The sequence below is a fragment of the Phaethon aethereus genome (genome assembly GCF_964289735.1).
Source record: "Phaethon aethereus genome assembly, chromosome: 2".
Taxonomy (NCBI): Eukaryota; Metazoa; Chordata; class Aves; order Phaethontiformes; family Phaethontidae; genus Phaethon; species Phaethon aethereus.
This window is the reverse complement of record NC_138582.1, coordinates 154587734-154659822: the sequence shown is the minus strand read 5'-3', so window position 1 is coordinate 154659822 and position 72089 is coordinate 154587734.

Here is a 72089-nt window from a genome sequence, read left to right as displayed (position 1 = left end):
AAATGTTGCTGTTATTGTTTCATTATTTTAGGGGAAGCCACTGGTAGAACACAATGTAAAAATATAACAGTAAAAGTATTATCTTGTGGCCATCACAAAATCACAGGGGAAGAGATCACTTAGGCTGTCCCACTTCCCATTTCAGGACAATAGTAATAACAAAGCCAGGGCAGCCACAACTGAGCATAGATTAGGGCTGTATTTTCTAGCTGAGAGTCTCTCCAGTTAAAATTGTTTGGATCCAGGTTGGTTCACAGTTTTGACCATAATTTCTGGCACGGGCTATCCCTAACCTCTCCCCTCTCCTGAGCCAAATCTCGCTCATACAAATTGAGTGCCGTTTTCCACTAGGTCTAGCTGTCTTGGAAGGGGAGGTGAAGCCCAAGTGCTCAGGGAGCACGCCAGTGCATCCAGCCTTCCCACAGCACCGTGCCCCAATGCTCCTCCAGGACAGGACCCTCCCCGCACCCCGTTGCTGCAGAGCCGTAACGCAGCTCCACTTCTGCCCCCCGAAGGGATGGGGAATGTGCTCCAGGATGTCCCAAGGACACAGCACAGGGCCAGCGATTCAACTCCATGCTCCAACCCTGGTGCTGGCCAAGCTAAGAGTGGCTCTGAGCTTGTGCCATGCAAAATGCGACCAGGACGTGTGCTTGGGTAACTGGGCCTGGGTCCAGGGAGGGTTAGGGATGCTGCATATTTCTTTATTTGTGGGAAGTGAATTAATGTGCGCACAACACCGTTGCGCTCACTTAACTTATTTATGAGAAAAATCACACAGATTCAGCTCTGAAGGTATCCAGAGCACTGCTAGCCTTTATTCATGGTAACATGAAGTTTCATTCCAACCTTTGATGCACTTCCCCACTACTTCATTATTTAAAGTGTGGTTTTACTCGAAAGATGGACTGTATAAAATTGGCATCTGTTTCCTCAGCAGATATATTCCATGTGTGAAATCCGAATCAGGTCTAGTGACTTCAATGGCAAGAATTTTTTTCACATGCTCCTTTTTCATGTTGACAAGGTAGAGGCTGAGTTGCACTCTCGCGTCTCAGGCAGCAGCAGTACTGCTCTTCCCTTTTGACTCTAAGCTTTTAGCCAAATGAAGGAATGGTGGACTATTTCCTTTAAGAGGAAAAGTGGTGATGAGGAAGGTATTTCTTTTGATGCACCTCTGCTAATGCACTAAGAGTATACACTGGTCACAAATAACAGGAAAAATCAGACAAAAGGGGATGATCTCTTTTCTTACACCTCTAACCCAGTCCGACACCCTTTCTTTCTTCCATAGCTTTTTATGTTGCACTATTGGGGTGTTTTTGTTTCAAGGGCTTTTTTTACATCTTCTCTGCTAGCTCACCTTGGCTGCTTGGCCTCTTTCTCAAACATATAAGCCTTTGTAAAAGGAGAGGCAGTAAAAGCTCTCCCCCTTCTATGCCTCGTGTACTTTCATCTAGGGTAGTGACACATACTTGCGTTTGATGTGGAGGTTCCTGTAGGTTTAATTATATGGTTTCTTGTGGAATGTAATCATTTCTTCAGCTATCAAGTGGTCGTCACTGTGGCTGGCCAAAGACAGTATTAGACTTCATTAATACCTGCTCAGTCAGATTCTGAGCTCATTCATCACTCTGCAATCCCACAGAAGACAAAGATGGTCCCCAGTGCAGAGGGCTGGGGTACAACGGCGCGCACCATGCAGGGGTAACGTGGCGTAGCCTGGTCTGCAGGCTGTTTGGGGCTGGGAACGAGTCACAAGGAGGGGAACCTCAGCTTGACTTTCAGATCTATAAGTGAATATTTTTGCTTAACAAATCAGAAAATCATGGTCATTTGAGAAAGAACTTTGCCGAAAAATTCAGAATAATGGTATTAAACAATTCAGAGATTTTCCCATATTTCTCTGGAGAAATCTAGCCAAGGTGCTGTGGAATTTGAGGAAGATGTTTTTGTCTCTGGGAAGGTTTGTTGGGGGTGGGTATGTTTCAGAAAAGGATGATGAGAAGCTTTTGTGGGTGCTGGCTACCTGGCGTGCCGCTGTACAATGCTCGCACAGCACCAGGGCACTGGGGATTGTCCAGAGTTTCAGGCTGGTCACACGAACAGTGAAGTATCTTCTTGGGCCTTATTTAGAGCTAAACAAGCAGAAAACATGTTAAAAATACAAGGAATTTTATCTATGTAAGGACTTGAAGACCTGACAGTTACAAACCTGGGTTCAGCTCCGTGCCTACTTCTCTCTCTGTTGTAGGAGAGCATCCTGTGGGATGCTGGATCCTCCATGTAGGTCACCTCCTCCACGTAAATGTGGCTGTAAAATGGATGCCCTAACCCTGTGCTGCCCTGTGCGCCCCTGAGCCATTAACAGCCTCCTTCCGTGGTGTGGGGCTTAGAGCAGATGGGGCTCTGACTAATGCCGTCTACACTAAGTCCTCCTCTCTTATAGTCCTTTCCGCTTTATGACAGACTTTATTACTGCAGCTGTGCGCTGGCCTCGTGGTTTCAATGATTTTTCCATAATACTCTCAATCCCTTCCCTGCTCATTGCTCTGGGCGATTGGTTCCTTGCCCTCATATTAAATTATGCTACATTTTTCTGCAGCAAACTGCCTTATACTGTATTACAAGCTGGTATTTACCATCTGCTGGCCCAATCTCACTAACAAGCCAAACCCTTTTGAATAAAAGGCATTTTTCCTCAGTTTGTACTGCCTCCAATGCGGTATTCTCTACAGACCCAAAGCACATAATTATTTCATGGGCTATCCTGCAAATAGATCCAAGCAGATGCCAGGGCATCCCACAGAATATACCTGTGGTAATATATTTGCAGGATTTGGCCTTTCCAAGGCAGACAGGTAAGACAAGAAGCTGTTGCAGTCTTTTTGCTGCCCTCTTATAGTAATTAAAATCTCTTCTCACAACTGCGCTTTGCTTCCTTCTCCAAATCTGTTTTTTGATGTGGCTTCCAGTTTGATCAGTTTTATAAACCAATTAGCCACAGGCTTTCCCCCAGAGGGCCATTAATTGCTGACTGCCTCAGAACCACCGGAGCATTACGCTGACTGTATTTATTCAGGTTTCTAAAAGATGTTTAATACCACTCTCCAACAATTTGCTACATCTGAGCCCAATGGATTCCTAAGAACCACAAATGTTCCAAACCCAGGAGCCCCCCGGCTCCCCCCATCCCTGCAACGCCTGGGAGAGCAAATGAGCCTCACAGACAGGTTCCTCCCATGGGGAAAGGCAACCTCTTTCACTGCTTGATTGCTCCACTGAATCTATTTTAGCCTTGTTGCTTTCGTTGATCTCAGTTTGAGATGTAAGTTGGTCTAAAAAGATAAACTTCCAGCTCAGTCTTTGGCAACGGTGGTGGGAGGGAAGGAAGGGTTGTGATGATGCTCAGAAACGACCCTGAGAGTTCAGGAAGCACCTCATTATCCCCAGCTGGAATGAGCTTGCTGTGAATTGGAGCTTTGGGAGTAAATTAAGAAAGGGTAAAGGTGGCCCCAGGCTCGGAGGATACTGAGAAGGTCAAAGTGGAGTGGGTACCTCAGGCTTTGTCATGAATTCACATGCAAAAACCCTACAGCAAGACACCGCAGTTCAAAAGCAGCTAGCTGAAGCTAGCAACCCAGGGAATGTGCTTCTGGAAGTTGGTGCAGATTATTTCTTCATGTTAACGAATGTGCATTTTCTCCCATAGATGGGAATGTGTAGTCTTGCTCCGCAGCTCCCCTTCCAAAAGGGCTACCTCCCAATCCTAACAGCACGCGTAGCTGTGCGCAAACATCCGCGCGAGCCCCAGGCTTGGCCGCCGCCTTCTCACCCTGGTTTCTAAGCTGCTCTGCACCCCTGGACTGTGCTTGCAGTGCAGATTTTTAAATGGCTTGAAGTGTTATTCAGATAGAGCTTGTAAGGAAAGAAACAGCTTCTGCAAACTGAGGAATACAGGGTCGGCAAAAGAAAACTACGTCTATCAGCAGCATAACTGTATGTGTGAAATGATTTCTTATAAATATGTCCGTGCCACGAGACAAAGTACTTCCATGTACATCTGATACATTTCAACTATCTTAGGGCTTCTGGGTTCTAGTCTAGTGTTCCCACTGGTTGGCTAAAAAAGATAAACATACATATTTAAATATTAAAATATACCATTATATGTAATCATAAGAATTACTCGAATATATTATTATATTATTATAATACCACATTATAAGATATTGTTATAGTGTGTAATATAATTATAAATATGTAAATAAAAGCATGGGCGTGCTTTGAATCATTCTGCGTGCTTCTGTTCAAGAACAAGGGTTCAGCCTTCCCCCTTCAGCTGTACAGAACATAGGCAAATAATAAACACATGATTCTTCTGCTCATTTGAGTCCCAATACCTGAGTGTGAGCGACCTGAGGGATAAGGAAATGGGAGGAAAGAGCCTGGGTAGAAACCTGTGGGCATGAAGTTGAGAGTGTTTCTAGAGGCTTGTGCGATGCTTCGGGAAGTTTGCAAAGGAGTTGTGGTTTCACGTTAGTTCTCTTGATCATCTGCAGTTTGGGAAATTACAGGGAAATACTAGAAACTGCAGTGACACCAAGTGTGATAACCTCTACAGAAAATGTGCAATCAGCTTTACTGACAGGAGTAACGTGCTCCAAAGGGCTTAGGAAATAGATTCCTACGCCTGTCTCCTGGTGAGGGTAAGGCATGAAGTTGTCCTGAGTCCAATACCTTTGAACCAGATTCTTTTCAATGTTTCACACAAGGAGGGTTTGATGTTTAATATCAAATTCACTTATTTGTAGGTATTTGACATTGCGTGGGATTCTGATTTAACAGTGATACAGCAACACACTGAAATCGCAACGCAAACACAATATAACAATTGCTATGTACAGTTGGATCGCAATACAAACATGATTCCCATTACTGGCTGAGGGCAGCTCCGGCCCATTGCTCTCTTCATAGTTCATTTTCTTGGTTAATTTTTAGACTCTGTGTTGGGCTGAGCAACAAATACACTTCCCCCATGCTGGTCTGGCTGGGTCAGGGAGATAATACTCCTTATTGATTATTTTAGGGAAGGACATTTACACAACCAGTTGACCCACTCAACAGATACAGCTGTTTATCTAAAACAAAGGCCACCCTCCAGTCCCCTTTGTGCTGAGATAAGTTCAGCTTCCTTTATGACAGCTGTGGTCCCTTCCTACATGCTTTTCTGAGCTTCATGAGCACATCCTCCTTGCTTATCTTCTTTGAGCCTTCTTCCACTGAAGGGGTTCGTTGGTTGGCCACAGAAGGCTCCCAGGCTTCGGAGCCAGCAGTGGTTCCACCCGTGAAGTCCGGAAATGAATTCACACATAAAGTAGTCCTGTTAGCAAAGGACAGTATCCACACTTGTATGTTTTAGAGGCAGGATCCCACCATCTCCACCTAATTTTCAGTTGCTAGTAACCAAATCACGTACATAGGTTAAACTCCTACTTCTGGCGGCAACCACTGGCACTAGGGCACAATCCAGCCTGACCATGCTCCTCCGGCGGTGAGCTGCTCTGCCTGCCAAGCCGTCGTGTTAAATTAGCAGACTCTAAATTAGCAGACTCTTCTGTAAACTGTGCCGTGCGCTGTGTAGCTTGAGTCCCTGCCATCAAAGTTATAGTGTCCAGCATTTTTTAATGGGTGGTCATCTTTCTGGGTTTTGTAAGCCCTTTTCCCCGGCTGGAGACCATACAAGGCTAAGATTTATGTATATTTATTTTCAATGGCTTATTCGCTAACTCTACAAGATTGTGCATGCCACACGGGGCATCCAGAGCTCGTTTATCCCAGAACGGGGGAGGAGCAGAGAAAAAGATTGAAGATTAAACAAGTGAGACCAAAACAACGAATCATTTTTTATAGCATTCTTTTGAATGAATACACTTTTACAACATATTTTTCTCCTAAATGATGTGTTCAGGCAGAGGCCCAATGTTGTAAAAAGGCACATAATTGGCACTCAAACAGGTCTGAGTTATTGCCTGGTTGGTGTAATTTTACACCTGTCACTGCCCATATATTTAGAAAGAGTGAAAAAAACAGACCTGGGGTTGTTTCCCTGCTGGTTGCCTTCAGGCCACGCTGACACGCTCGCTGAGTTTATAGCACGCTTTTGTGAAACGCGGTGCCTGCAGAGGCGGAACCAAGCGCTCGTCTAAGACACGGCTCGGCGAGGGTCAGCGAGTGGCCGCCGGCTGCAGCCGCCGCAGGGGTAGCTCGGCTTTCTCCGCTTTCCCATCCCCTTTTGCAGGAGGCAGAAGCCCGTCCCGCGGGAGCGGTGCCAATCCATCCCGACGCGCCCCTTCCCACGGCGCATGGCCCGGCACCGGCGCGCGGGAGGCGGGCAGCAGGGCTGCGCGCGGGGACAGCTGCCTTCTAAGGGAACTTTCATTAGACAGTTTTGTGTTGTTTGGTTTGGGTTTTGGGTTTTTCCCTGGGATTTGCTGAAAGTACCTAGCCTGTGGCGTCAGCTGCTTTTCTTGAGCTTAAAATATACAAATATAAGAATAGAAATCCAAAACTGCTGCCAGCTGAGGCTGCCCAGACATCAGTAGCATTTATCCAAAAAAGTAACAGCACAGCCCCAATCCTCCTTAGTTTACCTTCTGGTGGCTGGGAACAGAAGTGCAGGACCAGTTAGAAAGCTTGTCCCTCTCCCTGCCATCAGGTTTTGGGTCAAGGCGAGCTGCAGCTTGCCCGAGGTTGGTGGGCTCCTCTGCTCCGAGGCAGAAGCCCCGCTGGGAGCCGGAGAGCCGGCACTCGGCCGCGGCGCTCCGGGAGATTTCTGCAGGTGTCCCAGCCCGGGGGGGCTGGAGACGGGGGAAGCAAATCAGCTGGAAACTCAGCTCATGAGCCCGGCTGTGCTAATCCCCTCTGCGGAAATGCGTGTCCAGGTACCTTGGGGCCCTAGGCCTTGCTTCTTAATCCTCCTCCTTCGTTTGACCCAGATGGATGATTATTTTTTCATTCTTCTTCTTTTTCTATTTATTCAGTGAGTCAGAGACAAGGCAATTGTCTGCAGAGCTCCAGCCATGATTTTCCTCAAAAGCTTTTGCACGATACAGCTGACTGCAACAACTGCTGCCTGCTAACGCAAACCGAGGCAGACCTGCCGAGGGCGGCTGGTCCGGCACGGGCAGAGCAGCCTTCCTCCCGTGCCGGGCTGCCCGGCCGCCCATCGCAGCCCTCCTGGGCTTCGCAGGCAGGCTGTGGTCCCTCTCCCTCTTCCCTGATGGAGCTCTGGTTGGCACGGCCCGAGCAGAGAGGTTTGAGCTCCAACACAGCCAGCACAGCTTTACAGCTGTTTACTTAGAAGATTCATTCAACAGAAGTTGGCCAAGCTGCATTATTAGGGTGGAAGATCAAGGTATCATTAATTTTTAATAGTTTTACAGTGCTGGAGAAAGAACTGGTCTCTCTGGCTGTGGGACTGACACACCTCTGAATATAGGCTGGTCAGTCAGACCCAATTGATTTGTTTTAAAAATTGTGGTATTTTGTACAATAACTTACTTTGGATACTTTTCCCTCTCAATTTCTGAGAGTCATTAATTACATTAATTTCATATTTTCCAGGTTTTATTTTCCTGCAGTGCTGAGAGCAAGAAAATTATGTCTTGTGAACTGACATTTGCATTTCTTGCATGTCCAGATGGTAAGTCTCTAAAGACACCCCAAATGGCAGGACCCTTGTGACAGCAGCCAGGCTGTTAGCAGGTCCCCTGCAGCCAGGGAGTAGCAATACTGAACAAGAAACAATTCTGCACATAACATATTTTGTCCCTCCTCAACTTAAACTTTTAATTTCCTGCGGCCATAAGTCACATAAGATCTCCCCCCCCCAGGCTGGGCACCATTACCTTAGTGTTATATTATATTCACACCTGTGATAACTATTGAAGACACAGATCTGTTTTTTAGTTTCTATCTATAAATTCCTGCCTAGAAAAGTAGGGAGACCTGCAAGTCCAAACCACCCAAAGTCAAGAGGGGGCCTTCGAGAGGGAAAGGTTTTCCAGAACAAGCTTTCTCATTGTGAAAGGCTAGAATTATTGCTCTCCTGTGATTTATAGTGCAAAGGCCTTCAGTCTTATAGAGCACCTGGAATATTCAGCAGTAATTCAGCGAGAGACGTGTGTTGTTGCTGCAGCATATCACTGCAGAATATGTAGTATCAGAGTACCTGCACACACTTTACACACAAAGAGATTATCCTGAATGTGCTACTAACGTGTGTAAACATATTTGCTATTGTTGGCATAATTCACAAGCACAAAATGAATGTGGCTACAACAAAGCCCTCTGGCTGCTCCATCAATTACTCCTCATTTTCTAGCTGTGACTTGTATCTGCTTATATCTTCCCAGAAATGATGAATGATGAGAGATGAGAATAATTTAACTTATGGCTTCACCACAAATTAAGTCTTGGGTTACAAGTATGTAATCTTTAGCACTGTAATGAAGCTACTCATACAGCAAGGTTCTTTACTGAGCAGAAAGAACTGGTGTTGACTTCTGAGTGCCTGCACCACTTCCCCCCAGTGAGGGGCTGGACAGACCCATGGCCCGTTTCCTATACACTGCCTAGAAAAAGAAAGCCTCCTGTGAGAGAGCCCAGACCATCTTTACCCTCACCCAGATGTGTCAGCAGTTTAAGGGTGCTTCTGGGCTTAGCTGCTCCTCTCCTTTCTCCCTGACCCCCAGTTCAGTCCTTGGGGCACTCCTGCCTCTCCAGCCCACAAAACCAGTGCTGGGCAGTGTTTGCTCACTGGTTTGAGAGAAGGCTGCCATCTGCTAGCAGGGCAGACCAGCCCGGAGCCCTGCATCCCTCTGTCCCACGATAGTTTCCTTTCCTGTCCCAAATCTGCACACTTTTCCATCTCAATTGGAGATGGAAAGGTTAACGAGGTGTCCCGCACACAGCACTGGGAGAGGCCAAGGAAGATTAGGGTTTATACGTCTTTCTTTTCCTGACAATCTCATGCAGCTTCTCAGCACCATTAGTAAATACCTCGTGCTACCGCAGGAGGATTTAATATCCCAGAGCCAGCTTCTGGGAATCGCTGCGTGCCCCTGGAGCCAGCCCATGGCTCAGGCTGCCTTCCCCAGCAGCACTCGGGGTGCCACAGGATTGGGCTCCCCAGCTTAGATCAGCAGGGACAGTCCTGTGTAGCACGAAAGCCAAAACATGAAGCTAGAGGAATGTACACAAGGGAGAAAAGGCAAAACAGTGCATTTCAGGGTAACTCCTGACTGAGGCTCACTGAAAACGTAATCACGACCCAGGCAATTTTGCCAGCACTGGTAGCTGGGACAAGCGTTTGGTCTTGTTTTCTTCTACCACCAAAAGAAGGCATGGAGTTCTGTGCAGAGTAATATTTATTGAGTTGATTGGTTGCAGATTAAGAGCCTGAATAAAAGCTTAATGGCGTCAATGGAAAGATTCTCATTGGCTTGAGCCATCCCCAAGACACTGCTCGACTGATGCAATGGGTTTTGATTTTTTTTAAATGCAATTGTTATAATGTAAAAGCTTCTGTTGGACAGAAATATCTCATAGAAACAGAATAAAAAAGAGGCCCGGAACAAAAGGACAGATTTAGCTGCCCAAGACTGCTGTGTCAGCGTGGATGTATGTTTATGTGATGTTCCACAACAACGTACCTCGCTCTACATCGTATGGAGGGAAAGCTCAGGTGTGCCGGGGGACATTTAGCATTTTGAACCTGGGAGTTTCCCTCTGTAAACTAGAACAGATCTCCCTCATACAGTAAATGAAATGCTCTTTATGAAGATTTTTCTCTGCCTCTAAGGACCTGCCTGCCATTTGGGAGATCTTTACCAGCCTGGAGGGATTCTGTTAGCCTCCACGCTTGCAGGAGCATGTCATGCTTGGCACAGAGGTATAGGCGTTGCTTGAAGGAAAGACAAAGTCCCGGTGCCCTCTTGCCCATAACATATAATACCCATGAGAAGCACACATATAAATATGTCCAACTTTATATTACAGGTTATTGTCCTCTTTCTTCAAAGCTAAGGAATTTTCATGAGGTGTGTGTACATCTGGTATCAGATCAATTCAGGATTACGATAAAAAGATTATTTATAGCTCTGCATTGACATTTGTTTATTGTATAGATGACATCACCATGCCAGACTGTTGCTTTAACTCAACATTTACCACTTTTATTGCATTTGTGATCCTGTATATGGCCACAGAACAAATCATTAAAGAGGATTGCATGAAGGATAATGAGTACCATAATACTTTTAAGCCTTGCATACACTCTTTAGCTGGACTCAAATTCTTTTGATCTATTGAGCAAAGTTGCAAGAAACAGAAAATAATGGATGTTGAATGACACATTTGCTTGTAATCTCAGATTTTCCAAATCCCCCTGGTGTACCTGCGTTCCCCTTTTTCTCACTAATGAATTCTGACACTGCAACAGATGTTGCCCTGTAAATTCTCTTGCGTTATTTTATTTTCCAGCAACGCTGCTCCTCCAGATTCATTTAGTAAGAGGCAAATGCTCAAATATGCTGACCGCTTTGTCATGTCTTTCCTCTTCCCTCCCTTTGCTGTTTGCCAGATCATGGTGGACTCCATCCTGCATCACACAAGAATGACAGGGGAATGACCAGTTTTTCATATAAAGCAGTGGTCAAGTTTCTATTATTTTCCACAAACAAAACATTCTGTTGGGTAATTTATTAAAGCAGGCAGGAAAAAGCGAAAATATTTTTCAAAAATTCTGCATTTCTGTGTTATATTTGCGACTTTACTACCAAAGTATACAGCTGGACCTGAGCCTGAGTCCAGTTGCAGCTGCCGAACTGGGAAAGCAGCTTCGCACTGCCAGGCTGTCTGGTCCCCCGCGAGCACTCCAGCAGTGCCTGCCATGCTCCGTCCCCAAAGCCACCAGGGACTACCCAGAATGACACCGACACCACCACACCGGCTGCTGCTGGTCCACCCACCGCTGGGCTTCCCCTCCACCTTGATTTGCCATTGCATAAGCAGCAAGGCAGCGCAATTCCTGCTTCGGTGTTTTATATGACTTTACAGTTTTGCTTGTAAAACACCTTCTTTTGCGTAGCTGTAGAAAGGAGCCTTTCTACCAAGAGACTAGTTCTAGCCGATTTTTCTTTCTGTGTTCAGAATTTTATGGAAGAGAGGTTTATTTGCGCAATAGGAAATGGATTGCACTGACTCTGAAATGTATATATAAGGGTCTTCACTGGCCCCATCTCAGACTTATTGGCCAAGTTAAGTTGCCTCAGACTTCTTCCAAGTGTAGAATTAAATACACTTGTAATTACGGCACAAACATTGTGACACAAAATCATTTCATGCCTCTCTACAGCGGATCTACCAGTGGAGTCAGAGGCTACACAAACTGAATGAGGGTGGCCCTAAGAGTTTCCATTCGGTCTGTTCAGATTTCTGAGAAAAGGCCCATTTGCCAGATCAGAATCTGTTGGTCTCTTTTTCTTGAATAACCCCTGTTCTTCTCCCCACTCATCACCTTTATTTTCATTTTCCTTCTGCTGCTCTCTAAATTTTCAGAACTTCCACATTTTTATGATGTCTTGAAAGCTTAGGGTAACAAAAGGAAAAGTGAAAAAATAGGGAAAAGTGCTACCCTGTGGCCCCACTTAGTTTATTATATTTGGCAGCAAATAAGAAACTCAAAGCTAAACTACCAGAAAGTTGAAATAGTTTGAAAACATTCCACAAATTGTGGAAAACATAAAAGAAGTTCACCTCAGATTTTGCAAAATGAAAATATTTTTTATTCCATTCTGGTTAGTTTTTTTCCTGTTCTGGTTTCTTATTGCATTCACTAAAAGTCATAACTGTTTAGGTCCAAATTGTCTCTACCGGTGTGGGCTGCAAGAGAAAGGTTCACAAGCATCCTTGTGGGTTTTGCTGGCTGGTTTTCTCTTAGGAGGAGAGCCATGTCTGTTTGTCTCTCTCTCCCATGGGAAAGGCCTTGGTGGTCAAATCCAGTGGTTTCCGAGGAAAACACATTAATTCAGAGGGAATTCTTGGAGGTGGCCCACCCTTTACCTCATGGCCAGTTCTGGGTCCATGCCCTTTTCCTCTTCTCTGGTCCACCTTGCCACAGTGAAGCATGACTACCATGACCTGCAACGGTGGTGGCCTTCACTTGATCCATCACTGTGGCATCACGGGGAAGCACTGAGCAAAAATTCCCTGTCACTTCGGGCTGCTGTACACGTGGGATTCATGAAGGGCAGGAGATCAAGGCTCTGCACCCCCTTTGGGAGCCATGCTTGCATTTTAATTTGAATTTGCAGAGATAGGTAGCCCTTGCAAGCAGGTCCCTGCTGCTTGTGGGGACAGCTCTCCTGTGTGAGCTGGGTGTCCCTGTGCCTGAGTGTCTGCCACGAGGACCACTCCCCTCTCCAAAGCATCAGGGCTGGTGATGCAGCGTGTGAGGAGGAGGAGGTGGGCAGAGGGCTCGGCTCAGCGCCGCTGGGCACTGAAGCGAACACCACTTCCAGCTGCTGCTGGAAGAAACACCTGCAGACATACAGCTCTGCCCCTTCTGCTGCCATGAGAGAAGCTCACCTGAAACCGTTTTGCCTCACGCTATGCACTCGGATGTGCAGGCAGCCAGGGGAGTGCCTTCCCTGGCAGGGGCGCTCCCAAGCCCCGGCGTGGCTTTACGCTGGCAGCACGGGGCTACCGGAGGTGGCCATGCTGCCGGCGGTCCTGGTCGCCCTGGGGAATCTCGCCTGCACCCGGGGCAGGGTGCTGTGCATCCTGCAGTGGGGTGAAAAGTGGCTCAGCCAGTATTAGCATCTTCATCGTACGTGGGTAGCACAGAGGGGGTCTTCCCTCAGCAGGGCTTCTGGACTCACGGCCACCCGCCTATAAGCACTGCAAATCCAAGCTCCAAAGCCTTCACTTCCCTAAAACCGATGCGAGTTTTGCCTAAGTAAAGATTTTGCCATAAAAACTGAACAAGTACTTCAGGATCTGCCCTTCTAGCATCTTCTCATTTTGTCTTGGCTGCTGCCTACATGTGCTCAGGGGATACCTCCAGAGCTCAGCTTTTGCTGCGTTTGGCTGCTAGCTGCTAGCTTTCCAGCCTAAGATCATATGTGATTTGGCCTGGGGACAGATCACATGTTGCTTTACGTCAGAAATGGTAGTTTGCCAATTGTAGGGATAATTAACAGACTGGAAAAAACCCCCTAAACAATACCTTCAAGTAGCCTCAAGCCAAGTTGTGGGTAGAATATTAAATAGACTACATTTTTCAGAGTGTATAGAGGGAATTAAATCTGTGGCTGGGGAGTGGCTCCAGGCAACCTGAGGGGAGCTTTGAAAGGCTCATTAGTTTGCAATGCTGAGATCTAAACTTTGGATTCATTAGGCTGTTCGAGCCCCAGGAGTATTTCCTGGGCTTTCACAATTTAGACTCAGCCTGATCGCTCCTGTACTCACTTACCCTGAGAAGGAGAGAAAATGGCAATTCCTGACGTGAGGCTTGTCAATAGTTCATGACAGCCTGTCCTGCTCTCAGGATTAATAGCCTAGTCATGCACATAAGAAACTCTCTGAGATCCGAGAGATTTGGGTTCAGTTACCAGCTTTGCTATTGTTTCTGTGGAGTCTGGCTTCTCTTGCCTCAAAAGTGGGGATAAATAACAATTCTCTTTCTCTGCCTTGTGTCATTGAATGTAATGACTTTAAAGAAAAAAGAAACCCCTCTGGCAAAAGAGGCTGTCAGATCTCGATGCCACTTGGAACTAAGAAAACCTTGTGATACAATTCAACAAGCACTATAGAGAACTCAGTGTCAATCAGACAAGGAAAAACAGCTTGAGATTCAGGGTAGGACAAGAACAGAATGCAAAACCAGGTAATAATAATCATTTATGTGCATACGAAGTCACAGAAACATAGAATGATAGAGGGGAAGGTATACCAACAGTCCCTTAGCCCTTCCCAGTTCTCAAAGAGTTTTGCCATTCCCTACAGATATTTGTCTAGCTTGCTCTCAAAGATCCACTCCCTCCATCAACACCACATTTCCATGCCTTACTTGTGAAAGTGGCAAGATGCAGCATTCAGTGCCTGGCTAAAATCAAGCCACTTGCCCTTGCCCATCAGGCCTACTACCCCACCACAGGGTGAAATTCACTTTATTTCATAAATTTGTTCCTGAAGAATCCATGCTGAGTGCTATTTATTTCCTTGCTATTGATTAAAAAATTTCCAGAGGATTAAAATTAACTACTAAAGGCCAAAGTCTTGCCTCTTTTTCACTAATATGGATAACGCTGGTTACCTGGTTGCAGCAAAGACTGATATAAAAAATACACAATAAATTTAAGTCTTTTGCCAACAGTTTCAACGTTGTTGGTCTGTGAAGCAGGGCGTTCCTTGGCCTTTTTCTTACTATAAGTGTATCTATCAGATGGTTTCCTTTTCTTCTAGATGTCTCTTGGTAGCTACTACTTGATGTGTGCTGTGATGTTCTTTGTTGTCTCCTCAGGAAGGACCTGCATATCCAACAGCTCATGCATTTTGTCAGCCATATCAGCTTGTCTAATGAAGACGCTTTTTCTCCATATGAACTCAGCGTCCTGAACACCGTGGGCCACCACCACTTGCAAAGCCATCACAGTCATGCCACCTTTTTTTGCTCTTGCCTCTCTCATGCCTCAGCCTTGCCTCTCTTTTTCAGACTTTATGCTTAATTCACACAATATAGTTTTTACTTTTTTTTTTGCTTCCCTGTAGTGCCCAAAGCCATTGTTTTAGCCAAGCTAGTCACTACGCTAATTGGGATGTTTGTCCTTGTGCCCTTACTATCACTTCTGTGAGGAAATGCCAGCTCTCCTTGGCTTCTTCTCTTTCTTCCCTCCCCTGGAATCTGTCAAGCAGTCATTTTCTCTGTTTATTTATCCTCAGATATGCAGTCCTTATTGATGTACTGTCAGAGAAGTTCTGTGCATGTCCTGGGGGCATACTTTTTCATTACTATTCCCATAAATTGAAAAGAAAATCCAGACACATGATTAAAAAATGTAAATCTTTTGCCTGTCTTCATTAGAGATTCCATATAAACTGGGGAAGTTTTCAGCCTGAGTCTTAGGTATGAACAAATAAAAGAAAAATTAAATATACATCCAATAAATAATATAATGTAACTTTTCAAAGCTTCTGGCAAAGTTTAATAAATCTGAGTTACTTAGACACATGTTTATCATATAATTATTTGTAGGAACGTGATATATATCAAAAAAAGTAAAATTTGCTTGCATTCCTATGGAGACATATTGTAAGGTGTGAGAAGAATGTCCTAGTCAACAACTGTCCTTTGCTTTCAAAAGCTGAAATGTGTTCTCATATAAATAAAAAACAAGCCAGTAAGTAAAGATTTTTTCAGTGGAGGAAAGTAACAGCTAATCCAGGAGTTAGATTGTTCATTGCAAAAGGTGTTTTACAATTTTGAAGTTTCTTTCATTCCAGAATGAGTATTGCAAATGAATCTTAATTGTGAAAAAATACAAGATGGTTAAAACACCTTGTGCTAACAAAAATGAAGACTGTGACTGAAATAAGCTTTTGGGAAGAGGTTATAGTTTATAGTACAAAGAAAAAGAATGCTGATATCCAAACAGAAGAACATTCAATGTTATTAAAATTGTATTTCCGATTTTTTTCTTAAGTTGATTTTTTTCTGTATTGAAGGCCAAAAGTATCCTCAAGACAGTTAACTGTAGTCAGCATCTTGCAAGAAAAGTCTTTCCATTGGAAGACTTCCAGCCAGGTCTCCATTTCAGTACTATAGAACACATAATTGATTTTTCCATCTAGTTCTAGTCTATCAGATGCATTTAAATCTGTATTATGCTGCCTGTTTAATGTGGATGACATATTTTATTAATTTTAAAGGACAATTTCTTCTTCCCAGTTTTCTCAGTGGAATTTTGCAGCTACTATACACAACCTGAGGTCCAGATTTTGATGCTCTTATTCTTGCTCTGGCACTGTGTCATGACCTACCTGATGCTTATAACTGTAAGTCTGTTGGGGTGACAGCATGCACAGGGACAGCTAATCTGGACTATGAGAACATGGTTCTCATAGAGTTCATGCCTCAAGATGCTACGTGGTGGCCAGTGTGCATGCTCCAGCTTCCAGTCCCTCTTGGTGACTGCCCACAAAAGGCAGCAAGATCTGGCTGTGAATCCTGGGGTGGAATTCAGCCCCCAGAGCCAGACACCTAAAAGCAGAGGTCTCTACAGGTGAAGGTGTCTGAGGTCCTCCTACTGTCAGTTGTGATATGGTCAATATAGCAAAGGTGTTAGAGAGCCTTTGGTGATCACGTGTAGGCATCTAGCTGAAATGCCTCTCTACTCCACTGGTGTATTGGCTAGATTGCTTAGGGACCCAGGTCAGCTGTGGGCACAAGTGTCCTGATCCATGAGCTGAATCCCACCCCTAGTTACTTAATAAAGATTGGTTGGATCTAGCAATCATGGATCTGTTGTTCTACTGCAAACTTCCCCCTCGCAAAAAACAAAAAGGCCCAAACCCCTCTGAGACCCAAAAAAGCAGTAAAACCCCCTTCTTCTTCTGTTCCTTTATTGGATGTTTAACCCGGGACAACTGCAGAGGCACTCTGGTGTGCTGGTTTGTTGTGATAGTTCCTGTTGTGATAGTTCCCACAAAGATACAAATGGGAACTGAGGACTGAAGGGCTAAAGCTGGTTCAAGGTAAGTTTCAGGGAAGTCCTAAACTTTCAATGGCATATTAAAGTTGATATTTCCAGTCTTTGAAGGCATGAGGATCATTACTGTCTCCTGATATCATTTCACTATTTCAGATAGAAAGTAACAGTACAGCATATGAGGGAACTTACTTAGGTTTCTGTATGCTTAAAAGTATCATCAACCTTTAAACAGAGGACACAGCAGCATCTGTAGAGCAGAAGCTGCAAGAGGACTGAATAGTGTATTTCTTACTTCTTGTTCTTGCTGGTTCCACTTTCTTTCCCCTTACCCTGCAGTGCAATTACTTGCCGTGTAGGTAGCAGCAGCGGCAGCATCAAAATACCAAACTTCACATATGTACAAATTACTCATCAAGGACTTTCCACTGGCTCCTCAGAGTTATTAAATGGCTTTGGCTTAGGACAGTTTTGATGTTTCTTAAATCTGAGATGGACATAGGAAAATTGCTGAATGATATGCAATGTTTTTTTAGAAATTTTACAAGGCTACAGAGCATCAAACAAGACAAGGGAAATATTTTCTTCCACTGCAGTTGTTGAATTCACGTGTGGACAGTCTGTCCCAGCAGCTTGAGAGTTTTTTGAGAAAAATCAGTGCCAGTTGTGTGACCCTTGGCTACAAAGAATCTTACTACACATCTGTGTGGACCAGCTCCAGGTCTGATCTGGCAAGCTGAGTGATCATCCTGTCAGCACCTTTCACATCACAGATGCCTATCCTACTTCTGACAGCTGCAGAATAAACATAGTGTTTCATGGAGGAGAACATGTGAGTATTCCCTTGGACAATAGTTTGATGCCAGTTAGAGGTTAATGTTCCCGTATTTTTTTTTAACTAACAAATACCTCCATGAAGGAAATCTTGGAAGAAAATGGTCCTTTACTTCTTTGGCTACTGATCAGTTGTGGGAAAAAGGGATCCCAAGACACCCACTGCAAGCTGTCTGCATGGCAGTTAACTAAATGTTTGGTTGAGCAAGCCTTTTTTATGACTAACTAAATGTCATTTAACATGAAATTTGCAACTGTCTCAGCTGCTCATTCATCAACTGCATTACCACTATTCTCATGTCATTCCATTGTAACGATGAATTTGTTTTATCATTGGCTAAAAAAAAGATGTTTGTAGCGCACCTAAAATCTGATGACGGTGTGTAGATACGACTGCCTACTGGCTGAAAGAGAAACACAGAACTAAGACAGCAGAAGACTTTCTTGTACACACAACTTGCTGGAGAATTCCCAAACTTTTTCTTTTCCCCTCTGCATGGTGCAGGGCTTATTTAGTGCAAGAAGGTGCTGGCTGGTAATTCTTGTTAGAAAAACACCTTTCTTGTCTTTTACTCAGATGGCAAAGCTGTCTCACAAAAGTGCACAGAAAGTGCAAACATGACCCTGATTTGAAGAGGGATCTTTTATCCAGACCACATGATGTACTGAGTGACCTGATCTAGTTGATGTCCCTACTTACAGCAGGGGGGTTGGACTAGATGACCTTTAAAGGTCCTTTCCAACCCCAAGATTCTATGATTCTATGATTTTCCTTTCTAAACCTTTCCTCATATAAACCAGGAAAATTTAGCATTCTTCTTTCCAAGAAAGTGAATCCCAGGAATATGCCCAAACACATCCTCCAAAACTCCTCTGTGATCCCAGCCAAAACATGGCACACGGAGACATTTGTTGCAAAAGCCCCATCCTGACCTGCACTAAGTTGCTAACGGAGACACAGCCAGTGTGCGCCTGAGCTCAGGGGTCTCCTGCCGTCTGTTTAGCTGGCACCACAGAGGCATTTGGGGAGCTGAGGGAGACGGTCACTCCCTGCTTTTATAACTCGTCTGGCAACGCTTCCACAACTTCTGACCGTCACAATACCAACGGCATAAATTTCCAGCTTTAACGGCCATGGCCTCCAGGTCCATGAAGTCTGGATCTTTTTATCCCTTGAACCCTACAAGACAACCGCGACACCAGAGAATACAAATTAAAGTTATTCCATGTCCCTCATCCACATAAGGACATTTGTCAGGAGGTCTCCCCTCACAGAGAGCAAGGGGATATCGGCACGCACCCTGAGCGTGCCCCACCAGCACCTTGAGGCCCACTAGTCCCCTCCATGCAGTCAAGCCATGCCAGTTGAGACCAGACAGAGTAAGCACTTAGGCAGTGACTGATTAAATAGGGGTTATGGAGTATCCGAGGAGGCTGCCAAAATGCCTCATGATTAATCAAAATCTTAAAAAAATTCAGGGAATTCAAGTGCTGCAAAATCTCACTCTGTTTTTCATCTCCCGGGAACGTAAACAAATGAGCCTGCTCCACACCAGAAGTTAATGGTATTGGGAGACCCTGGAGCCGACAAACCTTGTAGCCATTCCCAAAGCAGACCCCTGTCTCTTTCCCAGTGGCCAGTTTTTAGCTAGTACACCCTCTCCCCAAGACCTCCTGGAGCATCTCCCTCAGCCTGGACCCCCCCTACTCCTGGCCATCACCTACTACCTCCATGCAGCGGTGGCCCTGGGTGCCCCTCTGAGAACAAGCCTGGGAGGTGCAGGGAAAAGCCCGTTGCACAGGTGTGATAGATGCACAAACAGGCAATGGCAGAAGGACAGGGCTGCTGGAAACACACAGCATAGCTCAGGCAGGGGAGAGGCCCCGTCCTGCTACAGAAGTGAGAGCAGTTGGGTTAGGTCACGTCCATAATTCATGAAGGTTTGCAGTAGGCGAAATCAGCTCTTTTTGCTCAGAAGTTCCTCCATGCTCTTTCCCTTCTTTCAAGTGAAGAAGCTTGAAATATTCTTCCATGTGTTGCCTGAAATGCTCCCCTATGCCTCCAAGTGTCCCGGGAACAGGGCAACTGACTGCTCTGCCATTTACTCCAAGAGACTAAGACCAGATATCCAGCAGCCATCGTGCCTCAAACACAGGGGAAGGGCAGGCAGGAACTGCCCTTAAATTAGGAACCCAGAAGTTGTAATTTTGGACAGGAAAACAGAACTGATAATACCAGTTTTATTTGTGGTGGGTCTGAACATCAGAGAGAACACGCTGTCGGGGTCCTTTGCCTGAGGTCTTCTTGCACCCCTGACCATTCCTCATGTTGCTTCAGGAAGCCTGCACTGTGCTGAGCAGTTTGCCAATGACTATCGACCGCTTCATTTTATATACACCTGACTTGCAGTTTGCTGAATGTGCGAGTTTGCTTTCTCCCTGCCCAGTGCTGTCAGTCATGGGATGCTGGAAGCAGCTGGGGAAGCAGCACAGACACCAGCTGTCATGCAGGGCCGAGGGCCTTGTGGGGTCTGTTTCTGCCCACAGCTCGCTGAAATACCCCGTGCTGGCGCGCAGGGAGACACTGAAAAAGCTCCAGCACATGCGGGCTATGCTTTCTGCTTACACAGATCGGATAAGTAAGCACCAAGATAGAGTAGGCATTTTTCTTTTCACAACTTAAGTTTATGTGTCAATGATTTGAAATTTAAACCGAACATCGCGGGGAGTTAATTTTCTGCATGGCAATGCGGACGTTGGAAAAACCCTGGGCTTGTGAATAAATGGCATATGCTTATCTGTGAGACCACAAACATCAACACGCGCCTGCAAGCCGCGGCTCTGCCTGAGCCCAGAGCTGCAAGGGGCAGAGCCGTGTTGTCCTGGCATCACGGGCATTTCTGGTTTGGTTTTTGTTTGGTCTCCTGTGTGCTCAGTTTGCTGTCGCACCTTCTCAGTCAAAGCTCTGTGACTGCTCTGCTTGGGGGGCATCTTTTCCCCACAGAAACAGAAAAATTACATGAAATGAAAACATATTCTTTGTCGAAGTTTTGTTAGTCTGCAGAGGGAGCCAGACAGGAAATATGTACAGTGGTCCTCACTGACATTGCAAATAATATAAACTTATTTCCTCCACAGCTGGCTGGAAGCTCGGCCCCTTCGACACAATGAGGGGAAATGGAATTTTCTGGTTTTTGTATTGTTGGAGGTTCTCGTTTTTACAGCTGCTGTTTGACTCCCTCTACTTTTTATAAAAGGCTCTCGTTTCTCTTACATGCAGGTTACCTCCCCAAAAATAAACCTTCGGAGGATCTGCTGCATGGTCCCCAGCTCTCGCATCCGTGCGGGCACTGCATCGGGAAAGAGCAGAGGAGCCGTCAGCCCAGGGTGCACCTCGCGGCCCAGCCCTCGCCCCCCGCGTCCCAGCGCAGCCCCCCCCAGGGACTCCTCCGAAAGATGAGTGAAAACAATAACACTGGTAATAGCTGATCTGGATGTGCCACAAATATTTTCCCCACGGTACAAATGCTTGCGGTTATCCCACGGACCATCCTCCAGACGAATGTTTTGAATTATCTGTTTCCAGGAACGAGCGCCGGGGAATGTCCCGGAGCAGCTTTCCCAAACGCCTTGGCTACCTCGAGCCAGGCCGGTCGCTCTGCGCTGCCGCAGAGGTAGAACCGCGCCCTCCCGCTCCGACCCAGCCGCCCGTACGCCCGCCTTTCCGCGGGCAGGACGCGGGCAGGGGCCCGGCGCGCGGGGGCGGTGCCCCGGGCGGGCGGCCGGGCACCGGGCCCAGGCAGGGCCCGGCGGGCTGCGGCCCCAGGCGCCGCGCCGGGCCGCCAGAGCCAGGCAGCCGTACGGCCTCCGATGGCAGCCCGAGGGACGGCCGCGCTCGGAGCCCTTCCCCGGTGCTCTTTGGGATGCGGCAGCGCCTCGTTATCAAACCTCCCCCTGTGGGAAACTTCCCACACGGTGGAGTTTGATCCGGCTCTCATAATTATCACACCTAGGCTCGCGTCTGCAGACTGTTAACAGCCCAAATTCACAGAGTTTTAGTGCCTTATGATAATAACCTTGGTTAATAAAACTGGGGGAAGTATATAATCACAATAAGGCTGCTATGTATACACAAAGGCAAGATTAATAAACCATTGTTGAGCCCAGGCTAAGTCAATAAAGTGGAACTGACTGGAAACCAGGACAGCAGACAGGTAATCATTAATCTGTATGTGTGATGTTGAGTTTAAAGACCAGATGTTACTTGAAACCGGTGCAGATGCAGGGGTGTCCGGGAGGGCACCGAAGCCGCTGTTACCTTACACCCCTGCATGCGGAGCAGGAAGCGCTGCATTTTTTGTGATTAATCCAGCTTGAACTTTGAAATCCAGGTCCCAGATATTTTCAAGAAAATTGCAACTCAGACAAAGGATTGGCATTTGAAAAGGCGTTTGGTTCTGCAGTGTGTGACAAGCTTGCTACAGGGCTTGGGCCAAGTCCCTTCACCTCCTGGGACCTCACTTTCCCATGTTCAGAACATGATTCTTCTCCAAACGTATTTCCTTTGCATGTCTTATTTCCAGGGGGGATTAGTACTGAAGTTTTAGAAGGGAAAAACAAGAAGGCAAAACCAAGAAATACCAAACCCTAAAACTAAAAGTCTGAGCACGTTTTTACTTATTGCAAAGAAGAGCACAGCTGATCGCAAAAGTAATAAGCATTTCCAAGTTCAAAAGAAGTCTTTTCCTAAATACCTGGGTAGCGCCTTGTTACCCATCTCATACTCACAAATGCCAGTATTTCCCCACATCCTTTTTACTTGTCCTTAATTAGCTGATCAGTCACTTGAAATAGTCTAGGAGAAGGCACCACGTTTCCAGCAATCACAGCTTGGCAGCTGTAAATTTCCTCTGTTGAGAAAGGAAGTCTTACATTCTCAGGGCTTTAACAGAGCCATTTTCCCCAGCAACAGCCAGTCATTGAAATGATCCCCTTCCCTCTTCTCATCCCAGAGCATCATCAGGGTCTCCGAAGGACAGAGGGCGTAAGGGGGGCCCTGGGTGATGTGACCACCCGAGGGTGCAGCGTGCCCACCCCACGGGCAGGCATGGGGAAGGTCCTGGTGCGTGGACTCCCACAGAATGACCCCACCAGCACCCCTCGCTTACACAAGTCTCATCCGGAGCAGATGACTGATTTTACTCTTGTGAAAGTGCTTTAACTTAAGAATAAAATATTGTTTTACCCTCTGCCCTGCTGCTCAGCGTAACTCCAGTGTTAGCTTCCATAACTGTAACAAACCTCCTAAGCAAACAAGTTTTAAGCTCTGCTTCCAAACCAGGCTGGATAAGGAGCAAGCCAGCTTAATTAGGCGCAATGGCCAACTCATTGCCCGCTCCTCTGCCTCCGCTCCCCGCTGGTCCCTGGAACATGCAGACAGGCAGCCCCTGAGGGTGTCCTCGGTGGACGTGCTGCTCGCAGGAAGCTCACCCGGGCATGCTGTGGGTGGGTGGTATGGGGGGGCATCTCCTGGATGGACAGCTTAGCTGCTTTTTGAGGAAGGCTGAGAGACAGGGTTTCGTCCTTCTACTTTACAGCTGACCCTGAACTGAGTACATGGGATATTTTGTCTCCTTGTTTGCATGGAGAGGGAGAATATTTTAACGGCTTGGAGCCAGCACAAATTCTCTGCAATGTTTAAAGCTGTGGAGTTCGAGTGGATCACTTCCCTGGAGGAAGGTGAATATAGCCCTGCTGCCACCCAGCTCGGGTGTTCCCAGCTGTGTCACCCGTGTGACAAACAGGGCTGAAGAAGTTCATTTTGCGAGGTGGCAATGGCTGCTCAGACTTTTTCCAAGGTGGGGGCAAGTCTCCCCATCATCTCTCCAGAGAGCACAGCCCCAGCAGCAAGCAGAGCTGGCGGGAGGGCAGGGAGGGGAGGGAGGTGATGGAAACTTCCCAGGGGAGGGTTATTAAAGAGACTGAACAGGCTCTGGTACATCCAAGCACAAGTAAACGTAGCAATGTCAGGCCCGAGTGCCCTGTTTTGTCTCATGACAGCACCTTCACAAACATCTCAAACATTTGTTTTCCTTTGTGCAGCCTCACATGCCACCACCCAGCACCAACAAATACCAGCTCCTTACTTTTTAAGCACAGCCTTATGAGGAAATATTGTTACAATGAGCTGTAGCTCAAGCCTGACGTGAAGATAAACATGAACACAGGAATAGCAGGCAAGCGAGAACGCGTGCGGAATAGAAGTTGCAAGGAGAAGCGAGGCCAGGAACAATTGCAATGGCTCCCAGGAGACCCATGGGGAAAATGGGCCTTCAGATACTGAGAAATTCAGGAGACCTCTTAGGAAAAACTTGCTGTGGAGTTAGTAAGAGCTGTTTTATGACTCTCTGGACAGAGATGGCCATCAAAAATGAGCAGCTGAATTTTTTGGTGAGGTGCAGTGAACTGTATTGCTGCCTCAGGTCTCAGCCTTCTCAGCAGACCTAAGTGCCAAGGACAGCAAGGCTGGCGGAGAAGAGCAGCTGATGGGGACAACATGTAGTCCAAAAGCCATGGATTTCATTGAGTTTCAGGGCAGAAAATCACCAAACAGCCTGCAGATTAGGCACTTAGCCACTAAGGTTTTTCTTAGTTACCTGTCTCTCGAGCCCATAGGTGCAAATTAGACAAAAGCACGCAAATCCTTGGGGAACTGAGCTACTAATTGTCACCAGCAAAGAGCAAGATTCACCCCACTAACAGTGACATCCAATTCCCCAGCCAAAATCTCCTGCAGTGGAGCCAGGCAATGTCATCCTGATGTGGGGAAAAGGAACTTCAATGCAGCCCCAAATTAGACCCCAGGTATGTAGACCCCAGGGAAGACATCAAAGCAGGGGAATTCGCTGCTCATTTCACATCCTGTCTCCTCAAGACTTAGGAGGTTTTTCCTACCACTGTGTCGTGCTGTGGCTCCCTCCCAACATCCCTCTTGAGGTGCAGACAAGGAAATTGCATTGCACCGATCCTACCAGGGCTGTGTTGGAGAGAGAGAACTCCTTCCCTATTTCTCTTTGATGGGCCTCCAGGAGACCCTGGTAGGTCCAAAATTTCCTTAAGCCCCTATTTTGCTCCAGCCTGATGTTGAGCTCCTGCTAAGGCCCTTGGAGCTGCTGCTGGAGTGATGACCTCAGCTCTTGCCTGAGCCACCGCTTGCCAAGACCATGCACCCCACCCTGGGGTCGTCATCAGTATTTATCTCCATTTCTATTTTCAAAGAGCGAGTGGTTTGAAGGAAGGGGAAGTTGAACCGCCCACACCATCAGCGGGACCGTCCACCAGCCGTGGGGGTCACAGTCTCATACCTGCACAGGAGCAGGGGGGTCGTCCTGTGCCTGGCCACCAACGGGCACTCTCCCGGAGACCTCCCCGTGCCCCAGGCCTCTCGCGGTTGCAGACTTGGCAGCTGGCACTAGCTGGCCCCACCACACACATCTTTCCCTAAATATTATGTTTTTCAGGGTGTTGGTTTTAGCTGTTGTATTTGGCAGGTTTCCTTCATTGCCTTTAGCAGCAACGACTTACTGATAGGAAGGAAAATTTGAGGACATTAGCAGCTTATTCCAGCTCTCCTACTTTGTCTCCGACACACACACATGCCACCCCCTTACTACCATGCCCAGAAATGGGGGCCAGGATGTAAGGACTGGTACTCAGGGCAGGATATATCTGTATCTTCCTCCCTGCAGAACATTTCTAGGATCAGACTTTCTCTCTGTGTTTTGGTTTTTTTTTATAATAATCACCAGCTTATTGGTAGGATGAGATGTGGAGTAGATCGTATTTCCCTGTTGGGAGACACATACAGAGTTTTTGTCCCTCTTAACACTGCAGGCTGGCATTTCAAGACTCCCTCTTAAATGCCGAAAAAGTAGCTACCATCTCATCAGAGTTCAGATCCTGTGTGCTGCTGGTCTGTGAGGACTTCAGTGGATATAATAGTTGCTCCCTGCTGATTTATGAAAAATTTAATTTTATTTCTACACCTACTTTTGAATGCTTCGGCCACACAAATACATGGTCAGAAGAAAGAAGAGATGAGAGCTGGAGGGAGGTGGGAAATGAGGGAGGGAGAAGATTCATCTCTTCTTTCTAACATAGTTCTTTGATCTATGAATGTGGGTTGTTACCCCAGCATTAGGATTTAGGCTGAAGGTTTATAGCTAAGACGTGTAAAACTCTTCCCCTATTCTGAGGAAAACATGCATAAGCGGAAATAAATACATAAATATTCAACTGAGACATCAGATGCTTACCAAGGCCACACAGTGAGTTGGCTTTTATTCTAGACCATCTTTCTGTTCCGTATTTGTGCATGTCTTTCACCATGGGGTGCTTGGCTCCAAGGGGACCACGACGCCGAAAGTGGAGCAAGGCCTCCTGTGCTTCACGTGCTGAGCTTTGCTGCACTCACCGCACCAAGCCACCTCCAGAAACAGCCAGGAAGCTCCTCAGGGTGGAGTATGTAGGGGAGGAAAGGTCCTTGGCACGGCTGATTTCTGACACAGTGGATGGACTTCATCTTACTCAACACTAGCTGCTGGAAGGTAACTGCTGAGCAACTAGTCCTTCCTATTTCCATTCCCACTAGAGCATGTGAAGAAACATGGAAGAATAAGAATAATTTACCCTCGATCTTCATGACCTGGGGCTGCCCGGGAGGTGAGATGAATCCCACCCTGAGGAGCTTTGTGGGTTTTAGTCCAGTCCATGGAGAGCAGGAGGGCAGAGCCAGCCCTTGTCTCCCAGTTTGTTCTACAGACCTTGGCTTGCCTTTTGGGAGCTCCCAATGTAGCCAAAACCAATGTCATCGCTCGGATTTTGCTCTGAAAATGGGGGGCTGTACACAGGGGTTAGTTATTCCTAATTCCTGATGGTTCAAAACCAGCTGGTGTTGCTTTACAGGAGCAGAGGGCTGAGTGCCCACCCAGGACCACTGCCTGTTGTGCACTGTGCAAGCTCTGGAGTTCAGCCACAGAGACATCCAGCTCCCCTGTTTTTGCTGCAGCTGCCTCCCAAACACCATTTGAGGACCCAGGCGAGACAATAACACGTCTTGTACTGCATGCAATACATACAAGTTACAGGATAATTTCTGTCTCCAGGAACTCACAGTTTAAATTAAGACAAGATTTCAGTGGGACATGTCACGAGAACTGGCAAGAGGGAGAAAGGAGGATGGGAAATAGGAACCTTGCTACAGTCTCAGCCTTCTTTTAGCACACGGCCTTTTCGTTTAAAGCAAACTTTCCTGTTTTCTGCAATGATCTCCCAGCACAGCCTACTTCTCTCTTGTTTATCTCTGTCAATATCTGGTGCTTATATTGCCTCTCTAGATACATAATGCATCAACTTCACATATGGTATTAATAAGCAGTGGGTATCCGCACAGAGTGGTCGCAAAGAGGATCTGACTAATTGCATTGCAGAAGGACACCTGGAGCTGGGGTTGTTTTCCCAGATGAACATAGGCAGGACATATCCAAGACCATTTTTTTCTCCATTCCTTCTCATCACATGAGAATTTTCAGGACTCAAAGTCTGGACAAGCAGTACATCGCGATGTCAACCAAGGGAAGATGTAAATCTCCCTAAGTAATTTTTAATAAAAAAAAATACTGAGTTACTCTGAGTGCCATGGTTTCTGGGTGGTTGGCTTTAACTTTAGCACTCCATACTTAAAGGGAAATTTTACAGTCTTAATATATTCCAGATGCTCTCCTAGTCCCAGATGAAAGCTCTGTCGTCGTTTACTGTTAATATTTTTGTCAGCAGTAGAATTTTATTGTAATACCCCATCTTATTTGTAGCCACTATTAGTCATGAGAGAAACTTCCTCTACAAGTAATCCCTGGGTCACTCCTTGAGTGTCCTGTCTCACTTGATTTAATTAAAAACCATTAACTGCTTGTTGTGTCCAAGACTTGTCTATATAATGCATGTATACAATGACTTTTTACCTGATGAAAACCATTTGCTTCTAACGGTTAGACTAAAAAAAATAAAGTTATACTTTACAGTAACAATAGTTGGCTTTATAACAGCTCTCTGGTGGAAAGAAAACAAGAGGTTTGCTTTGAAAATAAACCTCCATGAACTTGGATCGACAACAAGGGACATGAAGGTTTACTGCGAAAAAAAGAAACGTATTTCACGCTGTTAAACTTTGATCAGATGTTAGTTTCTCACAAGGAGAATAGTACTTTAACGTGGCAATTTTGATCCTTTGTAGTGACCGGTATGATTACAGAGGGAAAGGGATTTGGGGGAACACAATAGAGCAGATGATTATCAAAGCACAAGTCCTCTGCATGGACCTCTGAGGACCTTCCTTATTTGATGAAGAGCAGCTAGATTTAAAAAAAAAAGTCACTACATGATGGGCTCCATATGATATTCAGTTAGTATGCAAGTTAGAAGCTATGTTATTTTTTTTCTCACCACTGTCTCTGAAGATTAACCTGGATTTTAAAAAATCAAGTCTCGTTGCTCCTGCTCTTGCCTCACTACCTTCCTCATAGGGCTCTGGACCTGCTGACAGCAGCTGAGAAGAGCCACGGGGACACACACACTCCCAATGCTGTGGCCAGCTCTTGGGCCAGCTCCTCAGCAACAGCAGCAGGGTTCTTTGGAAAAAAAGAATCTTCTCTGGCTAAAGCAGTGATAGGCGTTAGGTTTGCTGCGTCCTGAGGAGCTGCGTGAGGACTTGACGAGGATGAAACATGTCTTTTAGTCCTAGGCTGTATTATCAACATGAGTATACTGGACTATGAGCCACACCAATAGTGACCTCTCTGACACGTGGGGCATTCCCATGTTGGGTCCCATGAGGGAAATGTTTTACAACATGATGGGAGCCTGTGCAACTAGAGTGAAGCAACAGAAGGTGGTTGCTGGTTTTGAGCAAAGTCTCTGCTGGGCAGCACAACTCCAGGCTGTGGCATTGCCACCACAGCCCTTTCTGTTTCATGACTCAGCCTTGCAGATGCAGCTGGCCAGTGGTGGAACACGTGAACCAGCTGTATTGGATAGGTGGGATCTGGGCACGGGTGGTGCGCAGTGGGACCCAGCTGTGGTAGTGGTAGTGTGGTAGTCTTGCACACATACTCTACATGTGATTTGGCTGGGAAAACTGTCACTGAGTTGCCCAAGACAGTGGAGGCCCTATTCTGTGTTAATTCTGACAAAACCTAATGACGATGAACCTCCCTGAGACAAAGCAAGGGCCTTCTAAAAGGACTTATCTGTGCACTCTGCTGCGGCCTTCAGCAGCTGAGGGTCTCCTAAGAAGGAGATGGCTACTGGAGTCCTGCACCCCAATTTACTAACCAGTGTTTATTCCGTAATTAGTGCCTTTAAATCTTGACTAGAATCCATTTTTGCTCAGTGGTGGACAGATTTTATTGCAGAAGCGTTCCTACTCCAAAAACCTGCAACCAGAAGAATATCTAGAGAGTCTATTAAATATTGGGGAGCACCACTCTGTGTTGAACTCCATACCCAGAAATCCCACTGTGAACAGGAGCTGCAACTTGCTAATTTAAAGCTGCCTCTGGAATGTACTTGTGTGAACTGCATCTGGGACCTACACACCTGTAAGAAAATTGGGATGTGGACCTCTTATTTAAAGCCATGAATGAATTTATCCATGAAAGCTAAAAGACAGGGGCAGGGGGAAGGAAATGCTGGCTACATAAGCATGACTTGATCAAAGGGGTCTAATCGGACTGGCACTCCCATATTTGCTCTGCTCTCTTTGTCTCATCTTTTAGTTTTGTTGCTGGGACACCCATGCTACTACAAAGCCCCAGGGATATGGCTAGAAACATAAAAATATTTATTTTTTAATAAGTCCTTGTTTATACCATCTGGATGAATTTGACCAAGTGCAGATTCCTAAAGGGATGTGAAGGCATGTAATAAATGCCCAAGGCCTCTGGTCTTTGGGTGCCTCATCTTCTTGCGCAGCCTGTTGACACCTCAAGGTGTAATTTAACCTTTTCAAAAGTTTCCTTTTAAGTTTACAAACATGCTTAGAGCAAGACTTAAAGTGCAAGTTAAAAAGATGTTAGTGGTATAATTATTATCCAGAGGCAGCATTCAGATTACAGCAATAATGAGATAAAGGTTTGTCAGGTTTCTTCTGTCCTGTAGCTGCAACTGTGGCTGTATCTTCATGAAGTGGCCAGCAGAAAAGTGCTCTCTGTTCAGCTAAGCTCTTCACTTTGTGAAGCTATTCACAAGAACATAATGGAGTTGCGATCAAAGAAAAGAAGAGGGGGATATTCTGCACCTATAGTGCATGTAATGAACCTTCATATCATAGAGGCTTAAAGATGTCACAGCTCATCTGGATGTCTTTGAGACACTAATGTACTGTTTCTGAATTTTCTTTTGTACAGCAGTACAGTGTGCTGCTAGTAATATCAGTGAACCACAGCTAATTATGGATAGTACAACTATGTCTGATGATGGCAGGCTAGTGAGTGAATTTCAGAAAGACTTTAATTGGAAGAGAACAGACCCCAGTAAGTATACTATTCCTTCTGTATATACTCTCCTTTCACTTTGGCACCTTTACCATCATCCAAGTGTTATCACCTGTGAGTACAAAATCTCCTGCAGTGCCTGCACTGAGAGATGAATGACAACTGACAACACAAAACAGGTACAGCAGCAACTTCTGAAGCAGCCTCTGCTCTTTCCTGATGTCTGGGGTTAAGATGGGCATTGGAAAACCTCATCCCTGGCTACATGGGAATTAAACCTCAGTGTTTACTACTGACTTAAAATCCAGCAGAGTACTAGGTCATCCTTTGACAGGGATTGGAGCAGCCCTGCTGAGAAGGACTTGTAGGTACTGGTGGATGAAAGGCTGGACATGAGCTGGCAATGTGCACTCACAGTGCAGAAGGCTAACTGTGTCCTGAGCTGCATGCAAAGCAGCATGGCGAGCAGGTCAAGGGAGGTGATTCTGCCCCTCTACTCCACTCTGGGGACACCCCACCTGGAGTCCTGCGTCCAGCTCTGGAGCCCTCAGCACAGGAAAGACATGGACCTGTTGGATCAGGTCCAGAGGAGGTCCACAAAAATGATCAGAGGGATGGAACACCTCTCCTGTTAGGACAGACCGAAGAGAGCTGGGCTTGTTCAGCTTGGAGAAGAGAAGGCTCCCGGGAGACCTTATTGCAGCCTTCCAGTACTTAAAAGGGGCTGATAAGAAAGATGGGGACAGACTTTTTAGCAGGGCTTGTAGTGATAGGACAAGGGGTAACAGTTTTAAACTAAAGGAGTGTGAATTTAGATTAGATCTAAGGAATAAATTTTTGACAATGAGGGTGGTGAAACCCTGGCACAGGTTGCCCAGAGAGGTGGCAGGTCAGGTTGGACGGGGCTCTGAGCAACCTGATCTAGTTGAAGACGTCCCTGCTCATTGCAGGGGGGTTGGACTAGATGGCCTTTAAAGGTCTTTTCCAACCCAAACTATTCTATGATTCTGTGACACTGGACAGATGACATCACCACTGGATATGATATATTGCACTGTCTTTGAACCCTTTATGGCTTGAGTCATTCTGATATTTTTGATGAAAGAAACCTTCCAGCTAGTTGAAACCTGTTACGATAATCTTCCTTTTCTTTGTTACTTTCCAGAAGCCCCGCATCTGCAAGCCATAAGCTGATAATCACTGGTACTTACTTGGCACTGCAGCTGGCATACATTGAGATTTGCAATGTATTAGGGGTGAGCCAGGAGAAATATCAGACTTTAATCAATGTAGGCCAACTAATTAGCTGAACTACACATGGCCTGCTGGTTAGCATCATCTCATGGTACATTCATGGACCGTTACTCAGCAATCCCATATACCAGCTTTCTCATGCTCTTTCACTTTCTTTTCATTCTGTTTTTTTTTTTTTTCCTCTTAGTTGCTTATGGGATCTTTTTTCCTGAACTGTGGTCTTAATTTCCTCTTATCCTCTTATGGTTCCCTTTTCATGAATTTTGTTCTTTCTACCATGCCTCCCACCCCAGCCCCACAGCCCACCACCCTCTGGACTGCCCTTGGGCCCCTCAATTCCTACCTGTGTTCCCCAGATACAGGCTGGGGTGACTGTGGCTGTCAGCAAGCAAATACCTGTTTGTAGCTGCTGTGGAGTTGGCAACACAGTACCACAGTCTGTATTGGTTGGAAATAAGACACAAATGTGGAACAAGTCTTTGTTCAACAGGGCAATCAGAGGCACTGTATTTCCATTAGAGATGATGCATTTTCCTCTTAAGTAGGCGTTGCTACTCTCCTTCAATACGTAATTCAGGTCATCTTATTTCAGATGGTACTCATAGACAGTTTTAGTCCATGTGTTTTTTTCTAATCAATTCATAAAACTCTGTATGTAAAGATCTGCCCCAGCCTATTTAGACAAGGAAAATATTCTTTCTGTTCCTGCATATGAAGAGGGAAAGGGCATAATAAACTCAATGCATTTTAACTTATTGAAGAATATGACTCTGAAAATAGAGCTTAGACCACTTCCTAGTACAATTTTCCTTAAACATGCACAACCTGCTTGGTAATTCACTTTCAACCTTTTGTCAACATTTTTTCCATGACAGGGGTTGAATTGATTAATGGAATTTTGTTTGCTGAAATAAAAATGTAAATTCAGGTATTTGAAAGCTAATATATACATGGAATTATATTGCTTTTAATCTTTTCTGTCTTGCCATTATACTTTTAAAATAAGAATTAAGTACAAGATGAAAGAATTTGCTGACAATTTTTTGCCTCTGTTCCTTTTACGTGTTGTGTGAAACATGACAGTTCAGTAATAGGTCTTCAAAAGCCTCTCCTGTAATACCAACAATAAGCCAAATGGCAATTGTTACTACTCTTAATTTTCCATACAAAATGGTTTCTTCACTCATTTTCAGCAGTGCAAAGTTCTTTTTTCTATTTTTGAGAGTATGTCTCTTGACAGGTCAAAGATGTTACCACAGCAGTCACTATCATGACAACAATTTACACGAGAGGTAACCTGAGTAACCCAAAGTGCTTAGACCCAGTCTTGGGTCATGCCAGCTCTGTTCCCTCTGCACTGCCTGCATGACTCGCATCATAGCTCCAAGTACCTGGTCTTTACTGACAGCTTTTAGCTTTTGACTTTGGTGTCTTGGGACACCAAAATGTCCCCATGTTTCACATGGTGACATGACACTCTCTGAACAGAGAATTCATTGAACGTTGGCAAGAAAAACTGTCATCAAGTGCATGAGGTAAGTATTTGCTATTTACATAACCTAGCCAGAAATTTTCTCCCATGCATGCCATTTTCCTACCTGGCTTCTTTCTCTAAAAGCAAAGGTCTGCAATATTACCATGTTTTAACTGGCAAAGCCTTAAGCCCCTGTGATTCTCATTTCAGATGTGAAAAATGTGATGAAAAATGGAGATCCTTGTTCTGTTTTTGCTTTGCTTTGCAGTGAAAATCTATTAAAATGCTGGCATTTTCTACCTGTTGAACTCTAACACAGAAAATCCAATTTAATCAGCAGTTGAGCAGCCTGGTGTCACCCTGTGAAGTCCAGTCAGCTCCTCCTTCCCCTCTCATGACCCATGAATGAAATAGATGTTCTGTGGTGTAAATATCAGGTGTCCACCTGCACGATCTAAATGGAGCAGATCACTGCTGAGCACTCCCTGGGGGTTTTCCCCCAGAGCAGGTACTGACCTGGATCTCTGTCCTCTGTGCAGCCCCCAGGTCTTACGGGACAGGAAGAGCCTCTCTGGGACCCTCATCCTGCTCCAACCTGGCTGAATTGGCACACAAGCTGGAAAGGCGCTGGCCGGAGGAGCGGAAGGGAGTCTGACAGGCAGGGTGCAACCACATGAGCCTCATTTCCCTTGGGAAGAAGGCTCGGCAAAAAGTGTACAGACCTTTTTTTTTTTCCTAGAGGGATTTCCTTCTGCACATGCTAGAAGCCTAAAGAAAAACTTCAGCCCCCTTGGACTCCTCTTACTTTATATTTTGGGCACGCACTTAGGTGCATATTCAAGTCTTATTATACACAGGCGTAAGTGATGGGTTGAACCCCAACCTTAGGACGACATGGTCAAATGCTGCTTTGCCAGGAGAGCAGCTGTGAAGGTGTTGGCCTCTGCTGGAGCAATGTGCTCCCTCTCCGTGGGTGCAGCAGCCCATCAGTACCCCGGGGTGGGGTCTGTGCCCAGAGCTCAGCCTACCATCCTGCTCATGGAGACTGTGAGAAAGTCTGATGCTTCTTCAGAAAACCGAAGGCTGCTGCCACAAATGCCAGGCTAATGCATACTGCTTGCAAAAGCCCCTGCCAGATGAGCGAGGCAGAAGGGACCATGCTGTACTTTTACTTCAAAATTCTTTTTATTTGTACATGTGCAAGAAAGAGACAGGAATTTGCTGTTATTTTTAACCCCGCTCCACTTTTAGTTGTAAGGGGTAGGTTTAACCCCCTCAGCACTAAATCACAGGCCATACCACATGCACATAAACAAGGCTGTGGGACTGAGCTGGAGATGCTGACACGGCTGAAGGGATAAGCAGGGACCCTTGGTGGGCTCAGAGCCAACACTGCCTAAGGCAGCTGCGTGGATTTCACATCCAGGTGGCTTGAGGAGGGCTGGGGTGGGCACCCCATCCACCCAGCTCGGCCAACTAACAAGCTTCAGGAGCGATCGCTCTAGGTGGACATGACAGAGCTCCTCTCCTTTTCTGCTTGCCCCAGAAAACACATTTTGTTTCTGTGCCAACCACAATCAAAAAGTGGAGTTTCAACACAAGCTCTTTGGTGAAATGAAGCCAATCGCCCTGAGTTCACAGCATATAGTACATTCTCCCTCCCAAAGTGGAATGCAGCTTTGGAAGGGCAGCACCTTATCATAAAACAAGCTATTGTTGTCTGTGTTTGAGTGCAAGCAGATTAATGATGAATCATCTTCTTATGAATGCCCCTTTTCATCCCTTCCTTATCCCTCACCTGTGTCTTGCTTTTAAGGCAGATGGTGTAACTTCCTTTGCAACTTCAGTTCCCGTTGCTCACTTCTTGTCTTGCCGCTGGGGAGCACTCCCAGGTAGGGCAGCTCATAAATAAATCTTTCCTTACAATTGCTCAGTGACATATGCAGCCTATAAACAATCCAGCAATGCTGAATAAGGAGCTAATTCAAGCCGGTGACCCTTAAGCATGAACAGAATACACTGACTAAAGACAGCTGGGTTGTAGGTTTTGCTACTTTTGTAAAACATGCTTTAAATTAAAATAAATGTATTAAATGTGAACTTAGATACAATCCAAACCAAACCCCTTGTAGAGTAGAAATATGAATTCCCACATACACAAGACTAGCAGTCGGCTGCTTAAACAAGGTAAGTAAATCAATAAGCAATTGTCATTTCAGGATTAAAATGTGTAATGTAATGAAATTAGATGCATGACAGAAGACCCTGCTTCAGTCTTACTCTGTTCCAAATTCGTTGTTCTGAAACAGTATTTCAAAGTTTCTTTTTCTGAAAGTAAAGATGAGTGTAATTTGCAATACGTTTCCACAGACGGCATATGCAGTTCCTCAGGACTTGCATCATTAGGGTTGTGTCAAAAAAGCCTGTATACTGCAGATTTTTTACAGTATGGAGCCTTATTAAAAGACAAACATTTCTTCCCCCTGGAGGTCATGGGAACTGTTTCCCAGAGAGCTCTGCCCAGGAGTTTCTAGTTAAATGGCAGCCATTTTATTAAAATGTCTGTTTTCTGTCAAGGAAAATTAGCACATCTTTAACTGCCAGAAAAGGCTATACAAACATGTGCTATAGCAGAATCCATATACATTTGCTAATAACATGCTCTGACTTCACCGATAAAGACAAATTTATCAAGTCCTGCAGTTACCACTGTCATCATTAAGGAGCCTTGGACTTGGCCACAGCTGACTATGAAGAAGTACTGCAGGAATAATATTATCTCTGCCCTCACCTTAGGGTTAGGCTGTGGTACATGCCATTGCATTTGTTATTACTCTCTTATTTCGCATAGTGCCTGTTATAGCAGGAAGATATGGGGTATCTTTTCTTAATTGCAAAAACCGGTCAAGCCAAGAGCCCCGAGTCAGACCTTGTGGGCTCTCTTCCCACATCAGTACAAAGTCACTTCTTTATCCTGGCAAGCCGCTCCGCTGCTCTGTCCTTCCTACACTGAAACTTAATACACTCCATCACCACATCTGAGCACGTCTCTGTCCTGAGGTCCCCACTGGGATTAGCTTCTCATGTGCTTGCTTTCTTTTACTCTCTCTCTTCCAGTGTATACAATGATTTGAATTTTCTAACAACACACGCATGTTATTATACTTTTAAGAGAAGGTAACATCAAAGAAGCAGAGTTTATACTGAAGGCAGAAAGGTGATGAGGTCTTTCCTGGAGAAGTTCACGCTACGGTCTTAGTGCTGCTAAATATTGCTGTTCTGAGGAGTTAAATCTTTGGTAACCTTCGGAGTTTATGTAAGTTTATGTTATGTGTGGTGTTCTTTAACCGATGTTTATTATGCAGTATGAGTTATTTGGCTGGGATTTGTACGCAACCCAGTGACAGGAGAGCAGAATACAGACTGTAAATCTATGGTACGCAAAAGTTTCTGAAGTTCCCACTTGAAAAGGCAGTGTTCTGTGGTGCAGCACAGGCACCCTTTGATACATGCTGCCCCAAGGCACTCTGCTGAACCCACCTTCAGCAGCCTTTGCTGTCAGGCCAAAGATCGTTTCCCTTTGTACAACAATTCAATAAAGTCTAAATACCAGTTAAGATGCTAACACAGTATAAATATTTACTGCTGTTACTGGGTTTGAGAGACAGCTACTAAGTTTGCAGCTATGGATAGCTGAACTGGAAAAGGATGTCCTGTGACTGCTGAGAGGTCCAAGAAGTGGCAGAAGAGAAGGCAGGAAAGATGGGAGAGATCGCGGACTTCAGCAGAGATCTGGAGAGAAGGTCCAGCCAGGGAGTCACTCGATTTGTACAGGCTGTCAAGGGAGAGGACCCGACCAGGAGGCACAGGAGAGATGAACTGGCAGAGACAAGGGAGGTCAGGCTCAAAGCATGGACGAAAGCATGGAGAAAAGAGAAAGAGAAGCAGGAATAGAAGAAAAACTGATGCAATACTGAAGCAGAGCGCACTCAAGCATTGTCCGATAGCTGGCCAGGTTCCAGGCACTGCCTTTAATATAGGTTGAAGCCATTTGCGAGGAGGGGCACGCAGGGATATACTGCCTGAGGTAGAGTGAGAGCATTTTAGCACCACAGCAGGGGGGCAGTTTTGTAATCCTGCAGGAAGTTTCGTATAAAAGAGCGATATACTCCCTTTCTTATTATTGCAAACAGTAAGAGAGCTGTCCAATATGTGTATGCTCTTACATGGCACTCTTTGAGGGACGCACAAGGAAATCATGAAATAGAAAAAGCCCTAGAAGGAGCCAGATGGAGCTGCCTGGTTAGAGAGCAAAACAAAGGAGCCTGAAGAATAACATGGGGAAAATGAAAAAGGAAGCAGAAAGCCAGGAGGAGTTGGAGGACACATCCAAACCAGGTTGCAGAGAGCTTGGAAAGCAGGTCAGGCAGGGCACTGAAAGCTGCCCTGTAGCAGTAACGAGTGGGACTCATCCTCAGTATGTCTGGGATACCTCCATGAAGCTTATTTCTTCTATGGGAGACTAAGGAACTGCTGCTCTGGATCACACCCGCAGTCCGGCAGCTCCTGTGGAAGAACAGCCAGAAGCCATGGCCATGGGGGAAAGAATTCTGAAGCTGACATTAGGGAAAAGATGTTGCAAGGAAAGGTTTTCCCATGAGTGAGGTGATAGGTTCTGCCCTATGGCCTCAAAGTTTAAATCCTTCCCACTGCTCTTTCAGTTTTCTTTGGTTTAACGCTAAAATGTAAGTTGTTATTATTGGTTTTCAAACCAAAATTTAATCCTCGTATTTGAAAACCTTTTTAGAATAATACTGCATTCCCACTAATTACTGCACCAAATAAATAAAATTTGTTCCAAAGTACAGAAACTATCAAGTATATGTATTGTTATTTATTCGTCAGGAAGAAATGTGTCAGGAATTCCTACTTTTCCTCTGCCTTCCCATCTCAGTGTTGCATTGTTCTAGCTGAAAAAGAAGTTGTTTCAGGATTAGTTGTAAGAAACATCTGAGATGATCACTGATTGAGATATAATCCAGCCCTGTTTCCACAGAAGTTCCTGCTGACCTTACATGCCGTGCTTTCTTTTTATTATTTAACATATTTTCTTTTTCTAGTAAGAGACATACTCACATTTTATACTGACATTACATTTTCATGAAGATACTTTCCTAATGCTCTGCATGGAGATTTTTGATTCTTGTCATTATCTATGAAGATTTTAATCTGAAGTTATTATTTTTGTTTCATTTGGCATGTAAATTTGGGAAAGAGCCAAGGGAGGAAGTGACAAATCCATCAGCTTAAGACGGGAAAGCCTGTGATTTCAGAGCTGCTCATATCTCATTAGAATTTGTTCTTCCCTTTGGCTATTTCATACGAACATCCTTTCATGGGATAGTTTCTCCATTCACATCACTGAATATACCATCAAAACACTTATTCATCAAAAACTGACTGGAATAAGTTTAATCTTGCCTGTTATATACTCTACTGTGTTTACACAGCACCCATGATAGCAGACCTTAATGGGACAGAGGAGCATGACCATATATTGAACATAACATAGTAATAACAGCTTTACAAAAAGAATGGAAAATTTGTCTAATTGCTATCCTGCTTATAAACTATTTTTTCTAGAAGATACTAAGTAATCATAAGTACCACTTTGTATGTGTATGTTCCTAAAATATTTCTGTAGCATCTTTCCTCCTTTGCCTGAGGCACAGTGAAAACAAGCAGCAATTGCTCACTCTGGCTCCTTCCCCATGAAAAACTCTGGATATTTCAGCATCAGAAAAAAGGGAGATTTTCAGCTTGCTTCTCTCAATAGCAACTCACAAGATCTTGAGATGCTTATTACAGTAGAAAAGAAAATGAAAATAACTGCATTGATTAAGTTGTGCCTAGCACAAGCCCTGGATAGCGATTCAGAACAACAATAAAAACATTGCAAAACAATATAAACACCACAGCGATTAAAAAGCCTCCCTCTAAAGCAAACAGGTCAGAGCACATGGAAGGAGTGTTACATCTAATAGCTGCCCCAAGTGGCACAATATCTATCTCCTATCCAAAGCTCTCACCATCCCTCAGAACAGCCTCCAACAAGCAGAAGGCATTTTAGTCCCCAGTCACTGGCTCCAAGAGGGCTCAGTGCCTCTGCATACGTCCTCTAACTCCTGTTGCATTGCAACACTAACAGGGGAACCACAAGGATGTGGACGATCAACAGCAAAATTTTGAAGAAAGGCTGCCTGAAAGAAAAGGGAGATTAGGATGAGGGCTGTGTTGAACCAGAGCCAACCAGTCAAACCGTGGTACTTACACAGTAAATAACCGTGATGACAATTTTGCTCACCTTTCAGCACTTGCCCCTTTTAAACAATTCTGTAGTATCTTGTGCCCTTACTCCTAACAACGTATCACTGTGGGTGTTGACATTTAACCTGTTTGTCAACAGATCCATTTACATCTCATTTCACTGGCACCCCGTGCAAGAGGCAGTAAGTGAAGAGCATTTTAGCACAAGTGATGAAAGATGTCATTGCTGGTGCCCTTTAGCACTGCCTGCACTGCCATGAAGTATAGCTACCATTAGTAACAGGGGTTTGAGTGTAATGTCTACTTTCACCCAGCAAGGTCAAAAATTTATGGTTCTGACCTTTTCTCTCTCATTTGATGTTGGAGTGGGCTTGGGTCACGTTCACAAGGAGTAACATAAAACCAAATAATAGAGTTGATGCAGGTTGAGCGTGAAGTGATGCAGAGAAAGGATTCCACCTCTCCCTCATAAAAATTACTTCAATAACTTTAATGAGGGCCATAAAGCTCCACAAACTTTACAGAAAAGGTTGTAAGGGTGTTAAATGTTTCAAAGGGGCACAAAAGAGAATGTAATTATTCCAAGAAGACCTACATTTAATCTTATTATTATATAGTTTTTCAGGTATATTTCTCAAGGTCTCAAATATATGTTTCAAGAAGAGCAACTCTTGTTATGGCATAAAGGTCTGTGTTAGTTAAACCAATGTAACTTTTAAGTGCTGTGCTCTCAGCAGGCTGTAAACAGCTTTGACGTAGTTTGGGTTGGTCACTTTGCCCATGCAAGCTAGAGAGACTCACAAGCCCTCGTGCTGCATTACCCTGATTTGAGCAAGTTGGCTCGGTTGGACTGCTGTCTATGCTGACAAGCCTAGGAGTTTTAATCGACTCTTATACATTTTCCTTTTTCCCTGATCCTTATTTTTAAGGCCAACCAGAGTTGAACTATCTGGCTGAGTCACTCTTCAGCACTGGAGTCCTCTGATGCGCCATACGGTCTTCCAGCATTCTCCTCTCGCCCTGTCACCAGCAGCTCGGCACGCAGGAGTGCAGCTCTCCGTGCACACCAGTGATGGAGGGCAACTGCCCAGCAACTGGGAGGAAGGGGTATTTTAGGGACTGTTGGCTCCTCTCTCACTAAGCGTGACAGATGAGAGTCACAAAGTTCAGCCAAGATCAATCCTGCTAGTGTTTAGGACTGGGGATTAGCTCAACCCATTGCAGACACGGAGGCTCAGTAAGAAACCATTTTCCAAATAACAAGTTGCTCTGCGGTCTCGTTATCTGGAATGGTTTTTCTTTTTTCTTTTTTTTCTTTTTTTTTTCTTTCTGCAAAGAAGGTCAATGCCGTGTCCAACTGCTTAATGCATGCATAGTAACTATGCAGAGATTCAAACATACATCGTCTGTGATGCTGTAGTACAGCTGGCATAATGCATTTAATTTTTGTACAGCTTGGTTTACTTTTAATTTATTTTCTTGCTGTTTTCAACAGGAATAAGACATAACTTTGACAAAGAAATATTTAGAGCAATTCTGGACACTCATAAAAACATGCTGATATGAGAGATCTGCAGATATCCTGCAAATTTTTTGTGCTGATTTTTTGCTTTGTATCTGTAGATGCTCCCCCTGGCTGCAGAACCACAAGCCTAAACAAATGTAACCTTCCTTGAAGACAATCTTTCCCAAACTTTCTGCTAGGATGCATAACTTCATCAATTCCCCAAGTTTTGGATCTGAGTTTGGGACTTCTGCCAGAAAATGTAATGCCTGTTTGCATTCAGGCTATCCATTCAATGTGCATACAAGCTGTCCTCTGCTGTCAGGGACTTCAGCAAGAATTGTTGTTTAACAGAGTCTTTGGAAATACCAAGTCATACATAAGCTATGAAATAGATTGTTATTGTTATATGGATATTTTTAACACATTTGAGATTGAGCAATTAATACGAACTCATGTTGATTCCTATTAGCTAAATCCCTTGGTATCCAGTGTGCTTCCTCTCCAGCTTTAGTAGTCTAGCAGGAGATATAATTTGTACCAGCCCACCCAGGGCAAGGGAGCAAGAAATAAGCTCTGTGTCGCATATCCTTTCTTGCTGCTTCTCACTGCTACAGGGACCTTTCTCCCTGCTGTGAAACTTCATGTCCAAATTTCCTCCCCAATACCACAGGATGCTGCAAGTACTAACTAAAAGAAATATAGGGGAAAAAACAAAGAGAAAGAGAGCAGTTAATTGGCAATTAGCAAGGATAACAAGACAAATAGGAATAGCTGTTACAACACGGGTTCTGACCCCAGCAGGACCACTATGAGAGAATACTATATCCAGTAACGTTCCTTGTCAAACTTAATGTATTATAAGTACCTCGGCTGCTCCTTATACAGATATTTTAAATTCACTTTGTAAAACCACGAGACAGTTATACTAAACACCTACCTCTGACCATCTGCTTGTCGTCATTGCAGCTCATGACTCGCCTTGCATACTGCTGTGGTCCACTATGTCCGTGCTCATGTCAAGAACAGGGAGGCACGGAAACTCTCCTAACTATGGGGTATCTTCAGATATGCAGGTCCTTCCCCAGGATCAGCACAGCAGAGGGTTGTTTTTGTTACTACAGGTGGCCAACACTCTTCCAGGCAGTCTGATTCCTCCAGGGAATACTGTATTTTTAATGCCACTCAGTTTTCACAGCGTTGGTTTTACATGGAACAAGTCGACTCCTAGAAACTACAAGAAACCAGAATCTTTTAAGTTTTGCCACTCCTAAAGTGCTCTTAGATTGAGTCCTATGCTTCTGTTCCTCTGGGTCTTCCCCAGCCTGCTGAGACCCTCGGGCTTAGGAGGCAATGATGCCTGGGGCATGGCGCAAGACTCAGCCCGGTGCGGCAGCTACACCCCTGCGGTGGAGCAGGCCTGTGAGCCACAACACCTATGAGTTACTGCAGTAGAATACACCTACTCAGATGCCTGGTTTTCAGGAAAAATGAGGATAATTTTTTCTTACCTTTTTGTGCTGTTGTTTTTTTTAATGTAAAAAAAACCATTTTTACGTTATTTAGTTCTCTATCTGCTTGCTGGATATCAGCATTTCAAACCTCACCACCACAGTAGCTGCAGAGCATTACCACTAGTACAACAGCATGACACCATGCTCAGAAATACAATCTTTAAAGCAAGGGTTACCCCACTGAATATTTTATGCTTTTTGTTTTGCTTTTTGCTTAGCAGTTAGAAAGTACCCTTTGTTTGTGTTTTGACAGAATTATTGTAGTAGGACACTCTACCAAAAAAGGCAAGAAAAGGGCTTTCATGCCAGTCAAGAGTTCTCTTTTTATTTTTCTAGCAATGACAGAGTCAAAAAAGAGGAGTATTTCAGAGGTGGGCAATCTGGAGTTTGGTTAAACAGGAATGAAGCAAAATCTACAAGTGACAACTTGCTTTTGTAACAAAGATTACCTCAAACCCAGGAAACATTGTTTCCTGTTTATTGTTTATTTCTCCTTGTTTGTATTTCAAAACAGTTGCTAAAATACTGCTTCTCAGTACTTGAAAATACGCAGTGCGTATGTTCCTCTCGTGCCCTCCTCAGCAGGGCTCCAGCAACGGATCTGCCCCGCTGACTTTTCAGACCTGAGCTGCCATGCCTGTTTGCCTGTGGTTTCTTCCCTGTCGGTGTTGGTCTGGAAGGGAGAGGTGGAGCAGTTGGGTGAAGCCAGATCTGTCCCACTCCCCAGCCACAGCCAGTCTAGTCCCCGAAGCAGGCTATTTTCTCATTGTCACATGACTAGTATAACCACAGGCACTTGAAGTGCATGGGAATTTTTCCAGCCAGTATTCAGAGGGCAGCAGCAATCTTTCTGCTGAGGAGGGTCTTAGGACATATTTTCTACTTTTTTCATTCCAGTAAAGAGTTCGCTAGCATCATCGGTGCAGCAAGACGGACCCCAAACCTGGCACCATTGGAAAAGGACTCTCCTTGAATCCTTCATATACCTTGAATTTCACGCCAGCACAGGCCACACTGGTGACAGTGACAGTCCGTGCATTTTCTCAGGCATGTTCTCTAGTTAAGCTCTGCTGAAAATGGCTGAACTAATCATTTCATGGTTACTGCACAAGAGCTCACAAGACAGACAGTGAAGCCTTGCTAGGCTGTGCGGTATGTTCCACAGCACACCACCAGCAGCGTGCGGTGGCGGCTCACAGGGCTGGTAAGAGTGATTTTAACTCTTGCACGTGCTGACACTGTCTTCTCAGGTTCTCTGGTTAGCCCGGAGCCTGCAGGCCCCTGAGCAGGGTTAACCGGCTCCCTGCTGGGGCTTTCATTAGGAGCAGCTGAGGCATCGCTCTTTCTTCTGTGCCTCTTCTTACATCTGTTTCTATGTTTCAGAGAAGCCTTGCCAAGAACACCCCAATTTATTTAGCTTTCACATCTGATTTGGTTTGAAGCTTCTCAGCCCCTCACCCTTGGGTCTGGCCAGATCACTGAAGCAGAAGTCACAAGATTTCTTAAAAAGAAAACAACAGTAAAAAAGCTGATTAGACAAAACTGTTCAAAATCTCCAAGAATTAATTTACAGAGTAGATGTGATGATAGCTTCCCAGAATGGCATCTGTCCAACTGCAGTGTCCCTATCACTCCAGTCAATGATGGGACAGATTAGGCACTGGATTCCCGCCGGCTGATACACTAAGAACATTTTTCTTTACGAGAAATGTTGCAATTTGTTAGGCTTTGACCATTCCTTTGAACTTTGGATGTTCACATTGCCTGATTTTGGCAAGTTTGCACCTCAGTGAATAGGTGTCTGCTGTTCAAAATCTACATGACCGCAGCAATGATACCTTTTATTTATAAATGTCACTCACACATACTTTGGCTACACGAGGTCTGGGAAACGGGGAATGCAATGACACTTCAGCATGAGAAGAGACACGGAGCTGGACTAGACCGGAGCGGTTGAAGATGTTTTGCATGTTTCCATTACAATGCTGTCTGACTGAAAGCTTGATAAAAATCCTATCATCTCAACTACAAAAACTGAACAGCCAATTCATTGCTAACATTGTCTCAAATGAGTTGTAAATAAAGGAGATTGTGGCTGTCTTCAAGGCTGACATTTCAGGTGTGAAACTCAGTTTCATGTTGGAGATCCTCCACTCTGCTCTATGATGAACCCTCTGCAGGGCCAGCCTGGCTGCTGGCTCTCTGCCTTGCCGGCCCGGTGGGAATTCAGTTCCGCGAAAGCCTCCAAATGATGCTACTAGCATCAGCCCACGGCTGATGTCTGCAAGCTGGGACCATCACTAGCTAGTCTGTAAGATAAACATGTTAGCGAGCCTTACAGAAACACAGGAAAGTCTTCGCAAAAAAGAGAAGCAAAAGAAACCTCTAGCTGTGAATTCTCTATTGCAGAGACAGCATGTGGCTAAAAACTCAACTATCAGCAGCTAAAAGGCACAGGCCAAGATCAGATCTTTATATTTTTGAAATATGGGGGAATTCATATTTAATCCTTCAGGCCTAATTCCTGAAGACTGACATTTCTAACTATCTCCACAATGTCCAGCCCACAATAAGGAAAACAAAGTCTTCAGTGAGCAAAGAGAAAATTTCTTGGGACTGGCTCTCCAACTTTTGCAGAACAACTTATGAAAATTACAGCCCTTTCCCTTGGTTCAGTTTATAACTGGATCCCTGGAATAAAAATACAGATTTGGGACCAAACTCTGCTTCTTGTGATAGAAGATATTGTTTTGTTTGACTTGTTTCCTATAGAGGTCAAAGAAGGACAGTTATTTTTTTCACAAATCTAAATGGGTATCAAGTGATGGTTAAAATAGGAAAATACCCCAGGAGCTCTGACCTCTCTGCATAGGTGCAAATCTATAATTCAGCTGAATTCATTCCAGAGCTATATTAACCTGAGTGCAGGTCAGCAGATGGCAGGCAGGACACAAGGGCAGAGTGGGGCAGGAGAAGAGACTTGTTAAACCCTGAACTTGCACCTGGATCTCTGCCAGCGGCTGTTCAAAGCCTCCAGAGACCGTAGGCAAGCCGGGGGCAGGCAGGGCTCCGCGCTGGCACGGGCTGCCGCTGAATCGGGGCCTTGTGCATTGATTTATTTTGGGAAGTCCAGGATGCAGTTACTGGGCAACCTAATATAGTTCTATCAAAATGGAAAAACAGTCTGAATTCAACCCTGTACAACCAACAAACCTCCTCACATCTCAGGTGGCGGGACATGCTGTACAATGTGCGGAAGTCAGCTCTTTGCGGGGGCAGAGGAGGAAGGAAAGCGCCGGCGCAGGGATGGCAGACCCTGAGCCGGAGCCGGGTCTCCTCCGCCAACACAGCAGTGGGTAGATGCAAAGGGACTTCAGTCCGCAGAGTAAACTGGCTTCTACCACAGCAAGCAACAGCAATAAATAGCAAAAAAAAAAAAAAAAAAAAAAAAAAAAAATCTGTAGGAAAGCAAGTGGTAATTACATGTTGCTAGAACTCTGGTTCTGCAAAAACTTGCTCTGAAGCAAGATGTGGAGGAAATCTGGTTTTCAGTTGTGCAAGCAGTCTTGGCCAAACGTCTTCTCTTCCCTCCCCCTTCGCTACTTCGCTAGAAATCCCCTTCATTACTCACACACAAACAAGACTGTTGCCATAGAAGCCTTCTTGACTTGGTTAAAAAGTGATTCAAGAGGATCACCCGGTGGCTGAACTGGCTTATGCTGAGAGTAAGACAGCAGAGACCAGGCCCTCTCTGGTGGCGGGGGCTGCGGGGAGACCCCTGACTCTCCCGTTCGAGCTTGCCAACCTTGATCTCTGGTTTTGCTCAGAAAGTGAAGCCGAACAGGAAATTATTGTGCTGCATGACATGGAGCAGTGTATTATATAGTGTTAGAAAGATCATGTGTACAAAATGTTATTTTTCTACTTTAATGGTTAAATCTTTGGATTTGTTTTCTTAACATAATTTTCATTTTCTGCAGTTATTTATGTTTTAATGCTCCTCCAAAGGATAGGAGCCTCTCCTCTTGCACTAATGCATGCACTCTGTGTCTTCACAGCAGCCCCGGGGCCAAGGGAAGGGAAGGTGAGTCCTGACACAGGCCAAGCGTGTGGTGGAAATCATCCCCTTCACATCGACTGACGCCAGAGCTGTGGGCCAGGCTCCTGGGCAGACGTCCGGCTTCAGGGACACAGTGCAAGGAGCAGAGGGGGAGGCAAAAGGAAAGGGCTCAGTGGCCCCCAGTGACTCGAGTTGTGGTCTTACCTCCTTTATCTTTCAGAAATGGTCTGTGGCAAAGTGCTGGCATTGCAAGGGGCCCTGTGACCATAAAATAATTCATCCAGGCCCAAGAGTAAAGCTAAAATAAAATACACACTGCTCAGGTCACTGTAAACATTAACAACCTTCCTTGTAGCCTTTCTGATGAGCCTCCTCCAGCTACTGCCATGTGCTGGAGCAGCAGCTTGGCATCGCCATTGCAGATAGACACCCTCCCAGGAACATTCCCCAAGTTAAGGGACCCTCTTGTCTCAGAGAACTTGCGCTTCTCACATGCTTGTTAGAGACAGAAGCTGCCAGGCTCCAGAGGTGCTGCTGCATGGCATTGCCCCAGACCTGTGCCGCCGCAGCTGCCGTGCTGCCACCGCACGGCCCCTCCTGGGCTCCCAAACGTCCTTCACCAGCAGAGCGGCAAGCGGTGGGACGCAGCCTCCTGCCTTTGATGGGAAGTGAAGGACGGGGAGAGATCGGTGGGATCTGCCCGCAGGGAGGAGGGAAGGATGACACAGAGGAAGGCACCAGGTTTGTTGGGGTGGGTGGAGATGCCTGGAGAAGGCAGGAGGACAAGCCACATCCTCGCCAGCTCCCCTGGGTGATGGCAACTTGCTGCTGAGCTCCAGCTGCAGGGTCTGTGGTCTGACCCTGCCCGAGGCTGAGCAGGCTGCAGTACCCAAGACACAGGGTTACCCCCTGAGGAACAGGGTGAAACCAATCTCTTGATTAACTCTTGGTTAATTAACGGTAAGCTACTGTACCCTGGGTAAGATAGAGGTCCTACAGGAGATGTGGCAACCAGAGGCTCTGCCATTTTGCAGGACGTGACACAAGGAGGCACAGGAGCGTAGTGTGGGCATGGGTACTGGCTTTTGCTAGCCTGGGGGCTTCATTTGGTAGCTTCATTATTTAGTAGACATATTTTTGTGTTATTTTACATTTTAAAACACACCTTGAAGTTGAACATAAACCACTGTCACAAGCCTGAAGTTGAAAAGCAAGACAGGGCTCACGGTGTATGGTGTGTGCATGCCGACCTAATCATTGGAGGTGCATTAACAAAATAATCTCTCTCTGCTGAGGCTTACTAGGACTCCCAAGACATCGTCTGAGAGAAGTATCTGACATTTTTAGAGTGTTAAGGCTAAGGATTTTTCATAATTTTTTAGAGCTGTCCATGTGGGATGCATACAATATATTTTTCCATTCTAATTAGCATTTTAATGGGCTAAACTGTGCCCGCCCTGATACTTCTAAGAGACACACTGATTCCACATGCCACGAGGGCCACTGAGGAAAACAGATCTGCACAAGACAGTGTAATTATGCAGGATTTTAAGCAGCTTCCACTTAACCAGTGAATGGTGTAATACTCGTCTAAAAGCATCAACCAGCCTTTGATGTAAAATTTAACTACTGAAAGAGACAGAGAGAGGAAGAGGGATAAAGAGAAAAGAAAAAGCCCTGAACAGACTTTGCAGACTGGAGCTGTGTAAAAACCACACATCAAACACTGTTTGATCACCTGTGTGCCGTGATTTGAACAGGAGAAGGTTGAAAATCTGCTTGAAATTTGCTTCCTTCCCAGATGCAAATTCGAAAGATCACCTACTCGCTTGGTATTTAATTTGCAATACTGATGTCCTAAGCTGCCCACTCACACAGTAAATCAAGGAGCAAGGAGCAGAAGGTAACTGCTAGCCCATATGGACAGTGACTTGCTTCATTTATTACCCAGGGAAGTGTGTCCATTTTGCAAACAGAAATGGTGTTTGCCTCACTTGGTGGAACTATGTGTCTTATTACAGCAGGACGCAGGACAGTCAGGGCAAGAGACCTACTGACAGCTTGGGTTGAAAGCGCCAAGCACCCCATGACTCTAACGCAGTGCAAGCCAGCCTGATGCAGCCGTGGCCACTCGTATCTCTTTACAGGACACAAATATAATGCAGTGATGCCAGAAGTTCTCAGGAGTTACTTACCGGGGAAACGATGTGTCTGAAAGGGAAAATAGAAGAATTCTGACAGGCTGCCCGTGCCACGTGTGAAGGGCCTTGCTGTCCCCTGGAAGCAGGCGGGGTAAGCCCGAGGAGGTCCTGCCTTCCAGGCCTACGGGGACACAGCCGGGCCCTCAAATCCAGCATCCAGCCTCGGCCTCTGTGAAAACAGGCCAGAAGCACGCGGAGCTCGGGAGACAAAAAGCAAGAGATCCCTGTTCCGTCACCCGCAACAAGCGCTTCTCCACTAGCAGCCTTCAAACAGCTAATCAAAAAAGCAAGCACAGGCTGGTGTAACGCCTAGAAGGTGCCATTGCCTTTGCATGGCGCTGTCCTCGCATGCTCCAAAGGCCGCGGTCTGGTTTTCGGCTGGGCCACGGGACAAGCTGTTGCCCGTGAAGCTGAGCAGACCATCTCACAACAGTGTAGGCCTGTAGTACAGTGCTGCCTCATTCAGGAGCAGGCCAGCAGCTTTGCACTGAATTTGTAAGGCCTCAGAAGTGAGGCTTTTGGGCTGTGCCCGGTCTGAACTCTTCTTGACCTGCTTGCAGCTTTGTTTTGCTTTGTTTTGCTTTGTTTTGCTTTGTTTAGCTGTGGCAGCAAGTTGTCTAATTGACCGCGTGTGCAAAGCTGATTTGTTTTACTTTTGTAGATCTTCGCATGGTGCAAGCATACTTTTATAGAGATAACAGTTATTCTATGCGGAATGAGGTATTTGTGACTAACATAATAAAGTAGTGTAGAGGAGGACAGGTCTGCTACGACAGCCGTCGAGAAGTGGAGACACAGGATGAGGCACAGAGGAGCACAAGCATGGGATGATGAGAGATGTGGCACAGGCTTGGCACTGGTGATCCCACAGCTATAAAAATCTCTCCCATAGTCAGTTCAATAAAAGTGGAGCTGGGCAAAACTGGTTTTAGTGTAAAAAAAAGAGAACAAAGAAATAGAACTCAACAAATGTAAAAGGCACCACATACATACAGTAAATTCCAATGAAACATGGAGCTGCAGACCAGTGGAAAAAGATGTAAAAAAACACATTAGCAAACTTATGAAAATGACTACAAGTGATTCCCAGATCGAGGAAGGAGACACCATCAACCTGAACATCACTCTCCTCCCCACAAAGCACTCCAGATGCCCCTGACTTGCTGCAACACCTCCAGCCCCACCAGACTGAGACCATCCACGTCAGGGCACGGAAGAGCAGGGGATGGGCGAGCCTGACACCAGGAGAAGGGGGAAAAATTAAATATGTGTGATATGATAACTGCACTGTTATTCTTTCTTTTTCTGTAACAATTGGATGTAGACTAACAGTGATTCTTGAACTATTGTTAAGGTTTCAGTTAGTATAAGGTGAACTTCCTCTTCACCTGTAAACCAGATTTTGAACATAAAAATTGCTGGAATTAATGAAATGTGGTGACATTAAAATGATAGAGAGGCCATGGATAGGAAAGAGTCTACTAATCTTCTGTGGGTTTGCTCTGGCTGTCACAATTCCCATGACTGAGCTGTGGTACGGGGTGACTTCTGGAGGTCAGATGAGGCACGGCTGGGAGCTGCACAGCACAGCATGTTCCTGGGGGAGGGGCAGTTATTTTGGCAGAGAGCGGCCACGGTGGCAAGCTTTCACCCACCACGAGGAAATCGCTACCTTTCCCAGGAAAGGGAACATGAATGGATCCCACTGAGCAGACAACAATCCTGGGACAGATGAACCGCAACACACATTATTTATGTTAAAATACTGAAGATCAGGCCAGAAAATGCTATGGCCAAATTGATATCTAAGGGCCAAGCTGTATTCACAAGAAGGAGGCTAAGCAGAGGACGGTATGTGTATCATTTGTAACTTAACCCAGGCTGCAGGGATGTGGAGACACCAGCTGTCATACCCTTCGTGAATGCATAAAAAACATTTAACATGATTTAACGGGACTATTTGGATCAAGTGATGTTCAAGGTTTTTTTTCACAAGACCTTTGCTGATGGTGTTTTCTTTATGGACCTTCCCCTGCCAAACTGTTGCCAAAACTCAGCAGGATGCAATTTCTTCCCCATTTTCCCTGGGAAAAGAAAAGCAGTGCAATTTATTGGGGCTAAGCAAGCAGGTATCAAGTCTTTAACAGTCTTTAATCAAGCCCGTTTTGTTTTTTTTTTTTTTCCTAAATGGGAAAAGGGATATTTGCAGCTGCTAAGTTAAAGCACCTGGGCAACACCAACCACAAAGAATAGAATCTAGGGATGCTTGGGGGGCCAATGTCCAATGCATTATCATGTAAACTGCATCATGTAGGGCACCAACTATCAGTTCTGTAATCACAGCTTTTATGAATTCCAGGAGCTGCAATGTGCTTTGAAAACCTCGTTTTTGGATGGACGTATCTGGATGCCAGATCCAAGTCAGCCTATCCATCTCAGTGGAATGAAATTTACGGGTATCATCAAGCTTTGGATCAAGAGAAGCACAAGACTCCGGCAACTCTTCAGATAGGTCAACATTCTCAAAGGTCATTGCCAATTTGGCAACAGCAGATTTTTAGTCTAATACTCAGACCTATGCCACCTGCTTTACAGATACACAGAAAACCTGGTCTTTGCTCCAAAGACCTTACTTTCTAAACACATGGATCCCATACAGGCAAGGCTGCTGCTCAAATTAATAGTCTACTAATCATGTTAGCTTTTACTTTTCAGCATGTGCTGATGCCATATTTCTGCAGCCAAGTTATCTATAACATGATGAATAGTTTTGCCTGCTTCTGATTTTCAAGTAATAGTGGGAAAATTTTAGATTTAACCAGAAGAACCTGACATTATTCTATGGTTTTGTTCTCGGCATTGCTTTCATGATTCAAAAACATTCCCCCTGCCCCACTTTCAAACTCTTAATAGAGATGGGGGTTGGGTATACCCAAGATTTCCTGTCTCCATCATTATGAGTGGGACTCACTCAAGATGTGAGACATTTTCCAGTTATTTGCTGCAGAGCCTGGACCTCCCGTGTAGCCAGGGCTGCTCGCCCAGTGTCCAACCCAGCAGCCACCCCACGCCTTGCACAGAGGCCACGCGGCAGGAAAGAGGCTGCTGCTGGGGAATATCCCTCCTTAAGGCTTTCTGGAAAGCAGTCTCACGTCAGGACCTGCTGCGCTGCTGTATTGCCTTCCAAAGCAGCCAGCGGTGGGGAGGGCGGACACAACGGCTCTCCTGTACAAGCGGATGGAGGAGTCGGGAGGGAGCAGTACCCTATGGCACTGCCACGGTCCTTGCCTGAGTTGGACCATGTGCTGTCAAAGGAAAGCGCTGGGGAATGTTTTGCTGTGGTACGTTCCCTTTCCCATCCTGGCAAGATAAGTCATAGAGCAGGGCGAGTTCATTATGTTCCATGTTTGTTGATCTAAGCAAGACAGAGTGACCTAGGACTGATTTTATTTGGCTGGAAAGGGCTGAACAGTAGCTAATATTAAACACCTCTCACGTGAAGCAGGGACATTGGTACTGAAAGAATTATAATGATTTAATGTGAACATTAATAAAGTGTTCATGAATAATACATTTTAAATTATTACCTAGATATTGGCTGGCTGGAGCTCCAATCTTAGCCCATATTTCTTTGGCACTATTTAACCTCGTCACTAATTTAGGGAATTAGAGGCACTGGAAATCCTAGCTGTGAGGGAATATGGTTAGACTTAATAATATAATCCTTGTCCCATTCACACACTGTTTCCCCTTTCCTCCTATAAAAGAGGGTAACAGATAAAATGAAGTCTACGAACGAACTCCATAAAATGAAGTCTATGCTGAGTCTGTGGCATAGGAGTGTCCATAGGAGCTCATCAGAAGTATGGGAGCTGTTTTCCTGCAAGGCTGCAAGTACCTCCAGCAGGTCCCTGAGAGTTCCAAGTGCTGTTGGTGTGGCCAATAACTGTGTTGTGTCTGATGGAGAAGACAGCAAATTCAGCCCATCTCATTTTGATTGTGAGAGTCAAGATTAGGATTCATCTGGAAAAAGTCCCACTAGCCAGAATTTTCCAAGCAATGGATGGAGGAGGCAGATAACACTGTAATACATAGGCTTGTTAAGTGACACACTGGACTTCTCTTTCCCTGTTGGCTGCTCAAGCAGCTGTACCTGTTTCCAACACCCAGCACACCCCACATGTACCTCCTGCCCAGCTGCTTCTTGCGCCCATGAAACCTCTAGCAAGTGTATTAATAACACAGGGTACAGCTCCGCACACAGATTACTCTGAATGAAGTGGAGGTGTGGATTTAGTGTTGGTGTAGCTGCTAGTGGCAACTTCTCAGAGGCAGCCTCTTGCCTTGGAGCAAATTTCCCTTTACAGTCAGGCAACTTTTCACTTACCACAGGCTGTGAATGGGACCTTGCTGTGGAAAACGTGATGTGATGTAAATGCACATCCCTACAGTCACTTGTTTGTATAGCTGTACCTTTAGAAATAGGAGTTGCAACTAGAGTAGAGCTTGAAAAGAGCCCTGCTGCTGGCCAAACAACACTTTCAAAGGACTTCCAAACACTGATTCATGTGGGATTTGTAAATTGTTTTGCTGTACAAATCACTGCGAGCCAATTTCAGCCTGGGCTGAAGCATGGTTTATGGTTAAAAACACCATGCAGCTGTAATACAATAACAAAGCAGTTCCTCTGACTAAAACTGGATGCAGTCCTAGGGGCTTTTCTCTTGCTTTCTCAGTCACACCCTTCCCTTAAATCCCCTCCTGGGTCGTGCAGCTGACCCTAAGTCCAGGGCCTTTAATGGTTTTAGTCTAAACCAGCAAAATTGTTTTCCAGACCAGGACATTTAGGGTTTGATATATGGATAAAGAGTGAGCTTTAGTACTGTGTCATTTTTGACTCATGAGCAATGCCTGACATTACTGATGTGCCCCAAGCTGGTTTTCAGAAACTGAGCTATCAGGGGAAATATTCATCTGCAAATTCCCAGGCACCATAAGTGTCATGTGGATGTCACCAGAAGGCCACGCTGAATGCGCACCCACATGCCTCTCCGCTGCCTTACCCCAAACTACCACTCTCGAGTTCGTACATAGGTGACAGCCGTTGGCTTTGCTCCAGCTACCCCTGCCCTGCAGTGTGAGAAGTTGGAGGACGCAGCCAGCAAGGACCTGCACAGGGCACGGCCACCCCTCCCCAGCTGGCAAACCTGTAAAGCCACCTAACGCCATGCAGGACTCATTTGGGATTGGGGCAGGGCGAAGGAGAAGGGACATTTTCTGCAGAATGTATCTGTTTTCATCAGAATTTTTTTTTAAAGATTTAATTAAAGTAGGGGAATACTTACAAATACATCCTTGCAGTAACCCGATTTGGTATTCTGAATTTTTGAATGTTATCCTTTAAAAAAAAACCCTCAAAATCTACAGAGAAATATTCCCCAAATTTTTCCAAATTTTCCCCAAACTGAAACTTCTGACCAAGCCAGGTGATTTCACAGAAACAAGAACAGTAACAAAGCTGGATGATTAACATTGTGTAGAAGCTCAGTTTCAGCTGATTGTGTTGGAAATTTTGATACTTTCAGTATCTTTTTCTTCTTTACCAGTTCTAATAAACCACATAACTTAGGGGAAGGAGATACAAGAGACAAAAACCTTAGCAGTTCTCTTCAGTGCTCAGCAATCTCTCTTTAGCAAGCTAGGTGTCTGGTTTTGTCATCAGTCCAGACATCACCCCACCCTGCAGTCCACCTTGCAGTACCCAAGAGTGCCTATGATGTGCTGCACTAGCTCTATTTAGCCCAGTGTCCAGTTTCAGTGATGAAAGTCCACAGGACCAGGTGTCTCCACGCCAAGCACTCCAGTAAGTGAAATTTATTGTTTTAATATTCCTTTCTCCCATTCTTCAAGGGATCTTCCATCACTAAATCAACATGACTCAGTCTGCTTCAGGAAGACAGAAAACAGGACAAGCACAGGCTGTCTAAAAATAAAATGGAGCCAAAGAGGTCCTCTGCAACACTGAATTTTGCAACAGTACCAAGATGACTCAAGAGAGCTACTCTGTGAGGCCAACAGAAGCAGCAGGTAGCAAAAAAGCTTGCCATTTGTGTCAATATGACAAGAATGGGTGAAAATCATCCTGGTCTCCTGATTAAAGATGGAAATCTGAGGTCCTGCACAGTGAGGTGACCAGCCCCAAAACCTGCTTTGGAGCAGGCCATTGGGTCCCTCCAGCCCAGCACCTTTATCATCACACTGGTCACAGAGGAGGGCAGGAGGTTTTGAGGGTGAGGATTTCCTTTGTGTTTTGCCCCTTTCTCTCTGCCCAAGGCCACAAGGATAAGAGCATCTCCTATCTCAGTGTCCACTGGTAATTTCTCACTGCCAGAGAAGGGAAAATTGGGCTCCTCAACACCTTGTCTTATGGATGGGTCAAACGTACCACCCAAGGGAGAGGACAGAAATAGTATCTCCAGCCTTCCCCCATCGGCTGCAAATGTGGGAACCACTAGATCTGCTCCTCCCCATAAGCGGCCTGTCGAGCTCCTACAGGATGCCTGGAAGTGCTCTATTTCTAATCATGCTGAAGGAGAGTAGTCTCTGATGGTATGTAGTGCACAAAAACAGAGTAAAAATATGATCCAGAGGGCTTACAATCTAATTAGAGAGTTTAATTCTTTATACACACTGTAAAACTGAAAATCCAGGGTAGGTCCATTTGAAAACAAAGCAAACCAGATAAATGTGAGCTGTTTCACACTGGGCTATGGGTGCATTTATGTAGAAGACTGCACAACTAAATTAGTGGTTTCTTCTCTGATAATGTAAATACTCCCAAGAACACTGGAGATCCCAGCAAAGTCATCTGGACGGGTATATAATGCAGTGCAGATGTGAAAGTGCTTGAAGAGAAAGAGGGAGTGTCCAAGCCTTTCCCGAGACTCTCCTAACACCCTTATGACAGTGATCTGCCTCAGTGTTGTTGTTGGCATGGCTCCTTCAGCAGCCGTCACAGCCCAGTTTCATAATTGAAGCTACAGGCCCAATTCATTAAAAGAAGATTTACTGGTGTTAAGAGGGTTTTGTTCTAGATCTTGTTTTCATAAATGGGCCTCTATAGTACATTATGTATGTGATTTACAGAGGAAAGAAAAAACTCTGAGTTATGGGGAGAAGTGCATGTGAACTAGGTTCCTGGAGTGTTTAGTATGAAAAGAAATGTGGATATGAAAAGTTTAGTATGAAAAGAAATATGGACCTGGGGGAAAAGGAATGCAATCTCCTCTTATCTGCTTGGTGTCCCTGGAGATGCCACAGGAAGACATGACCACACTGGGGTTGTTGCGGTGCTCTGTACACCACGGCTCCTGCTACTGTCCCGTGCGCTCCAGCAGCTCCAGGGAAGGTGGCAAGGAGCAGGGGGTTTCGCAGCTCCCACAGCCCACTGCCTCCTAAGTGTAGCCTCTCCTGTCTTGGAGAACTGCTCAGCTAAGTGCTGAGACCCTGTAGATGTCTTCCACACTTGGAGCGGCTTTCCAGCCAGACTTGCAAGTACAGCCCGGCATGGTTAGCAGGGGGAGCTGCAACTATAGTGCAAGAGACTATGGGAGACATGCTAGACAGCTGGGTATGGCATAATAAATAACCTTTAGCAAATAGAGACCTAATTAATACAGGTAGTGGAGTCTTGGGCATGTCACGTCTCATCCTAAAATAGATGTCTAAAAAACCGTGCTCCCCAACTGCCATCCTCCTTCCATTGACTGCAAAGGGAGCCAGGGTCACGGGCCCTGACTGAGATGAAGTCCCTCCACAGGTCCTGATTTAAGCCTAATTGCAACGTTCAAATTCTGGTTGTCCATGCAGCAGAATACAAACCATGTGTCTACCTACAGTGCTATCTGTAAGGCAGGAGAAACACAACGACTGTATCCAGATGTGGAAATACGGAGAACAGACTAAAACCCTTCTAGTCCCCTTCCTCCTCCCCTTAAAACAGCCCCCTATTAGCCTTTATGTCTAGAGTGCAAAACCATTGAGTAAAATATCCTGTTCCCTTATTGAACCCTTTAGATTTCTGTTCTTAAATGAGCAGATAGATTATTTTATCAAAAAACTGTGTAAGCTTCTAATTTTTAGGGGTTTTTCTCTCAAAATCTATAAAAGGCTGTCTTGTAATTAACAAACCTAATGAGTAATGCACAGCTTAGTATCAGCCTCTTTGGAGCTGCTCAAAATCCACAACATGCAGGAGTTAACAGACTTATAGTAGTCAACAAGGGAGATTACTGGGTGTTTTGATTTATGATGCTATGCTATAGTTATTTTGCTCTTGCAATATCTGATATGCTGTAGTGACCTAAAAGTGACACACAGCTCTTCCAGAGGGTGTCCTGTACACAGCCAGGCAATTTCCCTGACCAGATCATGTGCATACAAAACGTTTTCTGGAAACATTCGTTCACATCTTTACAAGTTGTTCACTTACTACAGGAATATCATAAAGGCCAAAAAAGTTTGTAGGCATTTTAATAAAAAGGAAGTGTGAGGTGAAGCATTTACTGCCTTTAATTTTAGTTGTTCATGTTTCTCCAGCAATCAGGAGCCCTCCAGAGGCCTTGCAGGTGTTCGAGTGCACATTGGATTTGACAGGGTCTATTGTTTGTGCCAAGCAGTAGATTTTTAAGCAACATTTGGAAATGTTATAAGAAAAGGGCAATTTTGGACTTGTACAAGGGGAGTGATTTTGCACAGAACCTGAACCTGTTTCACTTGCCCAATGGGAGAACAAGGAGCAAAACCATCCTTATGAGTCATGGATTCAGTCAACTCGGTCAGTGTCCTGATACTAGCTATACTAGCTATAGGCTGCTCCCAAATTGCTTTTGACCAGGGAGTTATTCATGGACTAATGCTGATTAAGCAAAAATGTTCTAAATGGTCATAACCTGCTTGTGGCCAATTCACAGACACACACAAAAAATAAACCATTGAATGCAATCTTTATTCCAAGAAGTTTATTCTGTTCTAATCACATGACAACGCTCGGATGTATCTAGTCACACCCCACTGGCAAGCCACCAGCAATAGGACACCACAAAAATCAACCTTGGTACTTCAAACACATATTTTTCATTTGCAGACCTCTAAAGAACATGTAGTGGAGGGAAAGATCCCACTTTTCAAATACAAGCTGGCAGACAACAAGCAATTAACTCGGGACAATCTTTGCACGAGTTGTTCCAGGGATCCACAGATGATGGCTGAAAACCATCGTTTTAGATCAATCATATCTGACAACCCAATTTCAGATCTGGGCTTTTTCCATGTTGGAACTGTAAAGTTAGAAAGAGATTAAGAAGCCTGCCTAATAATTGGCATTCCAGCCTGTCAGAGTCATATTATCCCACATAAAACCTCTATTAGAACAATACAAACGTTGCCAAGACAAGTATTCAAAAGCTAGGCAATACAAGAAATAAGGCCATTATGCTCTGTTTTAGCACTTTGAATGACACAGCCATGTTATTCTTCTGTGACAGTCATCACTGTAGCATCTGTCCTCCACAGAAAACAATTACAAATTTTCAAGACAGTCTGCAAGATTAACATTTCCATGAGTGAAGATCCCATTTATACTCACCGATATAAATCATGACAGCCAGAGCTTGCCAGAAAACTGATTGCTCTGTTTGAAGTGTGTCTCACCTGATTTTTCAGGAATTTTAAGCATGGCACCTCATCTGCCTGAAACACAGCTCCCACTGATTTTCAGGGGTACTACCTACTTCTTCAAAGACTATTTTATGTGCCCTGTGTCACCTGTGGACAGAGGGACAGGGACAATGCAGCTTTCTGTGGTGGTACTGTCCTTCCTATCCCCATGCTTTCTTGCTGCAACTTGTGTTCCCCTTCCGTTTGTGCCCAGAGAGGATGGACTCTGGGAGGTACTAAAATCACAGTCTGTAAATGTACCTTAAGGACTGCTCTGATGTTTCAAAGGCTGTTCTTTTGATCCATATTCTGCACTACACCCACTTCTTGTGCCACACTGCAAGCCCTTTCTGGAGAGTGGAAGACCTGTCACCTATCTCATACTCACCACCCCACCCCCCCCCCAAAAAAAGAGCACTCAAGTATTCCAGGCCATGAGAAAAAAAGCATTTTTCAACCTTAACTTGGATCTTGGAAGTAGCTCAAGCTGCATATTTGGCATGGAAAATCTCTTGCCCAAACATTTTTAAGTTTGGCAAAATCACAAACAAGGAAGACTGGGATCTTACAGCAGGGAAAACTGTTCCACACAAATAATAAGCAAAGGTTCTAGACCTCTCCAAAATAGCACTTGATATAAGAGCTATAAAAAGAGTTTCTCCACATAGGGTTCAAAGCTATTAAGCTGAGGACTGGTGTTTTATAAAACATAGAAGGACTGCAGAAAATCCTCTACATTTTCCTGTAGACATTCACTGAGATTAGACTGACACCAAGAGTTGTACTGAACTAAATCTGCAGACAAAAAGTGATAGTCTCTTTTGGTTAATGTGAGTAGCCAATCTGCTCAGATTGAATCACTAGATTTCTAATCTACACTAACAACCTGTAGACTAATTCATGGACTATAACTGATCACTTACTAAATCAAGGTGACAACAAATATTGAGACAAATCAGCTTCTTTTCTCCTACAAATGGCTTCTTCAAACCTGTTACGGTTCATTTGCAGAAAGCCCTCTTCGGAAGAGAAAGGAAAAGCATTTCTTTGACACCAACTCTCTCTCTGTGAGCATTGCCTCTCTTTGCCTTCTTTTCTCTTTCTAAGGGCTAAAATGTGTGAGCTGAAACAGTGACTCAAAAAAAGGTTCTGATTTAGATACCTAACATGAGAGAGATATGCTTGAATGTTTATCATCCCAGATCCTGGTTTGTGTTCTCTGCTTTATGCTCATCTCTATTCTTTTGAATTTTGTTTTCACTGATACATGTTTTCCCGAAAGCCTCTTGCACTGCAGGAGAGAAGAGCTCCCTGAAGCCAGTTTGCATAGATCTTTAAAATAATACTGGCTTACGCATTAAAAGACAGACACAGCTGCAGTGAAGGGCACTAGGCTTTTGATCTCAAAAAAAGAAGAACCTGGGTTTAAAGAACATTCATTTTATGCAAATAAATCTCTGCAGAAAAACAGTGTAAGAGAAATGTGTGCCCTTTAGAGGCCGGGGAAAGCAGCTGGCCTGGCTTGCACAGGAAGCAGCTTGCAGGTGCTGGGAACCGGCCGGAGGGTTTGATTCTCAGCTGCCAGACCCAAACCTGGCCTTTGCTGCAGCAGGAGATGGAGGACGTGCTTGAGGAAGCGGGGCTGTCCCTGGAGAGATGTTCACCCCCTCCTGGCTCCAAGTGCTTGAAGGGAGTTGCTTCGCTCTTTGTACCTGTCAAATGCGGGTATCTATCAGGCAGGATGTTGCACTTGTCTTCTGTTGGTGAAATGACTTAATTTGAAAACTGTCTGTTCAGAGGTGGGGCTGGCAGGCATTTCCCTGTAGGGCAGCCTGTGCTCCGACTTCAGTCAGTTCAGAAAAAAGTCGGATAAATGCTTCTGGAGACCTCTCTCTCGGAGGAGAGTCTGATCTAATACTCGTTTGCAACAAGAGGAGTTTCTATTTGCAAGACTTGAAACCTTTTCTGTTTATTTTTCTTTTTTTTTGTCCTTCTGTACTGACCATGGATTTTCTTCAGTGTCTTTTATATGAATACCCTGCCTTATCACAGGCAGTATTAGAAGGTGAGGGCAGAACGGGAGACAAAAGGACTGCAACTGCCATGCCTTTCTTCCCACCCAGGCAGATCTGCAGTGCTTGGCCTTCATCTCCCTCCTGTAGTCTGTAACACCAAAGGGATCAGTACAGGTAAAAAATGTTATGCTGTGTTGTGTGACTTGCAAGGGGCTGGCAATCCCACGGACCATCTAATAAGCTGTATCTAACAGCACAGGTGTTATGGCAGTGCCTGCCTTTTGTGTCACTACAGAGGAGGAGATGGACCAAGGCATCTGCCCATCTCCCAGCTAAGACGGGAAAGAGATGTATAGAAAGCTGGAAAAACAAACATTTTAAGAAAAACAAATGAGAAAGAATGGAAAACACACTCATAAAAATGTAGTGCTAGTACAAACTTTTCCTACCTTTGGATCTCAAAATGCTTCACCATTTTATATGATGGAAAGCACACAAAGCCTGAGTTCACCAAACACATTTACATCAGAATCAAGGGTGAAAAACTGCACTCTTGTTCTTCCTTCCTCCCAGCTCGTCTTCTGACATGTTTCAATACAAATGTCCCCTTCCCAACAACAGAGGTTCACTGAGTTCAGAGGTTGGAGAAAATCTAAGGTAAACTTGGGATTGGGATGGATTTCAGGAAAAATTGGGTTAATTTGGCAACATCACCTTCAAACTTTGAGAAAAATGTGTAAGTGATGGGCAAGGTTACAGAGCAGCTGGACAATTAATTTTTCAGTTGAGTGGGTGTTCCCAGCCATCCTGGGACCCAGCTCCCCATGAAAGAAATGCCAAGACACAGCCTTCCTCTTCCAGCATCAAGCTAACATGCCTAATCCCTTCCCAGCTATTCTTTAGCCATCTCGACGCAATCAACAATGAAAAACAAAGCAAACTTCCATAGACTTTCATTTTACTCATTGCCCTCAAGCTATTTTCCATACAAGTGTGAAATGTCAAATTTGCCTATGCTGGGTCTGAAACCACATGACTGGGATCAGACAATTCAGTTGTGGTATCAAAGTCAAGTGGGATTATGGGTTACATATTTGGGAACTGGAGTATAGGATGTCTGGCATGGACAGAGCTCTGGCTGCTAGGGTTTGGCAAGTGGGAAGAAACTGTGGTTAATCCAATTTTGAAAACAGCCTCCTAGTGCTTTGCCTCCATGAGAACCATGACTGGAATAAACCCAAGGTCTTTTGAAATATTCATTAAAAGTAAAAGATTCTCCCTTGCCAGAAGAGTCCAGCAGCCTGGAGTATATAGACCCATCTTTATAATCTGGGTATGTAACAGGCAGAGCAGAGAGTCTGGCTGCCATGCACTGGCTTTTATTCTTTTTTGAGATTCTGGGTTACATCTCGGTCTCTCCTTCTAAAAGTATGCTATTCTGTATAAGTAATTTGGTATTTGGTAAGAGTAGGAGAAATTGTGCCTGTATAGGCCATTGGTTGGAGTAAACTGATTACTAATTACTGGCATTGCAGTTTAGAAAGAGCAAAGAATTAAGAACAGAGAGTTTTGGCCAGACTGCAAGGTGTAAACGAGAACAAGCCAGGCATGATACCAAGGGCGGGGAGGAAGGATGGCTATGGGAGGAAAGCAGGAGATGCTCTAAAGGGGTTTACTGAAGAGTAAAATGTTGATGATGTTGTTTTGGCCAAAGTGGAACTAGAGGTGTTGTGTTCAGAACCAAGAGCAGATGTCAGTGAAGTAGAGACAGATGTTTTAAAAGCTCAGTGGTAGCCAGTGAATGTGGTGACACTGCTGAGTAATTTCACGTATGTTTTGTTGATCGCTTCCTAGTCCTGGGAAATCCTCTCATAGTGTAGTTGTGGGTCCCCACACTTTTGGGGAAGTTGCTAAAGCAGGACCCACGTGTCTCAGGGATGCTAGAAGGGCAAACTTTTTGATGGTAGTAGACGGACTGGACACCTATGAAGAGCAACACTGAGCCAGGTGCTGTGATGGGTGCCTCTACAGACCTGAAGGGTGCTGCTGGGGTCAGGCACATGCTCGCAGGTAGGCTTATCCTAAGGAAAGTCACTATGAGAATGGTTTCAGGGCAGACATATATTGATACATGCCTCGCAGGTAAATCCAAGGAAGTGTGAGCACCAGTGGAAGTTTTTCTGAATTTTTTGTGTCTTTCTGGGTCTGCCAAACAATGCTTCTAATAGTATGTCACAGCATCAGCTAGAGCAGCCAGACTAATCTCCCTGCCCTCCCCACCATCTTCTGCCACTGGCTCTTTCTGCCCCTCGCCCAGGCTCCAGTTTAAGAGGACGTGACTCCCACCTATCCCATCTGTCTCCCACCCAGCCCCAGCCTGTCCCTGAACGCTCCTGCTAAATCCTACTGTCCTGTCACAGCCTGTTTGCATTTCGGCTGTCTCTCAAGCCCCTTTAATCTTAAAGGTGCCTGGCCAGCACAGAACCCTCTCCCGGCTGCACTCTTCCCAGGCCTTGACGCGGGTCAGTAACCCCTAGGCCAGGATGAAGATGAGCGGGGTCAGGGTGGCGAATGGCCTCCCCGCCGCTCGGCCTGCCGGGGCAGAGCCGCTTGGACAGGCTGGTCACGGCAGGTCTGGCAGCAGCTTGCCAAGGACCACCCTTGCTCCGCCGCAGGGCCGAGGTGTCTCCTCCACCCGCCACCGGCTCAGCTCCCCAGAGACCCTCAGGACTACCAGCCTCTCTGCACCCTCCGCCTCAGCTCGCCGCCATGCCGGGGGGCTTGGCTGATCCCCAGCACCCCGCGCGGTGTCCCCGGTGTCCCCTTGGCCCTGCCCATGATCCCCTGTCCGCGGCGCTCCCGCTCCCGGCCCGGCCCGGCCGCGGCGCGGCGCGCCGCGCCCCGCAGGTGGCGCTGTTGCAACGGCTGCCGCCGGCGGCCGCCAGGCGCGGCGCGGCGGGAGGATCGGTGCCCGCGGCGGGGCACGGCCCTGGGGCGCCGGCGGGCGCGGGGAGGCCGGCTCCCTCGGCCCGCCGCCTGCCTGCAGCCGCGGGGACGACGGTGATCAGCGGCTCCGCCCGCTGGGACTGCGGCGAGGTGCTCTGCAAGGCTGCGAGGACGGCCTGAGTTCACCTGTACTTCCCCCTCTCTGATAAAGCCCCGTGATCCTGAGGGACCCTGGGGGACCCCTGAGAAGGCTGTGCAGAGTGGGGTGCCACAGGATGGGCAGGAGCCTCAAAGACTTTACAAATTGTGGCCTCTTCTCATCATGTTGTCCCTTTCATAAAGAACACTAATAAAACAAAAGAAAAGTGGAGTAATTTTTCACTGACCGCTTTCCTTCTGCAGAAAACAACCAACCAACCAACCGTGCGGCAGGCCTGGGGGCAGCCTTCCCCCGGGGGGAGAGACCTGCAGCCCCCTGGACACAATGTTGGCACAAAAAGGCACCTCTCCCAGCAGTGGTGGAGCGGCTCTGTGTGTGGGAAACCCCGGTGTTTCCTCACAGATTTTGGCTTAGGGTCAGGGCATGTGTCAGGAGGGATTGGGGCCGCGCGGCAGCCCTGCGTGGGGCAGTGATGGTGGCCAGCTCTGCGAGGTCGTGGTGGTGCTGAGGCTGTGGCCCAGTGGCTGTGCCTCTGAAGGGATTTGTGATTTCCTCACAAATCCTCGTCTCTGCTTGGCTCCTCTGTGTGAGCAAGGAAAGGAGATGCGAGATCTGAGTCCTGCTGCAGGGTGCTCTGGGCAGGCTGGACAGGAGGGGAAAGGGCTGACTCCCTGATGGCTGCTGAGACCCATGAAAGTTTGCCGTGCCCTGCTTTGTAAAAACAGGGTGGGAAACTGAAAGGGGGAACAAGTGCTTGACAAAGATGACCAAAGTTAAGGGAGGGGGGACACTTCACAGTCGTGATTTTTGCCTCTGCTAATGTCTTCACCTTTGAGGGTGAAGAGTCCTTGAGGAGGACGTTGGGGAAGGAGGTCTGCCGCTGCCTTCCCAGGGGGTTCCACTGAAGAGCACAGTCAAACCCAACTATCAGAGCAAGAGTAGTGGTTATGAACCACTTGTAAAGGGGACATGCAAGCCAACAACCACACTCCAGTGAGATTCATGGGCTGACAGGCAATCAGAGGTCAGCTGCAGCTGTTTTAAACAAGTGACTCTCCTGAAAGGAGCTTGGCTTTTTTACTGCCCTGCCTGCATGTAATTGAGTTTTTTGTTTCCCTTCTCAGCTCGATCTCTCCGCTTCACTGCTCCACAGTTATTATGAACTCCTTCAAGTATTTATATGGTTCAAATGTACCGACACTGCCAAAAAAAATCCTTAAGGCAAAGTTTTAGGAAATTGGTCAGAAGTCTTAGAAACTGAGTCATTGGGGATGGGTTGAACTTTGTTTTCTTCTTCCAGCTGCCTGCTGTGTGTTTGTCAGATAGGGATTGAACTGAGAAAGGGTCCTGGAGTTCAAACGCCTTCCCTGCTGCAGCGAGGTGGAGCATGGCACAGGATGCAGCTTATCACAGATAACAGCTGTGTGTATCAGGGGTCTCCGCTTCCCTCTCCCATGCTGCTTGCTCGGCTCCCTGCCTCTCCCGTGCACGCTGTGTGGAGGGAGGCTGCGGTAGGATATGGTTTTCAGACCCATTAACAGCTCTTCAGCCAGCTGAAGTCTGTGTCACAGGGCATATCCTGCTGATTCAGCAGTAGAGGGCAGATCCTATCTCAAGGGGAAGGAGAATAAAATATAAATAAGTCTCCTCTGCTTTAGGAGGCATGAGTTACACCTTTCAACCCCGTCTGGTGAAATGTGGACCTATATTACAAAACTCTACTGCTTCACTCACATAGTTAAAAGCATAATTTCTCAGCAGTCAACAAAACTGTACAGATATAAATGCAGTCACCAACATTTGCCAACCACTGAATTATAATTTCAGCTGGAATAGATATTCTGCTCCATAGAGCTGTGCGCATACCAGGCTTTGGTGGTTCTGGTATGAAAGGTTGGGAGTCAGAGGAACCTGGAGGTGTAAGCAGGTAAAAAAAAAAGAAAAATTACCTTTTTTGGGGGGAAAAAAGCGGGTTTTCAAAGAGCATTTGAGAAGGTTTGAAATGTATCCACAATTGTTTCATTATTCCCACTTCCCCCAAATCCTCTTTCTACATCTGTTAGCAGAACATTATCCAGGGGTTCTTAAAACACCAACACCATAGCTGATAATAATTTGATAATAAAAATGCAAAGTACACAGCAATAAAAGGCATGATGTTGTCCACGAACATCCCCTTATTACAAGAGTTGACAACATTCATTAATTTTGTTTTTCACTTCTCCAGGGGAATGAAAGATGATTTTAACATAAGGAATGTTTCTGTTTAAATTCTGGCCCAGGAGCTCAGTGGCCTCTGTTTGACTGTCCTGACTAACCTCCCCATAGTGACTGTGATTCTTGAGGGCAGGGGAAAAGTCACTGTATTTTTGGCATGGTGCTGATATCCTTCAGGGGACCTTTGGCTGAAGTGACTGAATTGTATGAGAGCTGCTTAGGGTAAGGAGGGTGTTTGAGGAACGTGGAGGTGTGTCCATACTGAGAGGAAGAAGGAGCTGAAAAGTAACACAGAAGAAAAAATTTGTGGGTATTTTTCAGCCGCAGACACTCAAAAGGAGGCTGAGAAGGGAAGGAAATAAGAAAAGCAGCATATCATGAAGTGAAGAGAGCGGTGACATTTTACAGCAGACGAAGATCTCCTCTACAGTCTTTGTACTCCTTTCATGTGGTGTTATCAGAGTTCTTTGCGAGGGTTTATTATCGTGTTCTCCCAGACAGAAAGCAGACAGCCATCCTGTGACCCACATCCTGAGTTTTACAGCCCTCCTTGTCCTGTGCCATCTGGGGTATTTATAATGTGACCCACCACTGAGAGAGCAGAGGACTTCCTTTACACTCTAAACATTATGCTACGATAATGATGAGAAACTGGGACAAATTACAAGCTTTCCTGCCCACAAAATGTCATAACCCTGCCACTTCAAATGACGCGAGCTGGCTAGGTCACCGTGCTGTTTGCTCGGCAGGTTACAGGTTCCTGGCTGTGGTTGCTACTACAGTGAAACTGAGGCTAAAGGCTGTACTTGGGGTAGTACATGGAAAAAGAGTCTAAATTCTCTGCAGGCTAAACAGAGTAGGGAAAGGGTAAGAGGAGAAGCTGGAGCTCCCTGGCTAGGGCAACATTTGTCCACCCAGCAGCTCCTGAGGACTGGCTGTTAAATCAATGGCAAAGAAGTGAGCTACAGCTAGCCCTTGTAGTACACTGCTGCAGAGCAGTAGTATATCCCCTTAAAAGAGATTTAAGGGCTTCTTTCCTATTATTTTTGGCAAAACTTTGCCTTGATTTCGGTTATCGTTACAAGAAATGTTCTTATTTTAAGGGGTAAAAGGAGGGAGTTGGCTTCCTCCCTTTCTGCATCACCCCTCCCGGTGTGACACTTCTGCAGACTGGCATTAGCACCTCACTGCATAAATGGTGCAAAGGGACTCCCAGGGGACTGTTTTTCTTTCCCCCAAGAAGGGGAAGATTCAGAGCAGAATAGAGAGAGAATGATAATCCACCTTCAATTGGCTCTGGGCATGCATACCATTGTTGCCCAGAAAAGGTCAAACATGCTCTAGGGCTGTAAGAGGTCAGTGGGAGAGATAAAAAAGATGAGGTGTGTAGAGTAAGATAAGAGCTAAAGGTCTGAGACGATTAGCCATGGGTCAAGCGTGTGTGGGCTAGTGTGGCAAAAGAGAGCTGGTGGCTCTCCCACTAGTGCTGGGGGCAGGGGTGAAGGGAAGCCCTGTAGCTGCGAGGATTTCTGGTAGACTTTGCAAGAAGCCTTCTGAGCGAGGGCTGAGCTGCATCCACTCATCATTAGCTGCCCCCGTGCTTCCTGCTGACTGGCTTTACAGGCCAGGGTGGGCCCAAGTACTTCCAGGTTTGTCTGGAGGGATCCTAGACTATGTTGGCCAGCCCTGTTCCTGTCTGATGGCAGACAGCAGAACATCTGACAACCTGCAGCATGTTGTGGGAGTGCTGGCCAGGTAACATCCAAAAGCAAAAGTGGGAGATGGCTCCCTGCTGGTGCTGGCCAGCATCAGCTTTGATACAGCTGCCCACCTCTTTGCAAAGAGGGTGGGTGCAAGCAAGCTCAGAAAGGTCTCTGCCCTCATGCCTTCACCTTTCCTACTGGGCTGTGTGTGTAGGCTCCCCAAGATATGTCCAGCCCCTCGCTTTGAAGCATTGGGTCTTGGGCTAACAGGACAATTTGATCCCTAGGCACTCTGGGGACTTCCTCCTGGTGTAGGTAATAGCCAACATGCCAATTCCGTAGTGATATATATGGCTCTTTCTGAAATACAGTAATGAACAATATGTATGCATTGGTGCAGGGACCAAAACTAAGGTGAACAGTAGGAACAAAACCCCACTCATTAACAAATGGAAAGAACTGAACCCCTGCCTTCTCCTTGTGAATAGGAGAATTGGTTTCTACCTTCAAATTGGGTGGAAGAAGGGATTATGCTGGACTAGTGGGTTTTGTACTTCAAGAATGTGGGGAAGGAGAGGAAGTGAGATCAGATGGGCTGCATGATGGAAAGAAAAGGAGAGAAAAACTGCCACTGTGATTTCCATGTGCAGCCTCCCCAGATCTGTCTGGTCTCTTGTTCCACAGGTTTGCTGGTGACAGATAAAGAATACCAGGATGAATCCATTGCTTCTCCCCAGCAATGCATGCGAGCATGACAGTAAGGCCTAACCTGCTTGTGAGCCAATCATAAAAGACAGAGTTACACATTCTAGCCATGAGCAGCCTACACTTTTGCCTGAAAAAACAGATTTTTTTTTATATTAACTTGATAACTTAGCGCTCTCAAGCTCTCTATCAGCACAGATACAGAGCATGCCATTCTTTACTGCAATATAGCCAAAGTAAACTATCCCAGTGCCATATCAACTTCTGCAAAGGGAGTGGAAAATACTCACATGGAGTGGAAAATGCTCTGACACCGTAGATTTACCCAGTGCAGATGGCTTGTTGCCAGGCAGTAAAGGAGGAATCGACTCTCACACAGAAGCAGGACATACCCTAAAGGTAGCAAACAAACAGAACACAACTTGGAAACGAGTGACCTACAGTCTGTGCTGATCTGAAGTGCGGATGTGGAAAGTAATTCTTTCAAGTAAACACAATTTCTGTACCTGGTGGTGTAAGAGGCCAGTCACAATGTCAGGTTTTGAGGTAGCAGTCCCCTGGAGAATACTGCAGCCTTTTAACGCTTCACCAATACATTTGTCTTTCTTGAAGGCAATGCAAGCATCAGAGCACATGCTCCATTTTGCCCCATGATAACAGCATGAACAACATCAGAGGAGCGTATCCATGCAAAATCTTTATTTGGAGAATGTCTCCTCCTGAATAACAGCACCCCTCCAGTTTACACGTAATACCAGAAACACAGTATTTGCATTGTGCAGAAAAAAACCAGAAAGAAAATTCTTAAAACACATTAATCTTCTGATATCATATAAATAGTACTGTAATTGCTTACCCCTATTTCCTCTCTTTTTATCCCTCTAAAGCTGCCTTTGGGCTAGTTAGAGCAGAAAACCATGGCAATGACATAGTATTAGTTTTGGAGATAGGCCACAGTATCTTGAAAGTCAGTGTGGAGAATTATCTGCATTGTATAAGGACAAAGACACAAGGATACTGATATACTGTCTAGCACATATATCTCCTTGTTTTCCTTCCAGGTTAGGAATGGCTTTTGGAATGGTTCTGATTATTTTCTCTGCTGGTCCAGAGCTCAAAAGAAGGCTGAGATTGCTGCTGTTGAGGGTGGAAAGTTCCTCCTTCATTTTATAATCTGTATGTTATTGCGGTTTCTCTTGGCTGGGAAATTTCATTTTTATTTCTAATCTCAGCCATGTGTCGGTCAATTCTGAGTTAAGTTCCCTTCACCCTCTCCCTGCTGTGCAGCTCTGCAAGCCATATTGCAAACATATTTTTCAGCATGGGTGGGAGGTAGCATTGCGGTTTTGGGCTTTGCTATTGATATCAGGATTTCCCTTTTTCTTTGTTTGAAACATTTTTTTCTTTAAAAATAGAGTTGATGGTAAACAGCTTTAATTTAGTCCCCAGGGAGAGATGCAGTGAACATTTTCATGCAAGTTTGAATAAGAATTAAATCACAATTTCCCAACTTTTCTAATTAATTCAGTGATATAGTCATCATCTCATGAAATCTTCAGCTTGATCCCTTATTGGGATTATGCAGAAGAATAGCAGTTTGAACTCTGTCGATTCCACTTGTAATTAAATCTCACTCCAGTAAATTAGGACTGCAGCATCATGGCTTATTGCCAGTGGAGGGAAATGAGGGGATCGTTTGATCCTCAACCAAGAAAATACCAATGTCCTCCAAAAGGACAGCTTTACAGAAAACATTCAAAAGGAGGACAAGCTGTCAATCCTTCCATTCCTTCTAATGCTGTTTTGTCTCTCTTCTGTGAGCTGATGGCTCCTGCCAAGTAAAGATTCACTTCTCACGTATACTTGCCTCTATCAGATCTTGAACCCAGACAAAAGTGCCCACTTCGCAATTGCAAGAACTTCTACCACTTAAAATGCAAGAACATTTCGCTTCTACTTTTCTCCCAATCACTCCATAGTTCTTCCTTCGAAAAGGGCCAGTGAAGAAAATAGCAACATTTTAACCCAAAGAGAAGGTCGAGTACTATAAAACTAAGATTCAGCTGGCTGTCCATGTGGCAAAGGCAACAGAATGTTGACCCTAGATACTAGTATTGATTTATGATATTAAACAGAAATATTTTATTAAATTCTAATATTTATATGTAAATAAGCTTGATGGGACTCATTATTTTTGAAGGGTGACAGACTAATTCTGTTACCTGACCACTTTACGCATATGCTGTCCTTATTTTTTTCAAGAGTTATTGGATGTTTCAGTATATCGATTATTTGCTCCCAACATCAGGAGCTGAGAAAGGAAACCTGAGGGTTTTGATGAAGGATAGTTTGCAGCAAAGACTAGTCAGCCATAAAACCTGTGGTATGAAATACAACAGTCCTTCTTATGCCTAGGGAAGGTTTCTTGAGTTAGTAGCTGACAAATGATGCTGGCATATCGCTGAGCATTTCAGTCACCAGGGATGGCCAGTCATTCAGAAGGATTTCCCTCCTTCGCCTCCCGCATCCCACCCCGTTTAGCTGACAGTGGGATTTGAAACACATGCTTAAGAGCTCTCCTCAGCCCACACTTCTGTCTAGTTCAGAATGCCTCTCGCAAGGAGACTGGGGTGGGAGCAGAAAATAGTGAGTCTTCGTGGAAATAGACTTTGTGCTCAGGGGAACCGCACGAGGGAGCGCTTTCACCTTCAAAACATGGCATCCCCTCTAGCCATCCTCTCTGGGCAGTCCCTCCGGGCAGCCCCTGGACATCTCCTTCCTCCGCAGCCCTCCACTGCAGCGCCGGAGGGATTTGCCTTTCTTTGTTGGCATAGGTGACTAAAGCTGGACTGGGACAATCCAGTAGCCCCTGAAGCTCAGACAGAAGAGAAGAGGCTGAAACTTTGTGTTAGTCATTTGTCTTCTTGGCACCTTAGCACTGCCACCAAGTGCTGTTACTGTCACTTAATCCCTTGGGCTGACTATCCATTCTGGATTTCAACAGGTTAAATGGAAGGAGATTGGCAGGTCCTATTTAGCTGTCCATCTCCTGAGGAATCTCCCCATTAAACATTTTTTAAATGTATAAACCAGGCACTTTTTTTTTTTTCATGATCTTTTGGGAATGCTCGTGAAACGGCTATCTTCCCAAACAAGCACTTTGATAACCTGTCATCCCACCCCAGCTTCCCCAGCTGCAGCAGTACGGCAACAGTGCAAGGTGGGTACACAACAGCTTGTAACAACGTGATTTCTGAGGTTCCAGCTCTGCTCTTCCTCCCGAGACTGAAGATAAATGCACAGTTCTTCACTGCTGCTCCGCAGCCACACGACTGCATTGCAGGAGGCACTGGGAACAGGCTGCCACAGCCTCCTGCTCTGCGTCCACTCAGCCCAAGCTCCTGCCGTTGCCATTACCAGTGACAGCTGTTGCCGTGACAGTTTCATGCACTCATTGAGACAGGCACTGAAAGTCACCATTTACTGCTTTTTAACTACATCTGGTGTAAAAGAAGCTTTCTGTTGACTCCTGTTTGCCACTGGCAAAAGGCTTCTGGGAAGGCGTTCGGCTATGGTACCATCCAGCCCATTCCGACAGCTGACATTTTAATTATGGCCCAGGCTTCTGAAGAAACACTGAGCCACAATCATTCATAAAACTATATTCCGTGTATTTCTTAGCTGTGTGCATCACAGTATGAAATGAAACAGCCAGTGTTGTTAGAAGAATACACCACTTTTAAACCAGTACTAACTCTAGTCTTTCATCCACTGGTAAGTCACATACTACTGCCAAACAAACTTCACTAATGTTCTAGGTTTTAATTTCTCATTTTTAGGTAATGACCCCCCAATATTGCTGCTTCCTATTTCCTTCTCTTTTTTCTTTTTTTTTGAGATCTTGGCTGTTTATGTGCATTGGAAAAGTAATTACTTGACATGACTGATGAGACAGACATTGCAGAATTGATTAACCCCCTCCCCATCAGAAAATAAAATGCACAGGAAAAAAAAAAATCACTAGTTATATGTGACAATTTAAACTGCTTCAGAAATCAAGGATAAATTAAAACTTCCAAGTTATTTTCAGGCATCTCAGCTTTACTAGTAAGTGGGATGATGCAAGTTGAAGCAATTC